Raw genomic sequence first — 61688 nt, 5'->3', positions numbered from 1 at the left:
AGGCCTGCAGCCTCATTTTGAAAGTTTTTCACAAACTCAGGCTTGCAATAGTTTCTCTAGGGGTGTGCGAATTCGAAATTTCGAATATTTTTCGAATAGTGTTTGCTATTCGATTCGATTCGCACTGGAATTTTACTATTCGAACTATTCGAACTTCTCAAAAACAAATACAGTCAAACATCCGATTGAAAGTGACCCCTTCAGATTTTTAGTATGCTTCACTCATCACACCCGGTATTGCGGCAAAGCTGCCTTTCAAGCTCCATCACGGTCGAACTTTGCCAAGACAGTCAACGTCCGATTGAAAGTGGTCCCTAGATTTTCAATATGCTTCACATCTCACACCCGGTATTGCGGCAAAGCTGCCTTTCAAGCTCCGTTACGGTTGAACTTTGTTAAGACATACTGAAAATGGCAGCGCAAAACAAACGGGACACAGAAGAGGAACACAAAACAGGCGCAGACTGAAACTTGGATTATTCACAGAAGATAATATATACCAGAAAAAACATGAAGGGAAAGGGAAATACATGAGGGAAGGAACCACCATAATCAGGGTCGTCCATAAACGAGATTTCACGATCTAAAAGCGATATAGAAGGTGAGCTGACACCTTGTGCTTGTCGATTCTGCTTCCATGGAACAGAACCGGGATAAGATTATAGAAATCTTCGAGCAAAAAGGGCATGGGTTGCGTTTCACGCACGAGGTTCCGCAAGATAATTATTAGTTTCTTGATCTTGAGCTATCTTTTCATGCAAACCACTTATGCTGGTCTTTCTCTCCCCGTTCAAAGAAACCAATTTTAGACTATTCTTCTTCGCATTCTAAAGTTGTAAAATCAGGTATTGCGGTTAACCTTCTGAATTCAGCTGTTACGAAATCATGTTTCCACAAAATGGCATGTGTTTTTTCAAAACAAATAACTAGGCTACAAGAAGCAGGCTTTCCGTCCAGTGTTTTGGTGTTCGCCGCTCAGAAGGTTTTGAGATTGAAGAAAGGAAAAGGATGCCCTACAAATGATGTAAAAAGCGACAGAAGTTTGCGGTGTCCGTATGTGCACGGATTTTCGCATAGGAAAAAAAATGTGCAAAAAAAATTAACCTTGACGTTGTTTTTTCCGCCAGTGAAAAATTGCAGCAGGTGTTCCAAAATTGACAGAAAATGCAAATTGAAAGCAGGCCTGTGAAGGAAGGTTGTGGTGTTAAACATGTCAATTGTTTCACTAAGTGTCGGTCAAAAGTGGTTATTGCATCCCGTTGTCTTGTGACAGGGTGTATATCGGGCAGACAGGGCGCTGCCTGAAGGTGCGCTTGCGAGAAACACCACAATGCGCTTAAGTCTGCCCCGGGTTTACATTGTCCGCCATTGCACAAAGTGTGGTTGTGTACCTGAATTTTCGCGCACGTCTGTTTTATATGCCCATCGTGACACTAAAAACTAGGGAGATTGCGGAAGCCTTTTTCATAAAAAGAATATCGATAGTTGTGTCAGCTCACCTTCTATATCGCTTTTAGATTGTGAAAATCGTCGTTATGGACGACACCTGATTATGGTGGTTCCTTCCTCATGTATTTCCCTTTCCTTCATGTTTTTTCTGGTATATATTATCTTCTGTGAATAAATCCAAGTTTCAGTCTGCGCCTGTTTGTGTTCCTCTTCGGTGTCCCGTTTGTTTGCGCTGCCAATATCAGTATGAACCTATACCAACTTGCCCGCCTTTCAACACTGTTAAGACAGTCAACGTCCGATAACGTGTATTGATGCCGCAGGGCAAACTCACGCGAATAAAAAAAAAAATTAGAAGTGGTCCCTAGATTTTAATATGCTTCACCTCATCACATCCCGGTATTGCGGCAAAGCTGCCTTTCAAGCTCTTCTACGGTCGCAAATTTACTAACTCAAAAAACGCTGGTTCCAACATGGTGATGAAAGATGTGGAAGAGGTGGGGGCTCAATTAATGCTGTTAGGACCTGAAAGTTGGGCAGGCAATCCGAAATATCAGAAGCCGAAGCTTTTTAGCATACAAAATTTCAGATGTTCTTATATATCGACGTCTACGGGACAGATTTGGAACTCCGGACTTGAAGGGAGCACACCCTTGTCTGCCACATCAGTTGGGCTTCCACAGAAGTTGAAAGAGGAGGAGAGGCTGAGGAAATGGCACCTTTGCCCATCACGTGTAAAGTGTTGTCAGCAACACTTTGGTTGCACCAAATCATGTACATAAATAGAATTCGGCCTCTACATTGCCTCATTCTTGATAAGACAACTATGAACACCACCCCGCTAGTGCTTCATCAACCTAGCGAAAAGAAACACTTTCATGTTGCTATCTCATAACAATATGCTTAGGAATCCTCTCTAACCTTTTTTTTTCTGCAATTGCGCTTTGAAGTATTCGAAAAGTATTCTAGAAATATTCGAGAAATATTCGAAAAGTATTCGACTCGATTCGCACTCACACTTCAATATTCGAATTCGCTTCGCACCCAAAATTTTGCTATTCGCACAGCTCTAGTTTTCTCCCATTTTTATAAATAGAAAAGTAAATGTGAAGAACTTTTTGGAGTCCAGAATTTAAGTAGGAATGTGGCAGGAAGAGGGAAAACGTCTTCTTTAAAGGCTGGGGAGAGGATACAGGTGGCGGTCAGTTTGGATTAGCACTTCGAAAGACTTGTGCAATAGGATGGGGTAACGAATGCAGAGAAGACTCATATCGGGCTATCTGCAATGAGTGCTTTGAGTGTTGGTGCAGCCTGTAAAGTGGCAAGAGGTCTAATGCTTGTAAACTAAAGCTTTGTAGTGGTTCGTGCGGTGGCACTGCCAGCTTACTGGAACATGAGATCGACGTTTGCAAAACTTTAAGGCAGGAAAAAGCATGGCCAGTTCATGAGGTGGTTAGATAAGGGCCTTCCGTTCATAATACTACCTGGGGTTTTACATGCCAAAACCATATGATTACAAGGCACGCCATAGTAGAGGGCTCGGGAAATTTCGACCATCTGGTGTTCTTTTTACGTGAAGTGACATCGCACAGCACATGGGCCTCTAGCATTTTGCCTCCATCGAAATGCGAACGCCACAGCAACTATTGAACCTGCGACTTTCGCGGTTAGCGCCGAGGATCGTAACCACTGTAACCGAGGCAGACTTTGGGTCATAGGAATGTGCCTCGTTGAGCTTATATTAGTACTAATAATAATAATTGTAGGGGTTTACGTCCCAAAACCACGATATGATTACGAGAGACTCCGTAGTGGAGGACTCCGGAAATTTCGACCACCTGAGGCTCTTTAACGTGCACCTAAATCTAAGCACATGGACCTACAGCTTTCACCTCCATCAAAATGCTGCCGCCGCAGCCGCATTCGATCCCGCGACCTGCAGGTCAGCAGTCCGAGCGCCATAACCACTAGACCACCGTGGCGGGTTTTATAGTTACTGACGCGAACACTATTGGATAGCAACATGAAGAAAAGAGGCCAATGTTCGGAAGAAACACAACGAGTTCGAAGCATTTATAAAAGAAATGCATTAAGTTTCCTTCATTTATTATGTTTCTGAACACAAGAGTGGTGAAGACATCAATGAGCAAGAGCCCCCATGGGATCCCAGGCGGGCAGCACCTTGGGGCTCCTTCGAGTTCGCAGCTATCACTTCTGCAGGCAGGTACTTCTTGTCCACAACCACTTCAAACACAAACTCCTTGAACCGGTCCCGGGTCATCGTGAAGAAACCTGAAGAAAGGTTCAACGAAAAATTCTTAAAACAAGAAACAAATGAGATAGAACAGGGTGTCCAAGGAGTTGTACTCACAAATTCTATACATTACACCCAGTACAATAACAAACTGAAGACATTACTTTTGACTACAGAGAGTGGAAAAAATAAATATTACCTTTCTCTCCGGTGTCATCGCCCCAGGAGTTTTCCACACGGAACTTCACTGGTTTACCATCAGCCTGATGTAAACAAAGAAAGAATAGAAAGAAGGTTGACCCTCAGTACAGCGTCAACTGACACTGAACACCACAGCTAGCTGCATACTGTTCCATGCTACCAAGTAATCATCGCATTTTTTTTTACTACTTATGTGCCGTGACAAGCACCAATAACTTGGCACACTGGAGGAGCTGAGCTATTGGCAGGCACCAAGCTGTCAAATGGTCTTTTAGTCATTCATTCATCTATGTATTCACAAGCAGGTGAAACAAAAAGGTTTAAGAAAAAAAATCTAGCCCTGGAGTTTTACGTCCCAAACTCGTGGTTTGATTATAAACATGCGATGTGGAGGACTCCAGATTAGATTGAACACCCAGGATTCTTACCATGAATCTAAATCTAAGGGCTCAGGTGGTCTTGCATTTCACCTCCATTAAAAAAGCAGCTGTCATGGCCAGGAATCAAAAGCATGTTCTCACGCTTAGCAATGGGACACCTTAGCTGCTAAGCTACTATGCCGGGTCCAGCAAAGTTCGTAAAGTAAAGTAGTACGTACTAAGCCAACCGAATTCGGTCAGATGTGCTACTTGAATAAATACTTAACATTAAACGCCACTGAAGCCCCATTATAACATGTGAAAATAAACAAATATCTCAGGTGATGAAGTACTGCTTTGACGCAGAGGTTCAAAACTGTGGCCAAGTCAGTGTGCCGAGTGTGCTGTGCTATTTGTACCCATACGTTCGTGCCAAGCCGGCACCAATATCGAGAAGGACACAGAAATATTGTGAAACCGGTCTTGCAAGGTCTGAAACAACTGGTTCATGAACTGGTTCATGCAGCTCAGGTAAATTGAAAAGACCTTAAAAGTTCACAGTTTTTTTTTACGACGGCATGTTGACAGTCATGGCCAATAGTAAACCATACAATGTACTCAAGCGACCACAGAATGCCCAAAAATCTGGGCTTGTTCACTCACATCAAGGGACACTCCAGTAAAGAGCATCGCATGGCCCATGCAGGATTCGCCATAGATGAGGCGGTCTGCTCTGGACATCCCTAACGTGAAGGTGGTCCCGAAAAGTGCTTCATAGTCAAAGCTGAAAGGAAGGAAAAGAAAAACGGCATTTGTGAACAAGAAACGAGACTGAACAGATAGTGGTTACACAGGAACATTTTCAGCATCCCTACAGAGTGAACACTTCTAATGCCACATTTATTCGCAATAAGAAGTCACTGAAAAGCAGGATTGCCAATGGTGGCTACTTTTCACCAAATTGGCGAATTTGAGAGGCCTGTCGCGACCTAAAATTATGAATGGCGACATGGCAAATTTTTGGCGATTTTCGGCTTAGGTCTCCACTGAGTTATGCATCTTAAGCTCAGTGTCTTCCCAACGAATGAGCGGCAACATTTTCTGTATGTTTCTTGGTTTTAGACCCACGAGTAGAATGTGCACATTACGCATCATTCGGTATGTCCGTCCTGTAACTCGTGTGTATTTCCTCAATTCATCTAGATGCAGTAGGTACTGGAACACCCCCCAGCGACATTCTAGCAAAATGTAAGTCAGCGGACTGCCTTGCAAACCACAAGGGGGCAGTGTTTGACTATAAGTTTATGGCTTTAAGTGCTTTAAACTTCTCTAAATTTTTGCTTCTGAAGGGGCTAGACGTGTTCAGACCATATGTTCTGCCAAAGCTCCACCTGTTCTGAATAGCTTAGCGACTTATTCACTGTTGCAGCACCCCCAATTCAGCGCGTAAAGACTGTTTTGGAATAGCGAAGAGAGGCAGATACGCGGCTATTCGTGCAATAAAAAATATTTATTGAGGCATTTTCCAATGTTCTCGGTGAGCGTGTGCAATGAAAACAATTGCTATATAACATTTTATACTGTCTACCTGATCATTATTAACACATCGGATTGACGCGTGTAGATAGAGGTGACTATAATAAAGTCTGTGGCATCCGGTATCATATTAGTTCACAATGAAAAGGTGCAAGACTGACTAATGATCGGTTCCTGTAAGAATTCTGTCGTGTTACCACCTTCAATAAATCTTTTAATCCTTTTAATTCATATAAGGGTACATAAAGCTGTCTACTAACACTGCTTTCACGGTTTTCGCCCAAGGTTTACCACACTTTTACCTTTGAAACGAGCGGACAGGGATGGAACGATATCATGAGCGTTTCATTCATTCACCCTTGCGCCACCACGCACATCTTGCGGCTATTCGGAGATGCAGCACCATGCAATCCCATGGCGAAGCGGGCGATACGACTGGCATTGAGAAACGTCAATATAATTTCAGGGTCTTGGATGGTACTGTATACTACGGGGTTATACGTGAGTGCAAATTTTTATTACTGGGTATGCCGCACATATTTAAAATGGCTACTTTTGGAAACTTTTTCCTCGTCATTTGGTGACATTTACTCGAAAGCCAGTGGCAACCCTGCTGAAAGGTGACGTAGCTTTGCACTTTAGAAATAAACAAACCCTCTTATACGGCTGTGAATACATTGGTTCTAGATTACTTAGTGTGTTTTCACTTTTTGGTGTTTCATCTGCAGCCCGTCACAATGCATTACGCGCAGGCTCTTGCCCGACTCGCACAAGCGTTTGCAACAACGAAAGCCAAGTGCGAGACGGGCAGACTTGCACATTTTGCTGACCGAACTTCTTGCATAGCTTTCACAGCATTGCATCTTAGCCTCCATCTTCTTCTGAACATCTGTCTGTTTGCAGTATTTATACTTGTACAAGTCCCTCACTTTTATTGATTTTACTTCAGAATGGTGGTAAGGTTAGGCGCTTATATGAATCGAACACGTGGCTTTTATACATATGCTAGAACCACAGCCATCACAAGAGATCTACAGAATGATGCAAACACTGGCTGTGCACACACACACACACACATCTAATATTCAACACCACTGCTGAACTTCCACTTGATTATTTCGTAATACCACATTTACCTGCACTTTTTTTCCAGGCTGGTTCGTTAGATGGTGCTCTTACACGAGTAAGACATATGACTGCTATGAAAACTGAGAAGTATGTCCAAAATAAATATGTACAAACGCCCTCCCATCAACCCCCGCCCCCCCACCACACACGCATTGAAGATTCAGCGACCACTGATGAAGTTCTTTGTCCCTATTCCTCCACTGCTTTACCAAGCCTTGATGTCATTTACATCATGACTGGAGCTAACAATACCATTAACATATTCTTAGGAGATGATCTGGATGTGTGCACCGGCGCAAGCAACCAAACGAAACTACGTCTTCTTTCTTCACATCTTTTAACTTTTAAAAGTGTGAGGTGCAGGTCCCAAAGTAGCTAAATACCGGATTTACACAATTGTAGGTCGACCCATTTTATCTTAAATTGAAATCCGAAGTTGGGGGGTCGACTTACAATCGAAACCGAAACTAGTTTCGGTTGAAAGGTCAACTTACAACCAAAACCGAAACAAACGAGAAATCAGGCACGCCGTGGCATGATCACGACATTGTGTTTACGTTCCGGCTCTACCTGAAACATATATCGTATTTTCTTGTGTATAACCCGCACCCTCAGCAACGTTTTGCGGAAAATTTTCTAAAATATGATTCCCGTGTATTGCCGCGAAGCTAGCTTTCCTGCAGGGCTTTGAAGCGCTGCCGCGAAGCCACCTTTGCACAACAAATTTTTTTTTTTTTTGCCGTACGATTTTAGGGGGTTCCACCTACATTAAAGTCGACTTACAATCGTGTAAATACGGTATATAACAAAACTTTTATCTTCCATCAGTAAAAATGTGGTGATGTATAAAGTGGAAAGTAAGTCGATCCGGCTAGCAGCATGATTTGCCTGTACTAACATGTTAAAGGGGTACTGACACAAAATTTTGCGGCCGAGATAGCCTGCTGGATCGATTCCCGTGTACATGCGTGTACCATCTGCAAAATATCGACAGCGAATAAAGCTTGGAAGGTATTTTATATGAATCTTGAAGTTTGCGAGCACGATCTAGCATTAGAGGCCGCACCTGGTGCATTGACACCCTCGGAGGTGACCCGAGGTGACCCCCCTAGTTCCCCTAAGTAATCGTTGCAGCCGGTACGAGTTATGATGACGTCGTAGCTGCCATTTCTGTTTTGACGCACTTCCCGACCAAGGAGGTTTTCCCGACGAATCGCTCCTCGCGAGCGGGTCAAGCCTGAAGTGATTCGCCACGTCAAAAATTCCTTCCATCCCCGCCGCAAGAAAATTGTCGCCATCAGATGACAATGAGCCCGACGACGACAGACCGTGCGGAAATGCGTCACTGTTCTGTGTGCTCACGTGACTGAGCCTTTCACTCGCTAGGTGGTGATAGTTGCACCCGGCAGCTTGTCGTTTTTGGAGCTGTCAAACCGAAACTGAGGCTGTGTCAGTAATGAGGAGCTTGTAATTAATTATATGTCGCGCGTTGCAGCAAACGATGTGCCGTGTTATGACTAACAGGCCCCCAGCAACGCATTGCAGAAAAAAAAGAAAATGCGGGGCACAAAATTTTGTCAGGATTCCTTTAATACTCCTTGCATACTTACTAGTCTGTGTCGAAAATTCCCCTCTTCAACTCGCATCTCTTGACAACTTCACAGCCAAACCACACGGGCTACAAAGAAATTGCACACAGAGGGAAAAAAAAAGTTCAGCCAAGATAATGATAAGCAAAGCGCTGAATAAACCTAGCACCTTTGAGAATGATTCGCACTTAGGATGGGAACGGAAAATATTGGAGGCAGCAGGGCTAAAGGGACGCAGAATGAGCATTGTCTTAAAAAATTAAATTAGTTTTTTAAAAGCGTTTCTCTTCACAAATTTCATCTGTTGAACGGTGCCTGTTGTGTGTCTTTTCTATCTGAGTGCTTCCATCATTTTCTGCACCGATTCAAGTAATGCAACCTTCAACACCGCCAATTCTACCTTTTCAAGAATAACACTGTTGAAATCACTATGCGACGTACCGACATGCCCCCTGTAGAAATCTGAGCAGGTTAGCAGAGTAGACGAAAAAGTGTCAATTTTTCATGTGGAGTACGCTCTCACAGGTAAAGTGAACCCTTGAAAGGCCATCATTTAGAAGTCATAAAATGCACCGTGGTTGATTCGCAACCAAGCCCCATTACTTTCCGGCATCCAGCCTCCAACCATAAACCAGGACAAGAATTTCCACATCCATTCATTGAAACACAAACGGAAGAGGTTGCAAGAAAATCATGGCGTTGTTTCCTTCCCCCACTCTAAGGCAGTCCCGGGCAAAGAATTGGCATCAAAGAATGCCAGCAAGAGTCATAACGATCTTTCACAACATGCCTATTGGCATGGTTTTTTTTACAGTAAAAGCCCGTTAATCACTCTCGTTAATTCGGAAAATGTTAATTCGACAGTATCTGGTCCCTGTAAATATGCATCACATGAGACCGGGCCCGTTATTTCGGACAGATTTGTGCAAATCGGAATTCGGCGACTTTCGGGCCGCTGGCGAGGCTCGAAAACGAAAAAACCATTCGGCAAAAGGTCAAACGCTGTCGCCAGACATCAATTATCGGCTTGGCTTGACTGGTTGAACGCCTTTTCTTCGTGTGAGCGTGTGGGCGTGTGGGATGGCGCGGTGTCATTTTTGTTGCTTTGTTCCCGTTGGTGTGCTGCATCGTTGAACGCCGTTTTTCGAGGAACGACTACGGCTCCTTTAGCTTGATCGTTGCTGGTGCTTTTTCACTTCTCGTGTGAACGCACTTCCGCCATGGCAACGCCGGCGAAGCGGCCCAAGTACGAGGCCAAGGACTTCACCACCAAAGTGATTTTGCGCTGAAAATGGCTTCCCGACAAGAAGTAGCTCCTGCGAAATGACGTCGGCAAACAATAACGTGAGTCTCCTAGAGTTAACCCATTGAAACGCCTGGCAGCATGCACTGTTTCAGGCACAGTGGCTTTGTTTACCTGACTCCAGTGCCGCAGTGGCAGTGTCCGCCAAACGGTGCCGCGACGGGCAGGATTTCGGAAGTGTTATGCCGTGGTGACACTCGACGATTAATCATTGATGCTGCCACGCAGCTCTCTGACTGATGAGCAAGCAAGGAAGTGATGCATGGCCATCCGAGAACGAAGAGCCTGAAGAGGAGCAGCCACACTTGAGCCACAGGCCCCCTCGTACTGTGAAGGAAGGCAGGCCCTCGTCGTCCAAAGATTTTGTTTTGGCCTCAGACACTGCGAGCTGCTGAGCACTTGAAGGGCTCAGAAAAATTGTGTCCGCCGAATTTAGCTCGAACAAGACGCATCCGCGATTACCTTGTAAAGTAAAGGTATGTTGAAAAAACTCTTGCATTTATTGTGTTTTATCGACCATTCGATAATTGACATTCGTTTAAGGGGAAATGGGCTTGAAAAGTGTGTTTTTAATAGTTGGGTGAACGGAATGAAATTTAAGCACTTATTCAGTTTTTTTGCAGATTCCATCTCTGAGTAAATTTTTAAAGCTGCATAGAACAGAAGATGCTAGTTCTACAACGTTTTCTAGCACAATCTTACGGGGATTTTTGCAACTTCTTTTCATCAAACACAAAAGCAAAGTTCCAAGATTGCCAGAAAGCTGGTCCCCAATGACTATTTATTTTCTTATAAGGTTCACCAGATATTCCAATAATCATAAAGGTATGGCAAAAATTTTTCACTCGTATTTGTGTTTATTTTGCATTTATGGAAACATCAAAGAATCGGCTAGACGAGCTCTCTGGCAGTCTTGCCACATATTTGTTTTTGTGTTTGACACAAGTTGCCAAAAAGTACCGTAAGAAATAGCTCTCAGAAATTGTGTAACGTTTGTTCTAATCAGATAATAAAACTCTTGAAGATGAATCTGAAGAAAAAACTGAATAGTATTAAACTACGTTAACCCCTAATAAATGGTGTTTATACATCCTTTTTTTACGACACAACAAGCACTTGTCCTCGCGTAATGCGCACTGCATTCCTTAAAGGAAAAATCAACTACAAACCTCGTTTGCCTTGACCGAGTCAACGATGGACTGCAGAAACACTTCTATGGCTTGGTTGTTGTAGACTGTCGGAATGCCTCCGACAACGTTGCCGAGGCAGTCCACCGTGTAGGTGTCACCGAAGGGGTTTGAGGGTCGAGTGTCATTCACCAGGCACACCTGCACAACGTTTAACAAAAACATAATTACTTAGAGAAAGGAATAAGCACTCTTGATAGGTGACCTTTCGGAGGGCTGGTTCAGATTCACGGCACAAGAACAGCACAGCTTTGCGTCAGACCAGAACAGTGGACAGCCCCAATGCACGTCTACTCTTTGTTGGTCCCTGTAAAGCTGCACTGCTATTCTGGCATCATAAGTTGTACTGCTCATTTTTCTAATAAAAGTCTCGCACATCTATCTTCACTTTGTTAATCCGCCTATCTCATTATAGCTAAGTAGTGAACATCTAGACGCACAAAGAAAAGCAGTTTGTTTGCGGTTCTGCATTCCTGCAAGTGTCAACAAGTGCACCGCTTTTACAATGGGCCCATCTTATCTTATGATCACACCCCAAAATGGACTTTTTTTCAGTACTAGCTTTATTAATATTAAATCTCAGTTTCTCTGCGGGCACTAACAGAATAACACTGATTAACAATAAGCTTTCCCAATTTCGTGGGTTGCAGTTGTTAGAGAAAAACACGGCAGATTATTTACGTTTGTCCGCTTTAAATGTTGCACTGAAGTTCTAGTAGTCAATTGGTTGCCATTGAGAGATATGCTCCCGTAATTGAGGCTTCTTCAATAGCTAACACGTCTTCATGAATGACAAACATGAAATTTTAGGGACAGTGACGTCTCACTATGAATAGTCTTAATATTTGCCTTTTCAGACTCCAAAAGCTTGTATCAGCAGGTTAGGGAAATGGTGCAAAAACCGGCACTACAATGTGACATAACACTACTACTCAGAAAAACAAAATTGGGCTAATTGGTAGGTATCCATGTTAAAGAGACAAGGCATGCAAACACAGACACAAGAGAGAAGTCAAGGCACCACAAACAGCATCTGTGGTGTCTTTACTTCTCTCTTGTGTTCGTGTTTGCGCGCCACATCTCTTTTTAACATGAACACCACTTCCGACGTTCATACTATCTGAATCTAATCACACAGCCAATGCACTGGTTTACGTGCCCTACTGTGGCAGTCTTTGAGATGCCCATTCTGGAAGTCTGTCGCTAAGAGCACTGAAGCCCGTCCATACGACAATCTGAATGCTGCCATGGCAGCTAACATAAACAGCTTGGTCAGCCATTTTGGCGGCAGAGACCACGTGGGAACACCAAGTCTTGACTGCACTCCCAGCACACCATGGTTCAGGTGTTGCGTGTGCTGAATCTGACACAGCTGCAATGTCTGTGAAAAAACGTCAACTCAACAACTCACAGTCGGCCGGACACTTTTCAGTACGGCAGTTTGATTCGACAGTCAGTCGCATTGCTGTCATTATTTCTCAACCCTCAATTTCACGATCCACTTCTGCCAAACTTGAATGCTTTTATGAGATGGAAAAGATTCTGAGACTAACTTAAGTAAGCATAGACCAGTGGGTGTGTTGTTCGCTAGGAGAGGCAGAGCGCCGTGATCGCACCTTGTCGTCAAAGTTGAAGACTGGTTTCACGTGCTTCTCATAAAACTCCAGCGGAGTGATGGGCCCCAGCCGGTTGTAGGCTTTGTTCTTGTCGTAGTACTCCCAGGTGAAAGTGGTTGGCGGTGTTCCAAGACAAATGGAAGCAATGCGGTAAACCTGCATGGTAAACAAGCACAAAGAAAAAAAAGGAAAGAATGAAATTAGCTGGTTCAGGCTAGTTGGTAACCAATACTACTAATTTTTAGTGCAAAATCTAGTACAAAGGAACGAACACTACAAGGCTGAAGTACAATAACTGATATATGTCACATAATACAACACCTTTTCAGTACTGGTAGAATTTTTTCTTCATGAAAAGAGAGGGAAGGCTCTCTAACATAATGTTGGAGACGTCAGTTCTTTCTGAGCAAAAGCAATGTATTTTGGCAATGCAGTAGTTTTGATTTGTTAGAATCACTATGATTTAGGTTTTGGAACCACCTAATCTTTTAATAACTGTTCAAATTTTAATACTGTCAGCTGTTGCTTGTGGTTATTTGTGGTTTTCATAAGTTTGTTATGCAGGTTAATAGTTCACGTTGCACATTATAGTTAATAGTGCATTGTGCTCTGAAGCTCATCCTCTATATGGTATGTCAGTCCTGCCCTAGTGGGTAAAGTGCGTAGCCTTAATTTACAGCTAGGCATACATACATAAGAAAGTTGTTGATTAAAATGTCTAACTGTATGAATGCACAAAAGATGTTTGCTGCACATACTTGAGCCACAAGATATCCATCGAAATTACAGTTCACATAGTAAACATGGAACTTACCATTTCCATCATTTGCTCTATGGTCGACTGGACATCTGCGTCAGAGCAGCCTTTTGCCAGCAGAGTGTACAAGTCTTTCGCAAATTCGCGCAACTGGAAATAAAAGCAAAAGGATATGTGTATTCCATGGTCAACTTAAGCAACCATCAATGCACACAACACAAGATCAAGAGAGAAAGCAAGATATACAGTATGGTACACTGTTAAAGAGAACACTCAGATGCGCACTTTTCATATTGTTGGCCCCCTAACTGCAAGTGGACATGGAAACGTAGTTCATGCACAGCACTGTTCTGTCAAAAGGAGTCAGAACTGTCAACCACCAGAAGTCTTGCACAAATCTAAGCCACAATGCTTTTGCAAGGGAGCGAAATACGGACATTTCCTATGCGCAAGTCTTCCTATAACAGTGGACCCTACTGTGCATGAGTGACCGATGTTTGCACAGTAACATTTCAATGTCACGTACTGCTTATCGTTAGCACGCCTTCGCTGCAATGAAAGAATGCAAACTAGGCCAACTTCCTGCTCTGAAGCGCAGTGGCCAGAGACAAGAGTTGGTAACAAAGAGGAGTTACGGAGCAGCGTGTTGCCTGGGGCTCCCAAGGATCAAGATAGAACAGTCAATTGTGAAAAGCAGTGCAACAGCTGACAACGGACTAAAAGAGGAAACAGAGACAAGCTTGCCTCTGTTCCCTCTTTTAATCCATCGTCCTTTGTTGCCGGATTTGTTTGGGAGTGGCAGCGCAAATACGAGGACAAAGAAACACAGCAGACGCTATGGGCGCCGACTGTTTGTTGCACTGTTTTTTCGCAATAAATTAGCATTCAGCCCAATCAACACATTGTTCCAGTATGATCAAGCCAAGTATGAGGGCACAACCTTGCTGGTGAGGATCTGATTGAAGCGGCGTGATGACTCAGAAGTGACGGACTCCTGGTAGCACTGCTTGGGCACGAGGCCGTGCTTGGACACTAGGTTGTGCACCATGTGCCACTGGCCGCCGTCTTCAAGGGGTTCGCGGAGGAGGAAGCTGAACAGACGGCCCTCAACGGTCTCTCCCCGCCGCCACATCTCGACCACGTTGTTGAGGAAGTAGTTGCTGCGCTCCACCTGCGGTGATATGAGAGAGTTCGTCACAAAAATGCGCAATGAGGTGAATGAAAGCTGGCAACCTTAAAGGGACACTAAAGTGAAACAATGAACCGATTTAGATTGAAAAACTGTACTCTTACAACTTTAGTGTAGTTAATTTGACTAGGTGAAAATTTCATTTTTAAATTTTTCGCCGAAATTTCCGTGTGTGATGTCACGGATGTCACAGTATTTTTCATATTTTGGCGACATTGGTTCAACAAAATTTCCTGATACTCGCGTGTTAAGTCTGTGGCCTCCCACAGAGGACAATTTAGTACTTCATTTTTACTGATTAGGAACTACCTAGGACCTAGTAGACGCCGTCAAAATCTATGACTTCACAACGTTTGTGCCGGAATTTCAAGGTTGCATCGCCAACCGCATATTCTTTTTGCACGTTTTCTTGCTTACCAAGTGTGTTCTCGCAGCAAGCTTGGCAAGTTTGGAATTGTGAAAGAGTAATTTACGAAGATGAGAAAAATCATTTTTCTCTTTAGTGTCCCTTTAACAAACTTTGAATAAAACTGACGATTCATGCTTGCACCTCAATTGACACATCTGGGGTGGCAACGATGGATCCCAACAAGATTTAAGCAGTGCGCAGAAAACGCCATAGCATTACCACCTTCAGTGACAACAGCTTGCGTGGCTTATGTATCATGCAAGGGATTCGCTCACTTGCAGATCAAATGCAGGAAGAGCAGTTTAAACCCTCAACATAGTATGTACAGTGTGGCATTATTAAAAAGAAAAAAAAATGGGAGAAGGGAAAGACTGCTGACCAAATTCTTCCTATGGGACTCGGACTGAGAAAAGAAGTTATTATTCTGGAAGAAGTACCATGCAAAATTGTATCACAACATTCTATACTCTGTTAAAGCCCACGAAAACATGTCAGCTCCGCACAGGGCCATCACTGTCCCCCAGCACAGCGAAATTGCATAAATGCTATCCAATAGCGCTGACCGACTTTCCTGAGGTCAAGCACTTTTCCAGTGTTGCAGATAGTTGACGGTCCCATACAGACACATTTGTGTCACCAGTTTTAGGTTGGAAGCTTGACATGCTGGTAAATTCGTCCGGGATTCTGATCACTGCTCAGCCAAACGTAACGTTTTAGGCAGCAACGACAAACCTTTAATGCTTAATATGCGTAGTATTTACATTAGCCAAGGAAAGGCACTTACTGCTTGAGCGGAAACCAGCTAGCACAACTGTCTTCCACAGGTAATGGGCAAGCGTGCCCGCCACAGTTCTGTGGGCAGGGCTTAGAGTTTCTGAGGGGTAGGTTGTAACCAAGTGTAGTGTAGTAGTACATTATTTAGCGTGCTTTGATGCCTGCCAGCATTTTTCACGCTGCTTAGAGGGCTTGGAACTTAATTTAACAAGACAGCAACACGAAAATGTTACGTCCATACTCCCAATTACATTGAGAAAGCAACATATGGATCTCACCTTGTCCCAGAAGAACAGGTACGCAGCGCTGAGTTCTAGCTCGTCCAACTGAAAGTGCCTCATGAGTGGAACCCGAATCGCATTCAGGCACGCAAACAGCCAGCATCGCCCTGTCACCTTCTGGTTTGAGGGTGGTCTCCCTTCGACATCAACCTATTCAAAAAGCATACGATGATCTGTGGAGGTCTCCAATGTAAGATATATACAATATATACACAGACAACGAAATTACCCATGGTGCCTACACAAACTACACTTACTTATACTCTGTTTCAAACATCAGGTGCAATGTTATGGAAGCTAACGAGACTTTTTGCAGTAGATGCATTCACACAAAGAATTAGTTCGATAATTTTACCACCCGTAGTGCGATTCCTTATCCTTTTGAGACCGAGCAATAAAAAAAGATGCTTTGTGCCTTAGAAATAAACAGTGTTATTTATATGGTTGACGATAGGTTATTCCGGATGGCTTAGTGTGTCTTTGTTATTGTATTGTAGCCTCCGCAATTAGTACTGGCAGCACACAGCCAAGCCAATCGCGGAGGCCATGTTTACGACGACGAAATCCAAGCGCGAGACACATTTTGCTGACCAAACTTCTTGCATAGCTTCCACAGAGTTGCACCCGATGTATGAAACGGAGTATAATTACATTCAGAGGTTTTATATGCGAAACAACGATGTGATTATGAGGCATGCTGTCGTGAAGGGGAAGGGGGGGAGAACCGGAATAATGTTTAACCCACAGGGTTTAATATGCACCTAAACCAAAGTACAGTAGTTGGGTGCCCATGCACTTCACTGCCACTGAAATCTGGACACCAGGGCCTTATTGTCAAAGAGCTCAAGCACAATGGTGAATTTTGCTACAGCTTTCAATGCTCCACCTTTAGACAAAACAGCCAATTTTTACTTGTGAAATGTGTTTTACTAAATCATTCCTTAAATGCGTTTCAACTCATCATGACAGTGTCTTGTGCATGAAGCAAGGTCGCAAGTTGTACAGGGACCTATTGTAAGTTATTTGAGGTAATTTCACTAATATTCATCTTGTTTTATCAGATTTCTTGCTTTCTTAAAAACAACCCAAGCTCCTGCTGATGGCAAGGATGATGAACTATCTAAAGTTACAAAATGGTAAACTATATATATTTCCTAGCCTTGGTGAGCTCAAGGAACTTGTGGTAAATAGATCTCACTGGCTTGCGTATACATACTCATAGTTTCACCAAGTGTTGCCAGCAACTCGGCGCTTCAGAACAGCGACCTAACAACACGTTTTGACGTTCTGAAAGACTACTTGTGCTGTCTCTTTAAGCCGACTTGCGTTTACCAACAAGTTCTATGCCCAGGGGCGGATACAAGATCTTCCCAAGGGCTGTTAGCTTACGAAAAGTGGTTAGCTTATGGAAGTCGCTCATGAGAGGACGTGATAGGTCCGGTTCTTGGGGGTATACATTAAAGATTTAATGGGGGAGGGGTCAGGACATCCAGACAAGCCTCCCTGGATTCACTCGCGTCTATGCCACCACTCCACTGTTCCTCTCACCCACATTCCCTTCACACATGGCACTTTATGCTACACAAGTGGCCAGGCAGCCGAGTGATGCAAAGGGAAAAGACTGCTGTGAGCACTAGGAAAGTGCAGTTTTCCACTTGCCTTGTGCGACACCACGTGATTCACTTGAGCCGTGCGTTTCTGGCACAGGTCCTTGAGGTCAACCTTGGTGCAGACATTTTGAGCAAGCCGGTTCTTAGGGTCCTTCTCAAATTCCTTTTGGAACTTTTCAAGCACTTCCCTATTCAAAGCTGCAAGGGTAACAGAAAAAGGGCTGCAATGAACAATCGATAGCCTTCACGCTCGCAACTACTTCAGCACTCGTGGCTAACAACATTCATGTTACAACCTAAGATTGGGATCTGATGTCCCTGTCCCATTCTGATAACACCAAGAAAAGCCAGCCTGCCTGAGACCTCTAAAGGATGCCATTTGGAATTTCACTTGGCATGGGTCCTAAATAGTTCCAGCACATGCCTAAGATGTTTTGGTGCCCTTAAAAGAAAATACACTAAACATTTCTAGAACACTCTCAAAGAAATTGCACAAACCACGGTCACAACTTGTCCACTAAAACACGATCCCCTTGTTATTAGCTTGTACTACTAGAGGATAAGCTGTTACGTCACTTTATTAAGAGACCACATGCTCCTGGCAAACAATACCTGAAGTACAAATGTTTTTTCTACTGTAAAGTATGACATGGCACCTAAGACGTATAAATCCTTTTTTATAGGCAGCATGCTACTAAGAGTAATGTATGGGGCAGCGCTAGAACGAATACAAGGACAAGAAAAGACAGGACATGCGCTGTCTTTTCTCGTCCTTGTATTCGTTCTAGCGCTGCCCCATACATTACACTATGAACCCTAACCAACTCGCCCACCTTTTCGATATTATGCTACAAGAGTCTAGTCTGTTTTCAAATTTATTGGAAAAGCACAGAAGAGCCTCACAGTTCTAAACATCGACGGCCTATGACAATCCACTGCAGTGTGCCACCATCAAGGCTCAATCTCTTGTGCGTTGACTTGCAGTCACAGATACTACGCCTGATGTTAACGTATCTCAAGGAAATAGACTTTTGTCAATGTTATCTGCTGCAACGTAACTCTTTTGTACGACTTTTTTCTCCATTCTCAACACAGACTATGCCCTCCACTGAACCACTCAACCTACACTGACCTTTGGTGTTAAGAAAAAATGATTACACCGGTATGAGTAAGCTACCCTTCCACGATGCCAAAAACACCACTTGGCAAGAAGATGCATGATAAGCAAGAAAAGGCGCAAAAGGAAAGATTGGCAGTGGCACCACATTGAAGTTCTCATACCAACACTTCGTGACGTCGTCGTTACTGATGGAATGATAAATGCGGTCTAGAAATATATTAATTGCCCTCAATATTATGTTTTGCCAGCATGCGCTGAGTATGGTTTATCGCTCTCAGAATGGCCGCAATAAACATAATAAATCTCTCCTTTTCAATGCAGGTGGCTTGTGCGTTTTTTTAGAAACGACGCTGTTTGGTTTCGATAAACTTCAGTGCACCTCGCACAGAGCCAAAACACATGACGCCCTCGAAAGCTTTCCACAAAGAAAGTAGAAAACATTTTGGCAAATGTGCTGAAGGATTGTTTGTCAGCACCTATGTAACAATAGAAAAATTTAAAGCCACAGTAATAGGAGTAAGGGTATGCTTACAAGAAACACAAGTCGACGAGTGGCGGCGACGTGAAAACGGACAGCCAGTTTGAAGTTCACAATTTATGCAAGACCAAATATATATAGCGAAGCTGCATTCAAATTAAGCTTGCAATGTAACAGGAACAGAATATTGAAAATGAAAAGAACAGTAGCTAAAACTCTTAGCAGTGTCTTAAAAATTGTGTCTTAACCTATGGACAATGAAGTGCTCATGGGTGTGAAATCATACCATATTCAATATATATATATAATATATATATATATATATATATATATAATATATATAATATAATATATAAACTGTCATTGCAATTATTTTACTTGGTTAGCATTGCGTAAATTTCTGCATCATGTGAGGCCCGTAACTTGCAATGAGAACGGAAATCGCGCTACACCTGGCGAAACTGGCGTAGGGAGGAATACTTTCACATCAGTCACACATCTGTGTACGTTTTACTCTTCTGTGTACGCGCTTTTGTATTACTTTTTTTTGTTTCGCAAGTGTGTTATTCGCGAAGTGTTCCAGCTGCGAGATCGAAGCGAGAAACTAGAAAGAAAGAAAAAGAATAGAGGAATTAAGTAACCAATGAGCTACAGTGCCCCGCATTTATTCAAGGCCCCGTTCTTGCGGTGCAAAGGAACAGTTGAACTAGTTCAAATGCGCGGTGCGCTTTAAAGCAGGACGATTATGCGAAATCACATAGCAAAAGTCCGAAAAAGCTTAAGACAAGAAAAGTTTGTAAAAGCACAGGAGATGCCAGCTCCAACGCGGGACTAGATTTCCGAGAGCTCTAAAAAAAAGTGAACTCTCAGTGTTCAACCCGCCGCGTAGCAATGGCAGGATGTTGCAACACGATTACAGACATAAGCGAGCAGCAGTAACGAAAAAGAATAGTTATCGCGCTTACCTAGTGCCATTACGGAAAAGCGCAAGATAGCAGCAGCAGCAGCAGCAGACCTCCGATGTAGGAAACTGAAGCAAAATAACTAAAGCGTTTTTCCCTTTACGAAGGAACGTCAGTCACAGTGAAGTTGCTAAGGAAGACTGATGAGATCGTCCGTGCACTTGTGCGAAGAAAGAGCGAATGGCGATAGCAGCAACCGCTGCCGAGTGCCGGAAATGTCGAATTGGGGTCCCAGCCGCGCGATACAGCACTGTGCTGATGCCGCCGCTATCCACAGCGCTCCCTATGCGCGGATAAAGTCTCTTTTTTCCCCCCACTTCACGGAAGCTCTCCAATGCTACCCTGCTACTACCGCGACTACCGCCTGCAATGACTCGGTTTGTACGGAGGCTCAAGATGCGAGTTGGAACGGATTAGTGCTACTTTACATTTGTTCAGTTTTCTAATTTCCAAGAGCGGAGCAGCGTTGCCAACGAGAAAACGATTTCTGCTGCCGTAGGCGAGAGGCAACGCGCTTGGCGCGGAATTCGTTTCATATGTTCTTTCGCGACATTCGCATCATGCAGTTCTGCAGCTTTTACTTGCTGGCGGGACAAGAAATACTACTGATATGCGTTGCTTCCGGAGATGGCCCGCTGTACTGGCTGTACGTGAACGTATTACTGCAGCCGCGTGAAATCGCTTAAACAGGATTGCCGCATTGTGCGAACATCCTGCGAAATTATTGGTTTTACATTTGGAGTTGATCAGTTTGGCTTGCTGGTTAAACACAGCGGCGCCCGGCAGGTATGACAACCGACGACAAATGGACAGCGTTCCATTTTTTCTACTTCGTATGCCTTTCTCCGTTCCTGTCGGTTTTCCGCGCTGATGCCACCCACTAAAATTAAGCTTTCGTTGATTGGAAAAAATTCGCCTCTCTCGGCTGCCACACTTAATCCAAGCAGTGCAAGGGTTTCAAGAATCAGGGGTGTCAGAGGGGAGGGGGCGAACTTTCTCCCCTTCTCCCCCTCCTCTTGTGCGCGGTACACGGTGCACGGCGCGCACGGTGGATACATATTTATGATCTGTATTTTGTACTAATAAATTGTCATTACTAAACGACATATACTGAACCCTTACTGGAAATACGTGGCGCAAGGTTGCAACTGAGAAGAAACAAGAAGAGAAAGAAAGAACGAATTTCAAGTACGATGCACCAACTATAACCCAACATAACGTACTGTTAAGACTGAACCCTCCTTAATTATTGGTGAATACTTTGATATATTCGACTACAACATGCCGAATGGTTTTCTCTGTCGCAGTGACGAGACGACGAAAACATTGCGGCTCTCGCGCGTCGAAATTGAGGAAAAGTAACTTAACTTATATTTTAAAGATTTCCTTTCAAACATCTCTTTCTTGGCTACTCCCCTGTGCGTGTGTCTACTCGACTCCGTTTAGTATAGGTACCGGCCATAATTAAGGATTATTTCTCATGAAACTGCTGATTGTTTAGCGAGATCGAAGTGGTCCGATTTTAGCACACTTTCCTTTATCTGCTTATGTCATGGCTGCTCGGCTTCGTAGCGTGTCATCATGGACATAGGGGGGGGGGGGGTGGGGTGCAAAGTCTGCTTAATACATTGACTTAATATGGAGGGGGGGGGGGGGGCGACGTACCTTCACCCCCCTGAAACCCTGTGCACGCCTATGATCATGGAAACATTTACAAACCGCACTGATCATATACACCGATACCATACCCTCGTTGTATAATCGCATCTATACCCAGACGTTTATGCAACACAATGCAAAGCTTGCTGGGTGGTTCGCGCCAACCTCGACCACATTATATGGGCATGTCCCACAGCGACACGCAACACAAACGCCAGAGCAGTGGGAGGCTATGCTGCTCAGCTCGTGCCCGGAGGACCAACTCGGCAGTCCTGCTGGCCGAAGACTCCGCCAAGACTCAAGGTCTGGCCACCGCCTGAGGAACGGACTAGTCTACACCGGCACCCCGCCTCCTTGACGCTAGCAAGGACACATAACAAAGTTTCGTCTCTCTCTATCTTTATCGAATATCGCCATTTGACAGTAGCGCAGCCAGAAATTTTTTTCGGGAAGTTCAGGGATACTTTACGTATGTTCATGCGTGCGACCTACCCTCCGCCCCTTCTCACCCCTGGCTACGCCAGCGCTGGCGGAGATCATTTTGTCATACACGAAACCAGAAGTGTCCATCACAAGGCCACGCGATCGTGTAACCAAGCTAAATATCTATACAACGCTAACCGAGGCTCACCTTCTAATCAGCTATCTTTACATTGTCGAGAGTGTAAGTGCACAGCAAAACTCGATGAATGTGCAGTTTTGTACCGGCAGAGGAATGAAGAGGCGCGTGTAATGATCGAGGCTTGACATATCGATAGCGTATGCCTGAGCCACCGTCGATTCACTTGCATAAAGAAGAAATCAAATGCCTTAACAGTTTCTTTCACGTAGACCCCCACGCGTGCCGAATGGATAGGTCGCCTATTAGCTGGGTATGCGCAGATAAGTTTTTGTGTGTTCTTTCTTTTCCGCCGCTGTGCGCCTTTTCAATTGTTAGTCGGCGTTTGTATACTGTCTTGACTTCATTATGTGTCCTTGCTTGCACGCTCTGTCTTTAAAAACGAATACTTACCAACTAGCTCAGCTCTTTAATTCTAAGGAATACAACGCAGCTAGCCCTTACAAAAATTTGTTTCACCTGTCTGTCACCTATGAGTCACCACCCAGTCACCCCAGTCACCTCCCTGTAGACTTGACCTTTCTGCAGACCTGGACTGCAGATTTTCTGCAGACCCCAAGCAGACTTTTCTGATAATGTACGCCCAGAGTTGTGCGTGTGTAATATATAATATAATATATATGTATGTATCTATATATTCTGGACCATGACACATTTCATAATAATGATTAAATGAATTTCACCTTTCTGTCACCCGCCAGTCACCCACCAGTCATCCCCATATAGACCTAGTCTGCAGATTTTCTGCAGACCCCAAGCAGACGGCAAGCAGACTTTCCTGATATGTGCGCCCAGAGTGTGTGCGTGTGAATGTATATAATATATATGTATGCATCTATATATTCTGAACCATCACACATTTCATAATAATGATTAAATGAATTTCACCTTTCAGTCACCCACCAGTCACCCACCAGTCATCCCCATATAAACCTAGTCTGCAGATTTTCTGCAGACCCCTAGCAGATGGCAAGCAAACTTTTCTGATAATGAGCGCCCAGAGTGCGTGCGTGTGGATGTATATAATATATATGCATGTATCTATATATTCTGGAGCATGACACATTTGATACTAATGATTAAATAGATTTCACCTTTCAGTCACACACTGATACGGGGTGACAGAAAGTCTGTCACTTGTCTGTCTTCCCGTGCTCTGCACCTGGGTTGTTCATGGTCTGCAGAAAGGCTGCAGCTTTTCTGGAGCACAATGCGACAGCCTGCCAGCTGGTAATTGGAATTCGCTAATTAATATAGCGTTGCACATTTGGCGGGTGCAGATTAAGAGATCTGTGTGTTTTATAGTTACGTAACACCCAGCATAAATTTGCATGCATTCTGTGAACGTGTAAATTTAAAATTTTGAAGCGTAGGAATTTTCCCACCGGCACTGAATGACAGGTCAAGATACCATGGCTACATATAACAGGTGGTCGGTGTTAGGTTGTGAAGCGCGAATGTGCGCTACTTACTTAGCTGTTGTTGCGTGTACGCTGTGGACGTGTGTTCGTGGGTGTATGTACGGTATTCTACCCCTGGATGCTGCATGTTACCTGACTGGTGGTGCTAACGCAAAGGGTAGCTCTTATTACTTTTCTCATCCGCTACAAAGTTCCGCACATATTCTGCAGAAATACTGCAGAAATTCTGCAGACGCCCTGCAGACGTTCTGCAGACATTCTGCCTGCATGCTGCATCCTGGCGGCTACAAATGCTCTGCAGACTTTCTCCAGAAAGGGTGTTTCAATTGCCTACTGGGAGGTGACATGGGGTGACAAAAAGTCTGTCACTTTTCTTTCCGCATTCTGAATCCGGGGTGACTCATGGTCTGTAGAATTTCTGCACATAGGCTCTAAGTTTTTTTGTAAGGGTCGCTTCTGTCTGGCGCGGGCTTGCCCGCGAGAGATGCTCTCAGGCCTTGACGAGAGGTTGACGCGCTGCTGAGCAGGCGGCTTCTCGTTCGTGCGTTCGACTTCGGCCCTCGTGCGTGAGTCGTCGCGCCGTAGGCAAGCGTACTTGCTCGGTCTTGCGGAGTTCCCTATACGGCCTGCAAGCCCGTGAGTGTCGCACTGTGCTGCATCTTGGGTTAATAAACCCGTTGTTGTTGTTACCCTGCCTCGTGCGTGGTTTCTGTGCCGTGTCGGAGAAAACGACGAACCCGGCCGCAGCGTCGTCGCACGCAGCGGCAGTGGAGAACGTCGCGTCCCTACACGGTCGCGCTCGTAGGTAAGCCTAGTGCAAACCTATCTCCACAATTCCGATTAGGCAACTGCGATACAATCTACAAAGCAACAACGTGTCTCGCGTATTTCTTTTTTTTTAATTGCTTCTGTGCAATGAAAAATATAGTTGAAGTCCGACAATTAATGTGTACAGAAAACATGGGCTTCAAAACCACGCGCACTACAGAGCTATGTAAGGGTGGGAGCACCGTACGGGCGTGATACTATTCAACTATAAGGAGCGATTCGTTCGGACTGAGAGCCTCCTCTATGGAAACGTGGCAGGAGCAAGCGCTTTTCCAAATCTACGGACTGTTACCACACAGCGAAAAACATGTGGGCTTTCAGCGAGGTGATTATTGACATTGTTGCTGCTATCTTCAGTTGAGTCACATGACCTGCCTTGCCAGGTACAGCGTGGTTCACTCCGTAGCCTACGAAGACGTGCGCGACATAAGACGGAGCCATAACAGCATGATGATGTCCGGAGACGGCGTGTGAAGCGATGAACCACGTGCGTTACGACACGCCTGAACGCGCGGCTGAAGGACACGACAGAGTACGGCGGTCTTTTCTCCCGTGATATACTGCGCCGACGCATGGTGACGCGCGCGACCCTTTGGAAAGGTTCATGGGAACTATTGAAGACATGCAAGCAACCAACCAAATAAAGAAAAATCTTAGAGAGAAATAGTGTGAACACGTCATTATTGATCTTACATGATATTTATTAGTGAAAACATGAATAATTTAACGGTACATAATGGACATTTTTAATAATATACACAAGAATTTTACTACTTGATAAGCATTGTACAAATATATAATTGTCGATAGTACATAATTATATCATATAATGATAATATTCGCTAAAAGTAGGCAAGAATTTACTAGCACACAAAGTACAAATACGCCAAATATAACTGGGCGTAGTATGCATCCTGTGATCAAGTAACGTTCAAAATTTATACAGCTCGTTAATACTACTTATACATTCGTTTAATGTATTTTGTTTTCTAATCACGAGCGAGAAGAATGCAAGCAATATTGATGAAAGGAAATTGTCTGCTAGGGTTCACAAATACATGTTTTGAAAGGTGTACACGCTGAATCGAAAAAAATATAACCAGGTTCGTAACCGTATGGAGCCGTTGGAATTGTAAATAGAAGAGTTGTCATAACACAAGAAGTAGCCCACAGGGCAAATTTCATGCAAAAAGCACAAATAAATATGACCATAAATATTTACTAATTAGGCCAAAAAAAATCGGAAGCAGACGTCTGTACAATAACAGGCAAGGCAGTGCTTCATTATTTGAAGACAGAGTTGGATGAACGGGAACAAAATAAGACTGTAAATATGCGCAGCAGCAGGAGGCATGTGTCTAATGCAAGAAAATTCCGCAAATGAAGTGTACCGCCTGCAGTCGTGCCATAGGCAAGGCTCAACCACAAATATATTTATTGCACTTTGTTTTCGACGTTGGCTTTGCAGCATGATTTACCAGCTTTGCTTGAAGCAATGTTTAATAAATAACACAACAAAAATACTGATAAAGCCATACCATAACAATTTTTAACAAACGTGAACTTTCGCGAAAAGCGGCAAGCCTAAATGTTGTGCTTATTCGAGGTTGCACAAGATGCATCGTCGGCAAATATTGGAGAAAACGCAGTTTAAGAGCTGCCAGGAAAGCACGCACTTCGCATTGCCTACGCCAACACTTTCAACAACTGGTGCCACCTAATGCGCGAATTGAAACTCATAGCAGACAACCAGAGATAGAAGAAGCCTGCGGCGACTGCTGGCAGCGATTACGCTCGCAGTTATAAACAAAAAGCGGAATCTTGTTTTCGTTCACTTCAAACACAGTTTGTCTCGTCTGGCTTCTGCGACACAATGACGTGGCCAGGACAGCGGCTTCGCCTGTTACGACTGACCACAAAATACCAGGATAACGGAGTGGCCATAGAAGACGGATGAAGAGTCGCCCCGAGTGTGAATCGACGGCAGCTGGACGAGACAACAGCAAAGAGCGGCACAGACGCAGAATATGACACAGCCACGGATGGCGACTCGCCGCTGGAATCCGTAAGCGGACAGCACTTTCAGCATTCATTCAAAATGAACAGACAGGTGAAATTGAAAAAAGTAAAGACGCTGGGGACGGCAAAAAACCAACCTTGTGAGCAATGCAGAAAAGAAACTACACGGAAATCAAGGTCCTGCAAGCAGATGCATACCACCATATATGGACATGCCAAGGATTACAGTCGGAACGCCCCCGTCAGCTCCTGCAAGCTGGTCTTCGCTACAGTGACACAAACAGTTATGACCGATGGATACATGACAACACATCCCACAAGCCACTTCTTCACTACATACACAACACCAGCCTAACGGCGCACATTTAACACAAATATGCACAACAAATATTATGTCTTAAGGGCAAGTTTATATCAAAAATAAAAACAAAAGGTCCGATAGCGATCCCGCTGCAAGCCAGCCAGATCGACGTCATTGCAGACATGCAAAAGAATGCACATGTGCAGATGGAGCAGTTCGTAACGCCGGAAACAGCCGAATCGGGGTTTGTGAAAAAAGTGAGTACGAGCTGAAGATTATAAGTGTTCAGTATACCATCAACGCGTAACTTTGGCGAAAAGAAGTTCGGGAAACAGTGACGGAGAATCCCAACGGTAATGACGAAGCTAGCTATGCAAGCACCGCAGCCAACCATGGCAAAGCTACCGATGGTGGAATCCACGAAGTTTGACGGTGACAAGATAAATTTTAGAGCTTTTGGCGGCAATTTGAAGCAGATTTTAAAAGAGTTGACTCTCGGGCGAGTTGGTGTTTTGACATAGAAACCATCGCAAAGTTGCGCAACTAGACAGGACACACAACAAGGAACAGACGAGCAGAGGCGCACACTAACAACTGATTTTATTGAAGGCAGATGCACAGCTTTATGCATCAACAAGCTGCGCAGGCGCACCGTCACAACAACCAACAACCAAACAAGGTGCGATAAAGTGAAAAGAACAGAACATTCAAACAATGCGCGAAAGAAAGTTGAATTTCAGCACTTTTAGGTGTCGCTTACACACCCCTCACCTGTTTCCTGATAAAAAACGCTTCAAATGTTTCGCCAGCCGTTTTTTGTCTACTTCTGCCTAGGATTTTTGCGCATCGGAAACGCGGTTCACAATGCGAGCACGCCATGCAATGGTCAACGAGCTGACTTCTCTCCTTATTTCAGATTTAATTCGTGTCTCCCTAGTCCAGTCTGGCCGATGTGGACTATCCTGAGTCCCGCGCCCAGTCTGGCCGATGTGGACTTTGCCGCAGGACACTGCAGAACGTTGCGCCTGCGCAGTTTGTTGATGTATAAATGTGTAAATCTGCCTTCAATAAAATCAATTGTTAGTGTGCGCCTGTGCTCGTCTCTTGCTTGCTGTGTGTCCTGTCTGGTTGCGCTGCTTACGAGGGTTTATATGGTGAAACAGATTACACGTGATAATAAAATAAAACTAAAACCAGTCATTTACGCACCATCTCTCCTCTATAAACGGAAAAGCGGTAGCTACCGTGGAGGAACTACAGTTTTCTGACATCAACTACGGGAAAGCCATTAATCTGCTCAAGCAGCGTTACGGAAAATATGATGGGCTAGTAGAAATGCATGTGAAAGAACTCATCCACCAAAATAAAGTACAAATCTGCTAGGACTCTACAGGTTTCTTAGCTTGTCAGAAAGGGTGCACCTGCACACACGTGGGCTGGAATCCTTAGGCTTGAAGAGCGAGTCCTATGCGACAATGCTGCTGCCGATACTCAACAGATCGCTACCAGTGGACAAGTACATTGCCTTCCAGCTAAAAAGAAGTGGCCAGTAAATTGTCAACGAAAGGTCAGAATGTTGCTCTCTGTCAAGGAGACGCTCCTAGGTCATTAATCTACTACTTCGAAGATCAAGTGGAAAGCGGGGAAGGATTGAGAAAAAAGAGAGCAACGGCAATAAGATGGAGAGTCAACAAAAAAGAATGGTTAATTTTCAATGTACCGTGCCAAAGTTTTGCATATTTTGCTACTCATTATAGTGACTACTCATTATAGTGATCACTGTAGGAAACAATGCCTTATGAAAGCAAGCAAATGAAGCTCAAAGAGGCAAATAGATGCTTCCGTTGTGCGAGGCTTTGCCATACCGCCAAAATATGTAAGACATAAGATACAAAAATATGTCGGAGATGGCATCAAACGTTTATGTGCCGGAGCAATCAAGGCACAGCGCAGTGCACAGTGAATGTTCGGGGTGAAAGTTAAGATTAGAAAGAGCAAGCGTCCACCTGCCAATTTATGAAGATTTCATGAAACATTTCCTACAGACTGCTGCTGCACTGGCAGAAGGCCGAAGCCAGTCGTCCCATTGTCGTGTTCAGCTGGATACGGGCGGCCAACGATATTTCATTCCCAAAAGCTTGCATGAGAAAAATGGCTGTCAAGTAAATGAACGACTCTCGATAGGCTCGTTCGGAGGAAGTGAAAATGAAGGAGTCATGAAGACAGCTGAATTTAAATGGAAAAGTGCCCACAGTAGCGAATAAATGTTATTGGAAGCGCTGGAGATTGAGATCATTCCGAAAAAATAAGAACTATGGTTCCTGCCTGTCACATTGCTGAAGACTGCTAAAGATGGTTGCTAAAGCTGGCTGATGGATTATGCAGAAGCACGGCCTCCGTGGAAATGAGCATAATTTTGCGACCGGATAAGTATGGGAAAGTGGTCAAAGGCGGGATCCGCATGCTTGACGAGAGGTTGACCGCAGAAGGAACTATAATCGGATTGTCAGTACTAGGTCACACTAACATATGCGCAACAACAATGTAGAAGTTAACAGTAATGGCCCTTCAAGTCAATGCAGAGAATTCTGATATGAAGACAAAGCAACTAGACACACTAAAAGATATTGCAGAAAGCAAGACCAGTAATGTGATGACAACGAGGATGCTTCTTAATGATATAAAATCTTTGAAGACGGACCATGTTTGAGAGGATACAAATGCAGTATGCCCCAAAGGGGATCGAAACACAACAAAAGACAGCCTACTGGGCGACAAAATCCGATAAGAAAAGTTATAGGAACCCAGTCTCATCAGAAGAAATGCAGACGATCACAGCGGAAGTTACGGCCACACTAAGGAGCGGGCCGTCGAGATATGCGCAAAGCACAGCAAATAAGCCTCGGCATAAACGATGGCTGACATAATAGGCGAATACCGTAGGCCTAAGGGTAATACCGAATGTGAACAAGATGTCAGCATAGACGAAATGTGGAGAAAGAAACGAAGACTGAAGGAGCTAACTGCCCTAACGCCTCTGCAGTAAGAAACAAAGAAGGCATGAGGGCAGTTAGCTGTACGAGAATTGTGAAGCGGCCTCCCTACTTACAGCCGTTCAGAAGAACTGTCTTGCCTGGGACAGGCGGGATACCTTGAAGCACGGCTGCAATTGGAGTCATCATCATCATCAGCCTGTCTACGCCCACTGCAGGGCAAAAGCCTCTCCCATGTTCCCTGCTCCCTGCTGCCACGTTATACCTACAAACTTCATCTCATCTACCCAACCAATTTTCTGTCTCCCCCTCACGCGTTTGCCATCTCTTGGAATCCAGTCAGTTACCCTTAATGACCACCGGTTATCCCGCCGACGTGCTACATGCCCGGCCCATATCCATTTCTTCTTCTTGATTTCAACTATGATATCCTTAACCCCCGTTTGTTCCCTGACCCACTCTGCTCTCTTCGTGTCTCTTAAGGTTACACCTTTCATTTACTTTTCCATCGCTCGCTGCGTCATCCTCAATTTAAGTTGAACCCTCTTTGTAAGTCTCCAGGTTTCTGCTCCGTAGGTAAGTGCCGGTAAGATGCAGCTGTTGTGTGCCTTCCTCTTGAGGGATAGTGGTAGGCTCTTGAGGGATAGAGGGTGCAGCGATGGCGTAGCGGTAGAGCATCAGCCTCGCATGCAATAGGTCTTTGGTTCGAATCCCGGTGCTGCACAATTCCTAACTGGATTAAAAAAAATCCGCGTGATGAAGGAATTGTGTAAAAAGGCCTGGGGTGCAGCCTCACCGGCGACCACAGCCAGCAATGCACTCCCTCACCAGAGCAGTATTGGCCACCCTGGTGTAGTACTTGGCCACTACCTCCCACATGCCTACACCAATTGGAGCCAGCTGTACGGTAATTCTCAGTTATGGCTCAGTCGCTTCGCCGACAAGAGTGGCACAGGCTCCTCTATCACTTGCTTGTAAACTGGAGGACTAATATTAACATAATTAGTTAAAACGATGAGGCGACATGAGTGCAACAAGCACGGAACCTTTAAATAGAAATTCGAATATAACATGGTCGAGCCTCTCTTTAGCCTAATGACGGCGCCTAAATACGTATAAGCGTCTTAGAAACCAGAAGAAAGACTCACAAATGTTGGACGTTTTAAAGACGACAGTCTTTCTTGGGATACTTAAACGGAGAAATTTTGGTCTGTCTTTCTGTCTTTCTGTTTGTCGGCACGTCACACGATTCGGGATTTCTAACCAGGCCATCGGCGGATGCAGATCGGGTCACATTCGGCTGCGCTAATCCATCTTCAAGCGCCCGCATTTTCCGACCATCGGCACGAATCGCACAGTCAACGCAACGGGCAAGTCACCATCTTTCATCTGACACCAATATTTCCGAGCTCGGCTCTTTTTTCAACCCGCAACGGACGTTTGAAAGCCGTAAGCGGCGGTCATAGCGTTAAGCCTAGACGCGCCCCCCGCGGCGGCGGCACGGCAGACGCGCCAGCCGCGTCGGTGCCCAACGCGCTCTGCGGCGCCCCCCGCAACGCAGCCAATTGGGCAGGGGCCCGATTCGCGGGTACGACCGCCATCGATTCTGACCCACCAGATCAACTGGACGGCATGGATGCTGACGATTTGGAGACCGAGGACGGCGTCGGGTCCGGTGGCTACACCCCCGGTCCAAGCGGGGTTGCCGAAGCGTCCAACAATGCACACCTGCGGCCGCCCATACCCCACACTCCGTGGTATCAGGTGGTCAACGCTCGCCGACGGAAGGTTGTCGCCGAGGAGGCCTCCGCGACGCCACCCGCCCCATTCCACGAGCGCGAGCGTAGACATGGAACAGGTTGGCCTCGCCTGCCACGCCTTCCCGCAGAGGACCACAATGTGGTTTTCCATATAAGAGGAGGCATATCTCTAGACCAAGAAGCGGTCTTACCCTTACGCGCTGCTATACAAACCGCACTCCGAGCCCCCTTGCACCTGGAGGCGCGGATACGAGTACGCAAGGAGCAGAACATTGCCCTGATCAGCACCTCAGATCCAGACCTTGCTGAACAGCTGTGCCACGTGCAGACGCTCGAGCTCGGCAGCAGATCGTATGAAGTCTCCGCGTACGTGGCTTCTCCAGATAATTCCTGCAAGGGAGTAATCACAGGAGCCCTACCTATACCCACAGAGGATGCTCTCATGAACGACACCGTCACCTACCCGCAACGTATCAACATTATCCAAGCCCGAGCATTCGGAACGAACGGAGCATGCCTATACACCTTCGAGGGCAGGCGTGTTCCCCGATACGTTTACTTTCAAGGTGTGGAATTTCGATGCAGACCTTTCCGACCAGTCACCCAAGTGTGCCACTGCTGCCTCAGAACTGGCCACCGACACGACATCTGCCCATATCGGCAGGAACGGCGGTGTGGAAATTACGGCGTGCTTAACCCAGATGAGCACCACGATGGTTGCGTTCCGCGCTGTCTAACCTGTGGATCCGACGAACATCCCACCATCGACCTAGGGTGCCCGGCCCGTCAGAGGAGGCCCGGGCCTCGGGCGTTGAGAGATGGGCGCCAGCTCCCGGAAAAACCCAACACCCCTCAACTGAGGAAAAATACTGAAGAATTGCCACCACACATCCAACCTCGCAGCAGTTCTCAGAATACCGACAGCCAAGGCCCTACGAGGACTGCCCGATCAAAGCGCCCAAAAATACCCAACCAAGGACAGCAAACCTCACAACCTATTCCTCCCCAAGTGCCTCCACCCACCCAGACACCGGCGCATCCATCAAGGAACCACCCGACACCTTCTTCGGAGTGCGGCGCGAAAAGCAACGCCACGTGGCCCGCGCTCCCGCAACGACAGTCCACCCACGCACCTGGCCTGGCGGCCAGAGCAGCGGCGCCGAGTGCATCGGGCTCGTCTACCGGAGGTCATCTAAATCAAGTCCTACAGTCGCAGCTACAGCGACGGCAGGATCCCCTGGCCGACTCTGGTAAGTCGCCCGTTTGAGCAGGCCTCCCAAATGCCTTCCCAATCAACCCCACCCCATTCTCCAGCCCTCGTTCAACAGACATGTGCCCAGTATTTCCAAACCCCAGAATTCACATAAGGCCTCAAGCAACTAGTTCTGAAGTTTGTAAGTGATAGCCTCGAGGCTGTTAAAACACAACTGTGTAAGGAACAAGAAGAGGCCCTCCAGACGATGGAGACCACGTTTAGTCACCGCATGGAGAAAATTGAGGCTGAAATTAATGACCTGTACGATATGCATGCTCAATCATCACCAACCCGTAAGCATAAACAACGCAAATCCGCCGCCGCTTGTTCTCCTCAGCCCACGGAGCAGGCGAACAGCCCACAATCGGAAGTTTCGACTCCCACAACGCCTCAACATGGCGAATTCTAGTATTCGGCAGAATTCCGGAAGAGCAGGTTTGCCTTCTCCATCCGGAAATCAAAATTCATCTGATATCAACATATGGCAGTGGAATTGTAGAAGCATCAAAAAGAAACACTCTCAATTGGCCGCCTACATTCAACACTCCACGGAAGCACGGCATATGGTGGCTCTGCAGGAAACGGGGTCAGCGCCTTTCTCTCTGCAGGGATATCATGTGGCATGCGTAACATCGCGCACCGCTATTCTTATACATAAAACCCTTCCATTTATAGACCGGACCCTTACGGGAGGCTCTGCCGAGAAAGGCACCGAGTACACCGCCCTTGAGCTAATCCCATCGAATTACACATCGGGAAAAGGACTCTTGGTAATCAACATATACAGCACCCCTAAAGATAAGGGCACAGGAATACCCGAAATTTTTACTCAAACGCGGTCCACACATCGCATTATAGTGGGCGACTTTAATGCACGCCATACCGCATGAGATTATGTAACTCGCCGAAGGGTAACCTGGTACATAACGCCATGATGCATCACGCACTTACCTTAATTACTGACCCTACTGTGCCAACGCGAGTAGGCACTAGCACCGCCAGGGATACAACGCCAGACCTCACGATGGTGAGCGCACATGTGATAGTAAAAACACATGAGGTTCTACCGGATACATTAGGTAGCGACCACCATGTGATCCGAACTGTCTTAACGCAAAATTCCAAAATTTTCCGACCTCAAATTCAGACCCTCGTTGACTGGGATAAACTTCGCACATACATCGCTGCGGAGGATACCACTCCGCAATCTATAGAGTCTTGGACTCAAAAGATACAAGATGCCATTGAGAGAGCCGGTAAAGAGATTAAGAACACGAAGACTGCGCCCCAAGTTGATCCCCATCTCCTCCATCTGTGTGAGGCTCGACGAAGCCTTTCTAAACGATGGAAGCGTCAGAGACTAAACCGGAAACTTCGCCTACGTATCGCTGCCGTTACGGAGGAAACAGCACAGTATGCCACCCAGCTAGCTAGAGCGAATTGGGAAAACTTTTGTGGCAGCCTGAAAAAAACACTTGGCCCCAAAACGCACGTGGAACATCCTCAGGGCCCTTCTAGATCCGACGACTACCAAAAACCACATTAACACGACTACCCAGAGGCTCATTTACCTGGAGGAGCAAAAAGGCACGGACATTATGGCACATATAAAACACCTTTACATTCCTCAGCCCCTACCGGTAGATCCGAACGCACTCCCTTTAACACCCCCCGATCCGGACGAAAACTTGGATGCAGATGTCACACTTGCGGAGGTAAAACAGGCTCTTGCTTATATTACCCGGGACACTGCACCAGGGCCGGATCGTATAACATACAAGGTCCTCCGAAACTTGGATGTCGTATCTCTACAGGAGATCACGGATCTCTTTAACGAACACTGGAGCAAGGGCACATTACCATGCGATTGGAAACATGCCCAAGTTAATCTGATTCCCAAATCGGGCAAATCACTACTTCTCCAGAATTTACGACCCATCTCCCTCACGAGTTGTGTAGGCAAACTTTTTGAGGACGTCGTTCTCCGGCGACTGCAACCACAATTAGAAGCTCAGAATTTCTTTCCCAACACGCACTTTGGCTTTCACCCCAGCCTATCCGCGCAGGATGTTCTCCTGCATGTTAACGAGACCCTATTTCACCCCAAACGACAGACGGCCCGAACCAGAGCCATTCTCGCATTAGACATACAAAAGGCTTTTGACAATGTCGGGCACGAACACATCCTCAGGACATTGGCCACCACTGGCTGCGGCCGTAGGACCTGGCATTATGTCAAAGCCTTCTTGGAAAATCGCACCGCCGAGGTTAGATTAGGTTCACTCACATCAACCACTTTTATCCTCCCAAACAGGGGTACACCCCAGGGAGCTGTCCTATCGCCACTCTTATTCAATGTAGCCATGGCCCCATTGGCCAAAGAACTCGCAAGTATTCCTAAATTACAGCACGCATTTTATGCTGATGATATGACTCTGTGGGTGTGCCATGGCTCCATTGGGGAGGCACAGGATATCCTACAAACCGCTATCAATGTCATCGAGCGGCATATTAACACAATGGGTCTCCACTGTTCGCCAGAAAAGTCGGAGTTACTTACAATTAAACCCCACGCGCGCGACCCAAGCATTGGCCTGTTCGTACATGGTCAACCTGTGCCAAGAGTACATAAAATCAGGATCTTGGGTCTACACATCCAATCAAACTTAGATGCAAACTTCACCTTAAACCTTCTGGATAAGCAGATAAAGCAAATTTCAGGAGTGATTCGCCGGAGTGCGTCGCGCAATCACGGTCTATCTGAGAAGGACACAATGCAAATTGTTGAGGCTTTGGTGGTAAGTCGCCTCGCTTATCATCTTCCCTATCACCATCTCACTCAAAGCAAACAGAACAGGCGAACAGTCTAATCAGGCGTGCGGTTAAGACCGCACTGAGGCTACCGATGCGCACTAGCAATACTCACCTCCTACAGACATGGTCTGTATATGTATAATACAGTCCAGGAAATTATGGAGGCACAGAGGAGCAACCAACTCTTGCGCCTCTCTCGGACACCCACAGGGCGGAACCTGCTCCGAACCCTGAGGTTAGAGCCAAGCGGCACGATGCGTAACAAAGAAGCATGGTCCCCTATTCCGATAAAGGTCGCGGCACACATGCAACTCAAACCACTGCCACGAAACATGAATCCCCAAAGCCACCCGGGTCAACGCAAGGCACGCGCTGATTATTACATACGGTGGTACAGAAATTGTGATGACGTCCTTTATGTCGACGCTGCGGTAGGCCCGCTTGAAGGAACGGCCACAGCTGCTGCGATGACGGATGACGGACGCATTAACATCTCCGCGTCGATTAAAACGACTCGACCCGACGTGGCTGAGGGAGTCGCACTAGCCCTAGCAGTGGCGCATGCGGCCGCAGATTCTACCATTACAGAAATCTGTACCGATTCCCAAAGCGCATATCGATACTACCGTCAAGGCATAGCACCAAACACGGTTTCACGCATTTTGCGAAACATTCCTTCGCTTCCCCATCCGGTGACTATCACGTGGGTGCCTGGGCATGAGTGTATCACCGGGAATGAGCGCGTTAATGCGCATGTCCGAGGTCTTTCCATCCGGACCCTGGAGGACCACTCACCCAAACCCGTGACAAAACCAGAAGAGGGAATCTGCACCAACCATCAGATTGCCTCGTATTACAGGAACGGCAGACGAGATTTACCTGCCCCTCACTATTCCCTTACACCTAATCAGAGCTCGGTCTGGCGCCAGCTCCAGACGAAAACACTTATTTCCCCCTATCTGGCACATCTATTTTACCCAGGTCTCCATCACCCACATTGCACCACCTGTGGGGCTCCCCGGGCTGATCTTTTCCACTGTTTGTGGAGCTGCCCAAAGCCCCTGGTGGTAGACCCTATTCCCAATCCTTCCCATTCCTCGTGGGAGGCCACTCTTCGGGCCACTAGCTCGGACGACCAGCTGAGGCTGGTGAACCGGGCCTGCCTAGAGATGTCGGCCAGGGGGCTCCCGGACGTCTAGGAGCCCAACCACACTCACTTTGACTATTTCAAATAAAGTTGCATCCATCCATCCATCCATCATACGATTCAGCCACACGGCCAAAGAAGAACCACTTGCCCAACGGCCAGCCATCTTGAACGGCTATAGGTTCATACTTGTGTACATTGTCGATCAAAAAGCAAACATTTCGCATAGCTGAGGCGCGACATCACTAGGTAAGTATTAGGTGGTGTTCCTTTATAGGAAAATGCATACATACGTAATTCTAAAGACCCTAGTTTCTTAAGCTGCTTTGAAAATGCGACTGCGCTGAAACTTGCCTTCCTCCGTGCCCTCTGCACGACCTCATTGTTGTGTTTCGATTTCGGTTCTGTATTGCACTGTACGAATGCCATGGGGCGCCGCTCTGGCATTCCTGTTTTACCCAGGCGACGTGTAAATAAAAGAGTGTGTGGAGAGTACTCGTTGAGTGCGGACGTTTCTTCTACTTCAGCGCTTCGCGTCAAACCGCGTGTTCGGGCTGGCTGGCGTCCCCGCCGGTCGCGTTGGTCACCGCCGGCCTTCGCTTGCTGCTGCGCCGGGACTATACCAGCCCGCAACGCAGCACTCATGTTTCCCGACGTATTGCCAGATGGCGTCCATATCTCACGCAGCGCCCCTTCTATCGTCTTTAGACGACATTTGCAGCGAAGCACGCAGATACGCGGCCAATTTTTTCAAGACAAATGGTGCTGGAGAAAGACGCAAGCTCCAACAGAGGCAATGTGAGAGTAAAAGCGAAAGTAAACGCTGCTGCACCTAAATACAATGACCATTAAAGTTACAGTAAATATGAGATGGTGCGCGAAATCTGGACATTAAGAGGCACTTTTAGCTGAGCGTCGCTTACGCCCAGCACCGCGCTGATGTAGTGTCCCGAGATAGTGCAGGAAACTGCACAGATTTCAGGATTTTTACGAGCGCGTCTTGTCGAGACGTGGTCAGCTTGTCTGCAAACCGTCGGCGAAACCAAGTGGACGCACCTTAACGCTCCGCTCAGCTGACTGCACAAGCGGAGCGATAGGTGCTTTGTACGTTCCGCTGCTTGCACGTTTCTTCTGCGCAAGCGCACTGCAGTTTCTTCTACGCGTTTGTGTGTAAATCTCGTCTCAAGCACTACAGGTCCTTCTGCGCGTTTATGTGTAACTCGGTAGCATACGCAGGTCTGACCATAGTGGATCGTAAACGCTCAGCTAAAGGGTCTAAATATAGGCGCGAAAGTGCACGAATGCAGTTGTGTGATTGAAATCGGGGGTCTTATAGTTCTAGAATTTTAGCGATCAGGTTTGAAATAATTCCCCCGAAAAATATCCTCAAGGATAAGTCTAACTTCAAGGTCTCAATAATGCGTCGCAGTTTTGTACTATTCACCAGTTCCTTTTCCGTTGTATAGTGTTGTCTTTAATATGACTGCGAAAACATACAAGCGTAGTTGCCGCACCGAAATTTTAAGTCAGCACGAAACGACGATGAAGATTCGAGTAGCCTGTTCGTTCCCGGTGGCGTCCAGCATCACGTGCTTCTACTTGACGCGCTTCGGCCTTAAATGGAACGTTGTTGTCGGGCGGCAGGCCGACGGGCCAGTGGGGCGGTGTTGTTGGAGGGGGGGGGTGGGGTTAGGACGCCCTCCCTTGAATATTTGCAATTTTATATACACTCACACATACAAACGCACACGTGAACATACACAAACTTCTTCGAACCCGCTCTTCTTGAGTGCGTTCATAAGCGTTTTGTAGTTGGGCCGTTACAGAGAGACAAGTGCTTCTTATTAGAGCCAGAATAGCGCTATCTTCACCGGTACAACACGTGCGTATCGTTTACACTTTCACGTATCGAGAGCGTCTATTATCGGTATTTGTTTTAGAGAGCAGCTCTTAGCCGGTCGTTCCCGCGTTGAGCAGCTACGCCGTCGCCACCGGTGGCGTAACCAATAGATAAAAAAAGTAACCGATAGACATGACAAAATGAGATGAGAAAAAAAATACCTGAGACCGAAAGGGATTGGAACCCAGGTCCTCTGCGTGGCAGGCGAGTATTCTACCACAGAGGCGCGCTGGTGCTTGAAACTCATTTGCAAAAAAAAAAACACTATACAGGCGTCATGTCGGGCAAGGAATCGCATTAGCCTATGTTATATGGCGTGGCAGAAGAGTAAAATAACAACCAGTCATCACCCAATGCTAACTGCTCAAAGAGTGTGTGGTTTAATGCTTCCCACCCACAGCAAAGTGCTCAGCCATAATTATTCATCGTCATCAGCCACAAGCAGCATCAACAAAGTGAACACAATACTCTACATATGTGTAGGTAATACTTGGCTTATCAGTCGAAAGAGGAATAATGGCGTGGTGGGTGATGTAATACTTCACAAAAATTATGATTAATGGCGTAGGCGATACCTTGCGGAAAGCCAAAGCCTCAAACACGGCTCGCATTGCCCCAACACGACGCTGCGCTAGAATTCGCATTAGGCAGTATCGTGATTGTCGGTGAATTTGTTTTTGTATGAATGCTTCATTCCTGAAGGACTACGAAGTTGTTATACATAAGGAACTTGTGAATGATATGTTTTTTAAGCAAATAACTCCCTGCCAAATTGAATAGATGAAAAATCCTTGAACATGATTGCCTCATTTGTATCGCCTAATCCTAAGCGAATGTTTGTTTAATGCCAGCAGTTAATGCCGCGGCAAGCCATCTTTTCGTCCACTTTTCTTTCTTCAACATTTACCTTACATCTACTACTAATAACATCCCCTATACTCTCCTTGGCATTATTGTCTGGTAGTGCTATTATATTGTGTATAACAAAGAAAAACGAGCCCTTAAGATTTCCACTTCTTTCATTCATATCGAGGGTGTCGTTCAGGCAGACTTGATGCTTTCAGGTGGTATGCGAGGGATTATTGGTCAGCTGCCAGCTCGTAATAAGTTCACGTGCTACGTGACGCCACCAGGCAGAAAAAGAGTGTTGCGCACTCGCCGTCATAGCTACTGGCGGCGCTGACTGACACTCCCACGTTTAAATGTACATATATGCCCCATAAAGGGGACGGGGGGATGGCCGCCGCGGTAGCTCAGTTGGTAGAGCATCGGACGCGTTATTCGAAGGTACTGTACCTAGAAACCCTTTGTTGTTTTGATATGACACTGCATTTGTTCACAGTAAATGTCTAGAAAGAACGGCATGCTGCAATATCCGTTGCACCAATATCGCCGCCTCTTTACGCATTGGAAATAAAATTCAAATTAAGTAGTTGAGCACCCGTTTTTGAGAGGTACAAAAATGTTTGTCATCCTATAGTGGATGAACGACGTATATGAAACGGTCAGGAATGATCTTTGTGTTGGTGAATACTGCGTACAATAAAAAGCCCGGTCGCGGTGGTCTAGGTGCTCGTCTGCTGACCCGAAGGTCGCCTGATCGAATCCCGGTCGCGGCGGCTGCATTTTAGGGGCGAAGCTCCTTAAGGCGGCACCCGTTCGTCCCTCGTAGTCGTAGTAGTGCGTAACCAGTCGTAACGCTAGTACCAGATCTTGACCTCCAAGGTGGTGCCGGTGGGACATTTTTCCTGTGCGTTGTTGAACAAAAAATTCGCAGCGTGCGCGTTAACTAAAAGCCGAATTCTTCTGTCTCTCATTCCCCATTAGCAGCCATTGGCATGTTCCAGTAGGAAACGTTAGGAGAAGTGTAAGTGTTAGCTAAAAGCCGACATCTTCTGTCTCTCATTCCCATTAGCAGCCATTGTTAACCTCCAAGGTAGCGCCTGGTGAGATTTCTCCTGTGCGTGATTAAACAATAAAAATTTTGTTCAAAACGCCGTTGATTGATGAAATAAACCAACGAAAGACGCCAGATATTTTCTAAAAGCAAAACGAAAAGGGGCCAGCTGCTTAACGAAAGACGCCAGATGTTTTCTAAAGCAATGGTTTTCTAAACAATGAAAATTCACAGCGTACATGTAAAATTAAAGTGAGCTGCAAGTCGTCCTAACTCATCGAACCTTTAGTATAAACGCGCCCGATCTCACGTCGGTGATGATGTACTGGGCAGAATTCACGGAAGATTCACGGTTTACCGATGAACCTCCGCAGCTTCGCCCACTCATCATCATTCACTCGGTGGATATGCTGTGATTTTTTTGATGGAGGCGAAAATGTTTGAGGCCGGTGTACTTAGATTTAGGTGCACGTTAAATAACTCCAGGTGGTCGAAATTTCCGGAGCTTTCCACTAAGTTGTTTCTCATAATCATATCGTGGTTTTGGGACGTTAAAGCTAACATATTATAATTATGCTTAAAATAAATGATACAAGGGCTTCCGAAAGCTAATCAGAATAATCTAATCGAGTTAGTAATGATAAAATATATAATCGCCATTTGTGCATTTATGGGATGAGTACAATACAGAAGCCGCTCTGTCACGCGGCTGCCTCACGCGCTCGCAGGCCGCAAGTAGGATTGTTGGAGAACACGAGTGCAAATACGTAATAGCGATTACTGTGTTAAATATTTCGCGGTATGAGCAGTACCACAACGGGTTTTCATATCAGCTGGTGTTCCAGCGTGCTGTTTACTGAAGTTAATCAATGGACGCGATGATATGGAAAGAGTCGACTACACTTTATTGCTGTATGCGTAAGGACCACACGATCTGCCGTGCCACAATGATCAAAATAAGGCGCCCAAAATAAATCACGATTTTATTATGTGTACAGTTTGGCGCTTGTTTTGCCTGTGCATTTCTCCTGAATGGGCAGTTCCACAGTTCAATTCAGTGCTTTTAATCTTCTCAAGGCTGATGCGGCACTGCGTGGCATAAGAATGTTACGTACCAACTTGTGGAATGAAGTGGCATTCTTTCCAACTTAGAAACACAATCACCAGCAGCACGCGTTCCGCCGAAAACGCGCGCACGCCAGCACGCAGTCGCTTCCGCGCGCGAGGCGACGGCCTTCGACGTTTGCAGCGGCCCACCAGGGAAGCATCCGGCGCTGGCGTCACGCGCGCAAACTTTAGGTTGCCTCGGCTATTTGCGGCGAGATCGACCTATAGGTGGCAGCACCGTCACCGCGCTAGTGTGGATACTGGTTTCGTGTGGTGCGTGTAGAAGTGCACGGGGCTTCTATTTTCACATCGTGATTTTGTGTTCCGTACCCGCAGAAAACTCTTCGTTATCGATGGTGAGGTTTTGTTCGGTGCCACAATGCCGCACATACTGCACAGAGCCAGGGATAAGCTTCCATTTTTATCCCACCGACGCGGAACGTCGCCGACTGTGGCTCGTTAGGCTTCATAACGGCACGACGCCTTCCAAGTACGCGATGGTGTGCAGCAAGCACTTCGACGACGGTGCATTGAAGCGTTCGCAGACGAGAAAGAATGGTGAATAGTCAGCGATAACTTCGCTAATGTGTGCATTTATATACTTGTTGCTGCTGTGCACTACGAGCGCGAAGACGGTCGCAGTAAGCGAAGGCTCGGGGAAGCTTCCCTGTGCTTTGATTTTCGTACACTTCCGCAGTAAAATTAAGCGAGAATCAATAGAGAAAGAAGAAAATTAATTCATGAAATTTATTCTTTGTCATTCATGTACCGTCTGCGCCGTGGATGCAAAGATTGTTCGCGCTCGGCTATGAGTCTGTTTAAACGAGAGTCCCCCGAGCTCTTTTGTAGTTCGCGCATGTTTCATTGTGTTTACACGGCCGCGAGAACAGTTCTCAGTGTTCCGCAGGGCAAGTACGTGCACCGAAACGCGGCACGTGTGTATGCATGATCTGGTGCATAGTAAAGGGTATCGTTTTATGAGCCCTCACTCGCCACGTAAGCGATGAAAATGCGCGAGCGAGTTTATCGCCACTGCTGATTTTGATGAATATATTTTAGGGGAGAAGCTCCTTAAAGCGGCACCCGTTCGTCCCTCGTAGTTGTCGTAGTCGTAGTGCGTAACCAGTCGTAACGCTAGTACCAGATCTTGACCTCCAAGGTGGTGCCGGTGGGAGACTTTTCCTGTGCGTTGTTGAACAATAAAAAATTCGCAGCGTGCGCGTTAACTAAAAGCCGAATTCTTCTGTCTCTCATTCCCCATTAGCAGCCATTGGCATGTTCCAGTAGGAAACGTTAGTAGAAGTAGAAGTGTAAGTGTTAGCTAAAAGCCGACTTCTTCTGTCTCTCATTCCCATTAGCAGCCATTGTTTACCTCCAAGGTAGTGCCTGGTGAGATTTCTCCTGTGCGTGATTAAACAATAAAAATTTTGTTCAAAACGCCGTTGATTGATGAAATAAACCAACGAAAGACGCCAGATGTTTTCTAAAAGCAAAACGAAAGAACGCCAGATGTTTCTAAAGCAAAACGAAAAGACGCCAGCTGCCTAACGAAAGACGCCACATATTTTCGAAAGCAATGGTTTTCTAAACAATGAAAATTCACAGCGTACATGTACAATTCAACTGAGCTGCAAGTCGTCATAACTCATCGAACCTTTAGTATAAACGCGCCCGATCTCACGTCGGTGATGATGTACTGGGCAGAATTCACGGAAGATTCACGGTTTACCGATGAACCTCCGCAGCTTCGCCCACTCATCAACATTCACTCCGTGGATATGCTGTGGTTTTTTCTCGCTCGCTGTCTTTTTTTTTAAGGGTTTGAGGCCTGACGCACTTCCGACACTGAACTGGCCAAAGCGCAAATTTGACAGGCATAAGCTACCTCGCAAGTACACGGGTGTCTTTGTGTACATTTCGCCACAAGTTATAATTGCGCAAGGCAACTCAGTTTTGCGATTTCCGTGTCATACCATTTTCTGTTCTGTTTAGGGGACAGTTTAAGTACCGAAGTGTCAGACGTACTTGACAGAAACATTCACTGCAGTGGGACCAGAACCGTACACAACTAAAGGTCATCGCGTAACCTATAAACGACAGTCCCGAAGTTATACACCTAACCACAACGCGCAAGTGCATGAGAGCCATTTTTTTAACCACCGAGCCGCTAAAAGGCTATATTCACATGAGATTTAATTTCTCATCTTTAGGACAACGTCGAGTGCACTTTGCAATGCGCTTGAACCACAGAGCGGCACCTACACTGATATGACTCTCGTGAACGGACGGTACGACGACCGCACACAGCACTATCGACAAGTGCACTCACTGAACTTATTACAGTACATATACAGCCGATCAAGGCCAAATGCTTCTTTACATCGTGTTAGGCATACGTACGAGCGGTTAAAGTTGCACCAACGCAACGGAACAAACCGCCTTTTGGGGCCCTGCACGACGTACGCGCACATGCAAACACAACGCTGCTAGCAGACGACGCATGGAGCAATCCACACTAGGCGCGCTTCAGCCAGTAGCCGCCCGGCGGCGACTCCGCTCGATCTCGCGGCCAATAGGGAACCCAAGCTCAAGTTTGCGGCGCGACGACAGCGCCGCGCTGACCGCGCTGCGGCTCTGTCGGAAAGCTCTGGAGCTTATGCGCGGCCCACTCAGCCCCTTTCACCGTAGCGGTAGCGCACGTGCGCACGCGTTCTTCTGTCGGTCCGGGGAACGGGGGGGGCCGTCATCTCGGCACGTTGAACCCGAGAGGCTTGCTGTGCGAAGCTGCGCATTTCCGCGATGGCAGAAGCGACCCCACGGAAGTGGACGTGAGGTCGGAAGCATTCCTGTGCCGTGGGCTGCCACAACAGTGCAGACAACACCAAGGCACGCGGTTTACGTGTGAAACTGTATTGTTTCTCGGTCGTGTCGCACGAGAAATACAGGCGGCAAGCGTGGATAGCTGACAGCGCTGTCTCGCCTTCTATTTTGGTTGTCTGAGTTCATCGCTTTCGTTCCCTTCGACTACCTGAATCGGTAAGTAACGCGGCGCATGCACGCAGCGACTACAGTAATGATTACACGCTGTCTTCTCGCATTGTCAATGTCCAGTTACGGTTGTAGGTGAAACAACTTTGTGTTTTGATTCCCCGTGTTCGTGAGACCTACCCGTCGTTGTTGAACGTTCACACTCGCGCTATACCGTTAGCGTTGCGCGGTTGGTTGAATTAAACTGAACTCGGCACATTGTCAGAAGTTCGGCGCCTGCAATTCACGCGTCGGGAAGGCTGCGGGAAGGCTGCTCAGCAAGCTTTGACATCGTTCTGCAGGTTTGCTTTGTTTTTGTCACTTTATTAGTGTGATATATATTTAAGCCGCTAAATACAACTGGCAATTCATACATGCTTTGCAATTGCAACCTTGAAGTAACCTTCTGTCACCTTCTGAGTTTGTGCGATTTTGTAGCCGCGTTCGCGCAGCAGGTTTTATACGCCTGTCAAGTCGATATCAGTAAAAAGAGACTGCAAGCATAACACGAGAGCCGAAAAAACGAGGCGAGCAGTTCATCTTGCTTGACAGTGGTTAAAGCTCGGCTAGCTGCCTCGCGTCTTAATCGGCGGGTGATTCTCCAGCGGCACGGAGGACTTGACTCTAACCTTCTCAGGAAACAGGGCCATGGCCGTGTAATTTCTTTTTTTCGCACGCCGCAAACGTTTGCTCACGAAAGTACACGGCTGCTACTGTTAAGCATGCCATATCAAAACAACAATCATATGATTCGTAGTCTACACCGCATAACATCGATAGCGTGTACGGCTTCATTTCGGAGTGCATGTCGACAATTATTCATCTTTAACACGACAGAATGAGACTTACCTCGAGGTATACGTCCTATACGGTGTAATCGCGACTTGGGAAATGCATTTCGCTTTGAGTCGGGCGTCGTTGTCGTCTATCGTCTGCTCTTCACCGTTAAGGTGATTGACGAGCCTTTCTCCTTTTATCAAGTTCGCTTTTCGGAAGTGCCAGTCAAGCTTGAAGATCCTTTTGAAGCCGCACTGCACGCCGTACATTGTGAGACGCCGCAAGTGCACAGCGAGAGCTCTACACGTGCACGGAAGCGAGCGGCAACGCGGTGGAGAGAAGGGAAAACGCTCGCTGCTTACACCCCAGTTTCTCTTTTCTACCAGAGATGGCGCTGCCTGTCAAGAGCAGCAGCGCCGCTAAGCGTTGCTTGGGAAGCCTATAGAGGCAGCAGGTGCGCGCATCGCGACCAGCAGGGTGACGATCTTCAAAGCGCGCCCTTCGCTTCATTTCGCTGGTGGTCAAGAGAACACGCTGAAGCGCATCCGAGCTTGTCGTACCGCCAGCGGTAAATTGTGTGTATTGTCACGGGGTCATGATATCGACGAAGGCAACAGTCGGCGTGTCAAAAAGAAACTCTATTTGGCCGAACTTGTGGCAGGGAAACGGAAAGTCGAACTACAGCATTGCACATTGTACACTGTTAGCGTCAAACACAGCGTCGGCCGTCGATAAAACTGATCTGTATTAAGGCGCGTCGGCATTTATACATGCGACATCAAACATTCCAGCCTTATTGCTGGTGGTCGCATCAGTTCCAGAATAGAATGAGCTGTTCGTGTTTCCGTTCTCAAGCCTAAGAGATGATCCTAAAATAATCTGGGACGTTCCAGACATTCAGGCGCTGTTTGCGCAAGGCAGTAGTAATACGTGTAACACCTCCACCAATTTGCGAAGGCGTTTATTGGACGCCACTCAGCGGCAACACGCAATGGCGACAGTCAAGGCAGAAGCACGGACTCAGCGCGAGAAGCCAAGGAGAAGCCAAAGAGGACTACCCACTGGAAGGCGCTCGAGAGCGCATCCCATTACTCGGTAAAATAAAACGTAGAAAGAAAGGAGCACGTGTGTCATCCCCCCCCCCCCCTCCATAAACGCATCGTCGCGATGCTTAAACAGAAGCTGAAAATGGATACACAAAGAAAGTGCAATAATAAAGCAACAGGCTGACGGCTAACATGAATAGAACTCGGCTATTATGCACGCCATGCAAGATCCTTTAAATGACACCGAAGCGCCAGTGCCAAATAAATGCTGAACGGTTTTATCTTTTATACCAAACATGCAGGTTCGCTTCAAGCATGCACTCAGCAATAACTTGAGTGACCTCCTATATATTTCCACGAATGTCACTAAAAAATGTCTCCTTACGCATCAGTGAACGCTACATGCGTAATAACGACCTCCACTGCACTAATACTCCAGAGCGCTTAAAGGGGCCCTGCGACACAATTGGAGCATGTCTTTTTCATCGGTTCTTCTGGTACTGTGGAATGCACCGATATTGTTGCGCAAGTGGGAACGCCGAAATCGAAGCGGTTATAATTTTAATTCACGGGATAAACTACCTTGATTTCGGACTATGGCGACACACATTGGCTATTTCTGTTACAGGAAGTGACGTGATGTCATGTGACAGTGACGACAAAGACCGTTCGTTCTTGATTGGCCTGACGCGACACGTGACGTGCAATATTCATATGGTGGTAGCTAGGCCATATTACGGGGGCCTAAGAGGAACAATACCTCTTTTTATGCTTTCTCAGAAACAAATGATTCCTGTTTCTAACTGATATATTTTCAAAACAACGAACACGACGCTAGGTGCGCTGTGGAGGAGGAGGAGAGGTTGAGGAAAGGAAAAGGTGCAGCTTCTGCGCACTGTGGAATGGTAATCAAACGATTCTCTTCCGCGCTTTGCCTTTTGCGGCGTCGAGCGACACCGACCACACCGGCACATGCGAAACACGCAACGCTCAGTACGATACGATGCTCTCAACGAAAAAAAAAAATTGGCCGCGTACTGCGTGCTTCGCGGCAAATGTCGTATAAAGAAGATAGAAGAGGCGCTGCGTGAGATATGGACGGCATCTGGCAATACGTCGGGAAACATGAGTGCTGTGTTGCGGGCTGGTAGTCCCGGCGCAGCAGCAGGCGAAGACCGGCGGTGAACAACGCGACCGGCGGGGAGGCCAGAAAGCCCGAACGCGCGGTTTTGGCGCGAAGCGCTGAAGCAGAAGAAACGTCTGCACCCAACGAGTACTCTCCACACACTCTTTTATTTACACGTCGCCTGGGTAAAACAGGAATTGCAGAGCGGCGCCCACAACCGGCAGCCTGAAGGCCGCCCACAACACTGCTTTTTCATTTTTTAAATATTTTTTTTACGTTTATGGCCTTCTCAAAAATAAAGTTTTTCACCACCACCCTATGGCATTCGGACAGTGCAATACAGAACCGAAACCGAAACACAAATGAGCTCGTGCAGAGGGCACGGAGGAAGGCAAGTCTCAGCGCAGTCGCATTTTCAGCGCAGCTTAAGAAACTAGGGTCTTTAAAATTACGCATGTATGCATTTTCTATTAAAGGAACACACCGCGTAATACTTACCTAGTGATGTTGTGCCTCAGATATGCGTGATATTCACTTTTTGATCGACAACGTTCACAAGTATGAACAGCCGTAGCAGTTCAAGGCGACTGGCCCTTGGGCAAGTGGTTCAACTTTGGCCGAGTTGCTGAATCGAGGGACGTGCCGACAAACAGAAAGACAGACCAAAATTTCTCCGTTTAAGTATCCCAAGAAAGACTATCGTCTTTAATATCGTCTTTAAAAATTCTAAACGCTTACCGGCCGACACCTTCCGCGTCATCGGGCGTTAGCGTTTCGTTTGGGCCCATGGAGCCATCCTCGCCTTGCGCGGGGCTCAGCGACGCACTTTCAATTTGCAATGGCGTGCACAACATGCAAGCAATCGCTGCGTCGCAAGAGCTCGTGCTCGAGGTCGGTTAGGTCTTCCGGACTGATTTTGTGCACTACACGACAAATCATGGGAGCGTCTGCTAGCTGACGCACGTGGTTTGTCGTAAGCATGGCAACAACGCCGTCAAAAAGAGTGGTAGCAATGTACTGTGTGAAGGCCACCATGAGGTGACATTTCCGGTATGTCTTTATAAGACGCGCGCGGTGATTGGAACCGGTCTTTGACGTCAGCGGGAGAGTGCAATGTAAAAAAAAAAACGTTTCTCGTCGTCGTCTGCTTGAGTTTTGAACTTTGAGGGCTAATAACTTCACTTTTCGTGCACCACTTTGCATAATTCTTTTTGCGTTCGTCTCGGCGTTCATAACTACACGCATTTGCGGTGCTAAGTAAGGCAGTCGCAAAAGTGTCGCAGGGCCCCTTTCACCAACCATTGGTGCATATAAAGCCCCGCTCTTTTACTACCGTGACCGCGGCGTGATGTGGAGTAGTGGTTAGCGTACGCGTTTGCTGATCGAGTGTTCGTGAGTTCGAAACCGCGTGTGTTTATTGTGAATTTTTCTGTGGCTTAGTTCTGAATGTAATATTTGTATATAGATTATATATGTCGTAAAATACGTGTCCAAGCTTCCCAATCCCCCAATTAGAGCTTAAAACAGGTTTTTTTTTTCGCTGCTTTGGACGCGCCGTCGCTGGGACGCACCGTAAGTAGGACTAGAGTGTGCTAGAACAGGGGAGTGCCCGGAAGCGAGTTTGTAATATGCAGAGCGCTCAACGCATGGCAACGGCAGCGGCGCGCTATTGGCTGCGCGCACACAGGGGACGCCGCTGCGGACTCCGCCTAGCAACGGCCGCCACGACGAGACGACGCGCTCTTCTTCTCGGGGTGCCTTTCGCGGGAATTTTAAACGGTGAACGCGGCCGCCGGGCCCCGTGGACTTTTCGTCGCCGCTTGTCAACTGCTACTGCTCTCGCGCGTTGACTGAAGACGCCGTCGTCGCCGTCGGGTTCGACTGTGCTTTGTGCATTTTGTTTTGTTATAACGGCGAACACGTTCGCCCATGAACATTTGTGTTGTCGCCACTGTCTTTTGTGCCTTGGCGCTGCAGCAAGACGCGATCGGCCGTTGTGTTCCACTGTGCGTTTCTTTTTTTCTTTTTTTTAACAGTGAACACGCTCGCCCTTGAATATCTGTGCTGTCTGCTGTGTGTTTTGAGCCCTCGCGTTGTCGCAAGACATAATCGTCGTTGTGTTAGGCTGATTGCTTTTGTTTATTTTTTAACGCTGAACACGCTTTCACGTGAATATATGTGTTGTCGCCAGTGTTTTTTGTGATCTCGCGTTGTCGCAACACGAGATCGCCGTTGGTTCGAGTGTGCCTTGTGTTTTATTATTATTTTTTTTCGCGGCTGTTCTTGCCAACGCATTTCGCCAGCCCTGCAACGCCGGTGTTGTACGGCTATGACCACGAAAAACAGCGCATGTGAGACGTCGGCGCGCCGCGCGATCGAATGCGCTGAAGACAATGACAGTTCATCGCCTGACGTTGACGTGGTTCGGGCGAACATCACTGATGAAGAAGACGCCCGCAGCTCTGTAGAAGATTACGGCTTGAAGACAAACACATCGTGGGTTGCAGACTTCGTGAAGTCAACAGCAAGGTGTGAAAGGTAATGCAAAAATGGTGTTTCATAACTTCGAAAATAACTTGCGGCATCTTCTGTGGTGATTTAACTTCATGCTTTGCGGATAATGTCCAATGATGAGCCGTCTCAATTAGGTAGTATTATGTGTGCACTTGAGCAGCCGTCTCAATTAGGTCGTATTAGCTGTGCTCGTTCTACTGCCCTACGTAATTGAATGTTGTTTGTATTTCTTTTTTAGTAAATTTGCAATATAAATCTGGCTCCCAATCTCTGGCCGATGCAACCTTGGGTCCTTGCTGGTTATTGTTTGTAATTTATCTATATTCTGTCAGTCCAGGTGCTGGCAATTCTTTCCACCTGAGCTCCAGTCTATCCTTCTAAGGTGGTATGCATGCCCAGGTGCGTTAATCTCTCTATGCTGGTGCTTTCGGGCAAGCCTAGCGCCTGCTTAAAAGCTTTCCTTACGAACATATTGATTTTGTCCTTTTCTGTCTTGTTCCATCTAAGCCTAAGAATGCTAGCCTCCTTCATTCCGTGATACTTGTTTGTGATTCTCCTGATCAGCCAGTTGCCTTAGTGACCTTAGTCACTATTTTTATAAGAGTATTGCTGTTAGTTCGCTTCGACTCAATGCTGAGTACAAGGGCCCTAACTTGTGCAATGATGGGGATGCCCCCTCGTTTTTCTTGCAAGTCTGTATCTCCGGTCCACCTGCTGTTAAGTATGGGTCTGTAAAGGAGTTCTGATTTCTCTGGTGAAAATTCAAGCCTAGTGCCTGTGAGGTAGACTTCCACTTTATCTACCACTTCCTATAACTTCTGTTCTATTTACCTATCACTGCCGTGCGAGATCCATATGGCAACATCATCCGTGTATATGGAGCGATTGTTTCCTTCGCTGTCTTCCCGTTTTTCTGACAATCCTGTCATAATGAGATAAAGAGCATGAGCGATATCATGGAGCCCTGAGGTGTAACTATACTACCCATGCTCCTCACCTCAGACTTAACCTCCCCCATGTTGAAGGTAACCTTCCTATTCGTTAGGAAGTATCGGATGTAATTGTATGATCTTTCTCCTAGGTTTAAGTTGGTGACCTAAGTAAGTATGGCCAAATGTGCAGGTTTGTGGAATACTTTCGTGAGATCCAACCATAAGGTAGCTCTGGTTCACATTGCGTTCTGGTTGCTCCGATTATTTTCCCATCCTATGGTACTTACGCCATAAGATAGGAAAATAACTAGAACACAATTACTTACGTGGCTGCGGCACTTTTTCGATTTTGTTTCGCCAACCGCTTACGCAACGTATAAGGGGGGCCAAGTGCACACATAATACGACCTAATTGAGACGGCTCATCATGGGACATTATCCCTAAAGCATGAAGTTAAATTACCACAGGAGATGCCGCAAGTTACTTTTGAAGTTATGAAACACCATTTTTGTATTACCTTTCACACCTTGCTGTTGACTTCACGAAGTCTACAACCCACGATGTGTTTGTCTTCAAGCCGCAATCTTCTACACAGCTGCGGGCGTCTTGTTCATCAGTGATGTTCGCCCGAACCACGTCAACGTCAGGCGATGAACTGTCATTGTCTTCAGCGCATTCGATCGCGCGGCGCGCCGACGTCTCACATGCGCTGTTTTTCGTGGTCATAGCCGTACAACACCGGTGTTGCAGGGCTGCGAAATGCGTTGGCAAGAACAGCCGCGAAAAAAAAATAATAAAAAAAACACAAGGCACACTCGAACCCACGGCGATCACGTCTTGCGACAACGCGAGATCACAAAAAACACTGGCGACAACACATATATTCACGTGAAAGCGTGTTCAGCGTTAAAAAAAATAAACAAAAGCAATCAGTCCAACACAACAACGATTATGTCCTGCGACAACGCGAGGGCTCAAAAGACACAGCAGACAGCACAGATATTCAAGGGCGAGCGTGTTCACTGTTAAAAAAAGAAAAAAATCACAGGATATCCACGGAGTGAATGATGATGAGTGGGCGAAGCTGCGGAGGTTCATCGGTAAACCGTGAAACTTCCCTGAATTCTGCCCAGTACATCATCACCGACGTGAGATCAGGCGCGTTTATACTAAAGGTTCGATGAGAGTTATGACGACTTGCAGCTCACTTTAATTTTACATGTACGCTGTGAATTTTCATTGTTTAATCACGCACAGGAGAAATCGCAAACACGGACTACCTTGGAGGTCAAAATCCAGTGCCTATATATACAGGGTGGTCAGTGAACGGTTGTGCAGCGCGAGCGGTCGGTTTTTTCAATCAAGACACTGCCGCGACGCTGCCTCGCGAAGCTGCCTGCGTCGGCGCCGCTTCTGAACATTGGTGCTGCGAACGTTCCGAGCACTCCCTTGTTCTAGTACACTCTAGTAGGACTCACCGTATCCAGGACAGCTGATCACGTGGAACGAGGAGATCTCTATAGCCGGCCTCCAACTAGCCGGGATTAGAGACGAAAAATCTCCATCCTATAGACCAGAACACAGCGAATTCCATGCATATGGCCATATTTGCATCGCGCGTCGCGCCATCTATCGCACACGCGACGAAACAACATGCGCGGGCTGCCACGCCAGCAGACGCTACACAGAGCAAACGTGAAACTCCCGAAACTCAGCCCGTCGGAGAGCGTGTTTCGCGTCTTTTCTAGCCTGGACATTTTCGCTGACTTTATTGGAACATCAAGGACATCTTGCTCATGCAAGTCGACAATGTATACAGTACGTGCTGAGTGGGCTGCGGAAGCAACCTCGTCAGATACGTACGCTGTTACATTTCTAAAAAAAAACGTTCTCACAGTAGTACGCGTGAATCGTAATTGCAGTGCAGCTCGCGAAAGAGTGAAGCGATGTTTTGTTGCCTCATATTACAAGTTGTGCACAAAGTTTTGTGAAAGCTCATCATTTCAGCATGCATCGCATAATAATTAGAGTACGCTTTACGGGTTGTTTCGCGGAACGTAATTTTTGGTTCACGAGCGCTCTTACAATAATGAGTCTTGCTCACAAAAGCGTGCTATCAGAGAGTATAACCTGCAGTATCGTTCAGCGATCCCTTTTGGAAGCTACCTGCGCGATTTTATTCTTCTCACCATGGTGCTTTACAAGCGAAACTGTGCTACTCTTAGTTAAGCCGGTTAGCTACGCCTGCGACGTAAAGGACACTGGCGCCAGTACTGTTTACTTACGTGCCAATATATGTATTATGTGCAGCTGGATGCCTCGTGTCCAAATATATTTGGGGACATCAAACACTGAAATGAAAACACGAAATTCTGGCCAGCTGTTGAGGAGCACCGTGCCATTTATTACCTTTTGAAGACGAAATCTCGAAGGCGTCGAAGCCACCAAAAGCACTAAAGCTTAATACTACGTTGAAAGTAGCAAAGTATGCTGATTGCTTGTGCTTGAAAGCACTACCTTGCATTAGATTTTCGTCAAAGGAAACGCTCAAAGGTATGAAGTGCACCCCCACACAAAGCTCGCGCCTGCCTTCAACCCAGCTGCGTGTCACGCAAATTACGTTCGCAAAATGAAATAGGTGGGCATCACACTGCAGAATACACGCAGTTAGTGTACTTACTCGCGCATTTTCACTTGGCTCCTAGTTTTTCTGCTTGAATCACAGTTATCCACTCGCGGCGAAGCTGAAAAGACCGCACCGGCACTATTTCCGTGGCACGTCGTAATCGTCGCAGACAACGCTAATATTCTCTTGTTGCACTGCTTGTTTTGACATCCAAAGACAACGCAGTAGTGCCCAGACGAGCTCTTATACGCTGAAGCGGCGTGAACGGGTACTTTTTCGCACTTTAAAGCCTCAAAACTACAGCTTGCCCCGTGTACTTGGTGCAGCCCGCGCGCGCCTTGGCAGCCCCGGTCAGTCCGGCGTCTGGGTACGAGAGTATCCGCTCGGCTCGCCAGCAGCCTGGGTACGAGACAGGCGTGCTCTGGTGTATAGACCGTTGCATCGGGCGAGTCGGACCGGACTGGCAACCAGCGCTTTCCTCCTTTCTGGCTTGTGCGCGACTTCGCGGAGTGTGTGGGCTGGTGCTTGGACGAGTGGCGTTTTCTAACAATTTTTGCGTGTTTTAGGTCGACCTGCGGATTTTGTTCTCTTTTATTGCCATGTCAGCCAGCGAAAGGTCAACGGGAAACCACTGTGCCGTTTTTGGTTGTTCTAACAACTACTGAAAAAAGGAAACTGCCGTTTGAATAAGTATGCGACGTGCATCACCAAACGCGGAGTGCGTGCGGTTGCAAACTCTTCAAGATAGAACATCGTTTGTGTTAAGTTACAGGTTCTAAATCGGTAAGTGCCGCAATATATCCGGAATTTCCGGTGTTCCACACAGTGAAATGTCAATCGGATATGGCCAGATTTGCGAACAAACATAAGCGGTCAAGTACGGCCCTGTCCGGTAAAGTGCAAAACATCTAAGCACCACTCGAGTAGCCACCTGAGTTGTTTTCGCTGCGTTTTATCATTATATTTTAATATGAGGTGTTAGGTCTAACAATGAGCTTCGTAGCTCGGCTCAACACGGTGATCCTTGCTGTATACCGGTATTGGCACGGACGAGAAATCCCTCACTTCGCAGCGGGGTAACCGGCATCATACATTTAATTATTGCTCCGTACCAGCCTTGTAAAACCCGAACGTTCAATGAACACTGCATCAAAAGGACGTGGCGAGGTCTTCGTCTTGAGGTTAGAGTTTCCGTAAGACAGCGGGTGTATCGTATACGATGCGCGATATGAAAGCCGAATAGTAAAAATAAAACCTGTCGCTTCGTGTGTACAACAACTACCTCAGGAAGACAAATTTTTACGCGATCAAAAACCGTGTCCGACAAGTGGCGCAATGATATACAATTAATTATTAATTGTATTGATAGTTAATTCTCTTCTAAGCACGTTACAAAAACCACGTTGTTACTCTTGTCTAGTGTTTCTTGAACTGCTAATTTTGCTGCTTAGCTTTGCGAACGACAGCAAGAATTTCGCAAGAACAATACATCTAGTATACGAAGTTATATGTAAAAAAAATAATCAACACGAATCACCTCCGATGCCGATCAAAGGCTCGAGCCCAGCCGCGCTTCGTGCCTCACCGGCAGAAGAAACTCTCTAACCATCTTCATCTCAGCGCCGCCAAAATTCAATCAAATATCACGACTCTTAAAAGAAAAAGGAAGCGCGCCGGCATGTCAACATCAGCATCGTTTTTATGTAACAGCACTTCCCTGTAAACAGCTCTAACTTCATCCACACCGGTGGGCAACAAACGAGCGAGTAATAAGCGGTCACTTAAATGTTGACAGATACCTGTTTGTGAGCAACGAACAGATGCCGCGCCATGTTGTGAGACTGCGTGCTCACACACGACCGCATGTACGAGCGGTAGTCGGTGCGACATCATAAACACACCGTGAATAAAAAAAAACTAAAAGATTACAGTCAAAGAAAAAGCATTCATTGTATACCCTAAGGGTGACGTAACTTGCTTGCCTTGCTAGAACGAGTCCAAATATTCGAGGTGGCTTTCCAACAGACAGTGCCGAAAATATATGAAATCGACGATTTGCGACACGTTCGCGCCGCCGTATATTAAGATCATTGACCTTCAACGGTTCAAACCTTTTCAAGACGTCTCACACGCTCATTTCCTACGCAGGCTGGATCTCTTCATAGGAAATTCAGAGCCCCAGAACGACAAAAAAAAACGACTGTAGCTGTAGCCGCACGCATACCTTCCATACAACGCGGAGCTTCGCACATGCCAGTGGGGTGCCAGACCAGAGACGGCGCCGCCCGCTAGGCAATATGGCGGCGCCCACGAAAAAATGGCCTGTACTAAGAAGGTTTAAAAAAATCACAGCATATCCACGGAGTGAATGATGATGAGTGGGCGAAGCTGCGGAGGTTCATCGGTAAACCGTGAATCTTCCGTGAATTCTCCCCAGTACATCATCACCGACGTGAGATCGGGAGCGTTTACACTAAAGGTTCGATGAGTTATGACGACTTGCAGCTCACTTTAATTTTACATGTACGGTGTGAATTTTCATTGTTTAGAAAACCATTGCTTTAGAAAACATCTGGCGTCTTTCGTTAAGCAGCTGGCGTCTTTTCGTTTTGCTTTAGAAACATGTGGCGTTCTTTCGTTTTGCTTTTAGAAAACATCTGGCGTCTTTCGTTGGTTTATTTCATCAATCAACGGCGTTTTGAACAAAATTTTTATTGTTTAATCACGCACAGGAGAAATCTCACCAGGCACTACCTTGGAGGTAAACAATGGCTGCTAATGGGGAATGAGAGACAGAAGAATTCGGCTTTTAGTTAACGCGCACGCTGCGAATTTTTTATTGTTCAACAACGCACAAGAAAAATCACAGCTTATCCACGGAGTGAATGATGATGAGTGGGCGAAGCTGCGGAGGTTCATCGGTAAACCGTGAATCTTCCGTGAATTCTGCCCAGTACATCATTACAGACGTGAGATCGGGCGCGTTTATACTAAAGGTTCGATGAGTTATGACGACTTGCAGCTCACTTTAATTTTACATGTACGCTGTGAATTTTCATTGTTTAGAAAACCATTGCTTTAGAAAACATCTGGCGTCTTTCGTTAAGCAGCTGGTGTCTTTTCGTATTGCTTTAGAAACATCTGGCGTTCTTTCGTTTTGCTTTTAGAAAACATCTGGCGTCTCTCGTTGGTTTATTTCATCACTCAACGGCGTTTTGAACAAAATTTTTATTGTTTAATCACGCACAGGAGAAATCTCACCAGGCACTACCTTGGAGGTAAACAATGGCTGCTAATGGGAATGAGAGACAGAAGAAGTCGGCTTTTAGCTAACACTTACACTTCTACTTCTACTAACGTTTCCTACTGGAACATGCCAATGGCTGCTAATGGGGAATGAGAGACAGAAGAATTCGGCTTTTAGTTAACGCGCACGCTGCGAATTTTTTATTGTTCAACAACGCACAGGAAAACTCTCCCACCAGCACCACCTTGGAGGTCAAGATCTGGTACTAGCGTTACGACTGGTTACGCACTACGACTACGAGGGATGAACGCGTGCCGCCTTAAGGAGCTTCGCCCCTAAAATCTCCCACCGGCACCACCTTGGAGGTCAAGATCTGGTACTAGCGTTACGACTGGTTACGCACTACGACTACGAGGGACGAACGGGTGCCGCTTTAAGGAGCTTCGCCCCTAAAATTTCTGGAGTGGAAGCTCTCGCAACGCCTTGCCAGCGAAAGTGAAGCCAGCTTTTGCTCACCAAAGAGATCGGAAACATGCTCTTCCCTGGTGGTGCCTACTTAGAGATCAAATGGCTTTGATCTGTTAGTGTAAGCACTAGGTTAATTATAAAATAAAAGATCGTTGTTGCCGACAAAATAACCTGTCGAGAGGAGTATTGGCGATTGATCTCCAATAAAATTTACCATGACTTTGAGGCTTACTATGGAAAACTAGTAACACAGACACACACTTGGAGCAGTATCTGATCCGTAAAAGTTGCCACACTAAACTCGTCTGGCGTGCGACGGAAACGCTCGCTTTCCTTTGCCAAGCTCTGATGGCTTATCGTGCCCCTACAAAGATGGCGGGCGCAGCCGCCATCGTTTGGTGGGCACGGCTTCACTCTTGCGCAATAATCGCCACTCCAGCAATCTTTTTAACCTCCTTGGTCTATACCAACGTACTTCTACCTTGGGAAAAATAATTCCCGATGTTGAACATGATAGGCTATCATAGCAGTCCCGAATATGAATGCAAGCACCTGCAACGTTCTGGCATCTGACACTGCGATGGGAGCCAATATTAGGAGAGTTCCCATAGAAAGCTCTTTCGTTTCGCCAACATGAGTGACACAGGTTTATCTACTACTTATTTTTAAACTAGCGCGCTCAGCGACATATATACAGCGTTTTTGGAAAGGCTGTGAAGACGTATGTCCCAGAAGCACTAAACTGCATGAAAACTTGACAAGTGCAGACATTTGGCCTTGTTGCTGCGACATATTCATATTGTAAAACGCGGAACTAAAATGACGAGGACGAGACACACATACACGAGCGCTAAATTAGAAAAATTATTGATTGCAAGCTGGGTAGAACACACACATATATATATATATATATATATATATATATATATATATATATATATATATATATATATATATATATATAGTATATATATATATAAGTATGTATCTATGTTTGATCGTTTGATTCACCTTCCAATAAATCATTGTTCAAAGTGAGCGCTTCCCTGTTTGTTAGTCCCTGTCCCGTCCTCGTCATTTCAGTTCCGCGCTTTACAAAATGAATATTGTGAGCGCAGTCACTGACTCCTTTTGTCAACTGGACATATCATCGTCATTTTTACAACTTCCTCATCGGTATATATCATCATTAGTGTGTGTCAGCTCGAGCTCGACTCGAATAAAGCGGTTCCTTATAAGCGGTGGACGGTGCTTTTCGGGCCCCCAGTTCTCTCGCTCAGTCTCGCTCGGATCGTCCTGTAATACCACCTGCCATGTCAGCTCACGAAAATCGTGGTACGTCCGACGCCACCGGCCCACTACAGCCTCCGCCTTCAGCCTCCGCTCTGGCCATTAACAGCCGCCAGCGTGACCCGCCTGTCTTCTCTGGTCTACGAGGGGATGACGTCGAAGACTGGCTACAAAACTTAGACCTTGTCAGCGACTTGAACAGGTGGGACAACCCAAAGAAGTTGCGGAACGTCCTCTTCTACCTGTGCGATGTTGCGAAAACTTTGTTTTGGAACCATCAACCAGATCTTCCCGACTGGGAGACGTTCACGCAGCAGCTTCGTCAGATTTTCGGTGCCCCCACAGTTCGTCCTGAGGCAGCAAAAAAGAAGCTCGCTGAACGCATTCAACTGCCCGGTGAATCGTACACCTCGTACATTGAGGATGTCCTTGCATTGTGCAAGCGTATTAACTCCACCATGTCCGAGACCGATCACATATGCCATATTATTAAAGGCATAAACACCGTCGCCTTTAACGCCCTTGCTACGCAGAATCCTGCCACCACTCAAGACGTCATCACCATTTGCCAGCGACTTGACGAACTCCAGTCTCTTCGCCTATGCTACAACACCTCGGACATTCGTCTTCCTGTGGCCCTAGACTTACGCTCGCTGATCCGCGACATCGTTCGTGAAGAGCTTCGTGGGCGTTGCTCTTCCTGCGCTCCGCAATCTCCTCTACCTTCAGCTCCAACCAACTTGTGGGACATCATTAAGCATGAATAGCGGCCGCATCACGTCTACCGTGTTCCGACGGTCCCTGGCGCTCGTCAGGTGCCAACGTACGTCGACGTTGCGGCGCTCTCTGCAGCCACCCCCGTCCCCTGCGCCTACACCAGGAGACCATGCACCTGTGGCTTCGTTGTCACCGCCGATGCGTCTACAGCCTTATTGTACCGCACACGTGACCTCCTCGACCCATCTGTTATTACTGTGGCTACCGAGGACCCATCTCTCGGTTTTGCAGACGGCGCCAACAGGATGAGCAACGTGGCTGCGCTCCCGAGGAACGCACGGGCGTCCGTCCACCACGAGCTACCAACGACGTCTTACCGCTCTTCCTTTCGCCGTTCCCCTCTCCTCCTCACAGTGTTGACATGTCTGGGAATTCTTGTGAGTCTCGCCTCCGGTCACCATCTCCACGTCGCCGTTCCGTGTCGCCTCTGCGACCCGCCTCCAATTCTCGAACGCCCCCTCCGAAAACTCCCCGATGCAGTTTTAGGAGGGGAAACTGCATCCACCGGACAGCCAACAATTCGTCCCGAGCTACCATCGAACTTATTAGTAGTGTTCGTAAGAGGTGTACGTGTCGAAGCCTTTGTGGATACTGGCGCTGCTATTTCGATTATTCGCGCTGACTTTTGTTCTCGCCTCCGAAAAAGTGATCACGCCTTACTGCGGCCCATCTCTCCGTGCGGCGACGAACGCCATCATTCGCCCACTGGCACAGTGTACGGTTCGTGTTTGCATAGATGATATTCGTCATCATATAGTCTTTGCTGTTTTCCGTGAGTGCACCCACGCACTCATTTTGGGATGGGACTTCCTTTTGTTCTGCATCCGCTTCTGTATCTTGTCGTCAGCGCCTCATACAGCTCAATGCCACTGACTCTTATTTGTCTGCACACGAGGGGCGCATTCGCCTTGTCACCACCTCAGATATGTGCTCGTGGCCATCTAGAGAAGAAATAATCAGCGTTAATTCCAACAACATTGTGGATGGTGACGTGCTCGTGCTACCTTACGGTCATACCCTGCATCGAGGCATTCTCTTTATTCCAGGGCTTATACGCTCCTATCATGGGTCTGCCTTGCTTACTACCCTGAATCAAACCCCCGAACCCTTAATGCTTCCATGTGGATCAGCAGTCACTTGCGCAGTTGTCCTTCATCCCGTTGAGGTGTTACCCTTCCGCGTCAAGAAGAACTACCAAAGTCAAGCTCGCCGCCACTCAACCCTTCCACACCTTTGTCGACAACCATAAGCCCTGATCTGACAGCAGCGCAGAGTCAAGATTTGCTCACCTTATTGAACCGGCATCGTTCACTGTTCGGCATTAATTCGCCCGCCTTTGTATGACCACTGCCGCTACTCACGCATTCAGACGGACGGCTCTCGTATTATTCACCGGCGCCTGTATCGCGTGTCTCTGGCAGAGCGCAAGATCATCGAGGAAAACGTCTTAGACATGCTTCGACGGAATATCATACGTCTTTCCTCGAGACCCTGGTCGTCCCCAGTTGTTTTAGTGCAAAAGAAAGATGGAACAGTACGTTTTTTGCGTCGATTACCGTGCGCTGAACAAGATACGACGCAAAGATGTTTACCCACTGCCACGGATCGACGACGCACTGTGTTCGTGCATGGCGCCGAGTATTTTTCTAGCCTTGATCTGCGATCGGGCTAGAAATCGGCAAATACCGATGTCCGAATCTGACAAAGAGAAGACCGCTTTTTCCACCCCAGATGGGCTGTATGAATTTAATGTAATGCCTTTCGGACTTTGTAATGCACCCGCTACCTTCGAACGCATGATAGACAGCGTACTGCGCGGATTGAAGTGAAAACCTGTTTATGTTATCCCTTTTTTCGACGGACATTTGTAGGTTTACGTCCACGTTCCTGCAACATCTTCAAGTCTCAAGAAGTCCAGCCCTGCCTTGCAAAGCT

General features: G+C 46.6%; 1 protein-coding gene across 1 annotated transcript; it reads right to left on the bottom strand.

Moving 5' to 3' along the window:
* Positions 1–3521: 3521 nt before the first annotated feature.
* Positions 3522–20344, bottom strand: LOC119376983 (bleomycin hydrolase-like). The gene is given in 12 exon segments (XM_037646634.2): positions 3522–3636; positions 3638–3741; positions 3903–3966; positions 4927–5047; positions 8538–8605; positions 10989–11147; positions 12623–12778; positions 13437–13529; positions 14320–14550; positions 16030–16182; positions 17692–17840; positions 20206–20344. Coding segments are annotated over 12 exon segments (1356 nt in total). The 5' UTR covers positions 20216–20344; the 3' UTR covers positions 3522–3588.
* Positions 20345–61688: the final 41344 nt, after the last annotated feature.

Source organism: Rhipicephalus sanguineus, unplaced genomic scaffold, assembly GCF_013339695.2.
Source record: "Rhipicephalus sanguineus isolate Rsan-2018 unplaced genomic scaffold, BIME_Rsan_1.4 Seq3047, whole genome shotgun sequence".
Classification (NCBI taxonomy): domain Eukaryota; kingdom Metazoa; phylum Arthropoda; class Arachnida; order Ixodida; family Ixodidae; genus Rhipicephalus; species Rhipicephalus sanguineus.
Note: the sequence above shows the minus strand (reverse complement) of the source record. Positions and strands in the feature narration are given on the sequence as shown.